The 72,089-nt window shown below is 33.8% G+C and overlaps 4 protein-coding genes across 5 annotated transcripts; 2 read left to right on the plus strand and 2 right to left on the minus strand.

The window, feature by feature from the left end:
* The first annotated feature begins 7,238 nt into the window (after nucleotides 1-7,238).
* Nucleotides 7,239-15,520, plus strand: LOC134275807 (uncharacterized). The gene is made up of 4 exons (XM_062758101.1): nucleotides 7,239-7,412; nucleotides 9,191-9,295; nucleotides 10,927-11,199; nucleotides 14,813-15,520. The coding sequence occupies exons 1-4, from the start codon at nucleotides 7,239-7,241 to the stop codon at nucleotides 14,894-14,896; spliced, it is 636 nt and encodes a 211-aa protein (XP_062614085.1). The 3' UTR covers nucleotides 14,897-15,520.
* Nucleotides 15,521-25,263: 9,743 nt separating this feature from the next.
* Nucleotides 25,264-39,644, minus strand: LOC134275810 (exocyst complex component 8-like). The gene is made up of 16 exons (XM_062758103.1): nucleotides 39,493-39,644; nucleotides 39,055-39,204; nucleotides 38,072-38,167; nucleotides 37,599-37,699; nucleotides 37,249-37,391; nucleotides 36,409-36,562; nucleotides 35,935-36,058; nucleotides 33,359-33,505; nucleotides 33,198-33,249; nucleotides 32,932-33,076; nucleotides 32,608-32,788; nucleotides 32,190-32,320; nucleotides 31,328-31,447; nucleotides 30,777-30,879; nucleotides 30,358-30,548; nucleotides 25,264-25,580 (listed from the first exon to the last, which is right to left on the minus strand). Exons 1-16 carry the CDS (start codon nucleotides 39,563-39,565, stop codon nucleotides 25,443-25,445), a joined length of 2,049 nt encoding a protein of 682 aa, XP_062614087.1. The 5' UTR covers nucleotides 39,566-39,644; the 3' UTR covers nucleotides 25,264-25,442.
* Nucleotides 39,645-39,850: 206 nt separating this feature from the next.
* Nucleotides 39,851-47,629, plus strand: LOC134275812 (protein C3orf33 homolog). Its single transcript, XM_062758107.1, has 5 exons — nucleotides 39,851-40,017; nucleotides 40,194-40,257; nucleotides 41,719-41,899; nucleotides 42,263-42,402; nucleotides 46,995-47,629. Exons 1-5 carry the CDS (start codon nucleotides 39,935-39,937, stop codon nucleotides 47,262-47,264), a joined length of 738 nt encoding a protein of 245 aa, XP_062614091.1. The 5' UTR covers nucleotides 39,851-39,934; the 3' UTR covers nucleotides 47,265-47,629.
* LOC134275811 (uncharacterized) lies at nucleotides 47,431-55,042 on the minus strand. 2 transcript variants are annotated; one of them, XM_062758106.1, is made up of 8 exons: nucleotides 54,976-55,042; nucleotides 54,614-54,687; nucleotides 53,665-53,840; nucleotides 53,240-53,347; nucleotides 52,360-52,399; nucleotides 51,767-51,882; nucleotides 51,141-51,191; nucleotides 47,431-50,511 (listed from the first exon to the last, which is right to left on the minus strand). In XM_062758106.1, exons 2-8 carry the CDS (start codon nucleotides 54,679-54,681, stop codon nucleotides 49,352-49,354), a joined length of 1,719 nt encoding a protein of 572 aa, XP_062614090.1. In that variant the 5' UTR covers nucleotides 54,682-54,687; nucleotides 54,976-55,042; the 3' UTR covers nucleotides 47,431-49,351. The 2 variants fall into 2 exon arrangements, with proteins under 2 accessions (XP_062614090.1, XP_062614089.1); XM_062758105.1 differs by lacking the exon at nucleotides 54,976-55,042 and having other exon boundaries at nucleotides 54,614-54,733.
* Nucleotides 55,043-72,089: the final 17,047 nt, after the last annotated feature.

Here is a 72,089-nt window from a genome sequence, read left to right on the forward strand (position 1 = left end):
CCAAATTCCTACTGAATTTTGCCTTGTTATTCATATTTGAAAAAGACGTTAAGGGCAATCTTACAAGCAAGCTTTATAATAAACGCGATGACTTTTCAATCGTCAACTTCCCTTACTTATGCAGTAATATACCTTCATCACCCGCATAAGGTGTTTATACAGTTGATTCGATATACCACAGCTTACTCTACGTATGCACAATTTCTTAAACGATGTATATCATGACAAACAAGTTGATAAAACAAAAATATAAACAGTCTCGTTTAAAGTAAGTTCTATAGTCGATATAATGTCCTTGTCAGCAAATACAATTTATTACTGAGTCGAATGCTTACTGACGTTTTTCATACTTATTGTTAGTCCATTATTTACACTCTGACTTGACGACGGATTTTTTCCGTTCTTTCCCGATCATGACAATGAGCACATGGTGGGTGTGACCGGTCGGCAGGGGATGCTCACTCTTCCATGGCACCTGATCCCACCTCTGATGTTTTGGAGATTCTTGTTTGCTCTGTTCCGATTTTGTATTGTTTTATGGACTTCTGAGCTTGAATACTGTTCGTTATCAACAGTCCTTTCAAATGAGCTATTAAAACTCATATGAGAATACCCCCAAAAAGTGAAAATCGAAATCAATGTCTTCCTCGCACATCCGTCACAACCTAAATTCTCATTTTCATGAAAAAATTAGGTACACGACAAGCGCATGCGCAAGTGACAGGAAAACCAACGTAAAGTTGACCAACTTAAAAAAACCATATCGCGCAATCGGTTTTTTTCAGTTTTAGGGTTAATTTTATCATTATGATGTCTACTTTAATAGCATTTTTTGTGCAAGAAAGGTGGCAATTAGACAGGTGGCAAAATGAATAACATGATCTTAACGTGACTCTGTTACACGTCAACGTCATCGTCACAGTTGGTTGGAAACCTTTACAGGCCATTTCTGACGACGAATAAGACGTTCTATGGGGGAAAATCACAAGCAACCGCACAGCGACCCGTTAATACCCCTGTTCTTACTAAAACAATGTAAAAAAGACCTCGTGGAACTTCCCTCAGCTGTACCAAGATTTCAGGAAATTCATATAGACTATGAATATTGAAAACCAATTTGTATACCTCAAGTGCATCAATTCAACTTGCCGTCATCAATTTGTACGTGTTTTTGGTACTTTCCCGTCATACATTTTACGGTTGAGTAATCTTGAACACTGATTTTGGTGCATGGTAAGCTAGATACTAATCTGAGCAGTTTTCGTAGTTTTCTGTCATGCGGTCAAAATCATTTCGCAAATTATACTGCCCTGCGTTTCTTTTTCTTTTCAATATATTTTAGAGGAACAAGGATTTAATTTTACACCCATAACCCCCTTTTCAAGGAAAAAGTTCTTCAAAACCTATGTCATTATTTAAATATTTTCAAGATTTCTATCAATCAAAATTAATTTGATTACATGTACATTTTCCATACATATACCGGATTTCAAAATGCATGACTATCATTACAAACAAAAATATAAGTGCAAAATTAGTTTCTATAAGTCCTTTACTAAACTCCTTTCTTTATTTTTACTAGGATATTAAAACGATATATCCCGGCCGGTGAGCTTGAAATAAAAGATAAAAGATTTAACATGTATATCAGTTGATTTGATAAAGAAGAGCACGCTCTCCGTATGGACAATTTATAAAACGATGTATATCATGACAAACAAGTTAATGAAACGATATCAGCAGTCGAAAAAAAGTACTGTTATCGTTTCGAAAGTTCTCTGGTCAATATAATGATCTTTTCGGCAAATACATGTAGAATCTATCATTAAATTAAATGCTGATTGACGTTTTTCATACTTATTGTTAGACCATTATTTACAAATGGAATTGTCGACAGATTTTTTCATTATTTTCACAGGAGCACACGGCGGATGTAACCGGTCAACAGGGGATGCTCACTCCGCCATGGTACCCGATCCCACTTCTGATCCTTAAGAGGTCCGTGTTTGCTCTGTTCCTTATTTGTATCAATTGTATAATGGACTTTTGACCTTTAATACTTTTCGTAATCTCAATATATTTCATTCCAACAGCGAGAAAAAAAAGATTGATAAAATCAGGAAAAGAACATTTTTTTTCTTTTACATATGTATTAATTTAAATTATACCTTTATCAAAACTTATGTTACGTATAATTAAAAACAAACATAACCGAAATCTAAGGAAAAGCAGTTCAGCTATCAATAGGGATTTTCCGTTCTTTGGAAAATGATTACAATAATCTGTCTATTTGTATTTGTAGTTATCAAGAATTACTCACTCATAACCTCTCCATAGAAATCTATGAATGATGAAAGAAAATAAAAATATATTTTTGATTCTGATTAATAATAAGGGCTGTGTACAAAAGGTGACTTTTCTTTAAATTTATCCTTAAGTTAAATCCAAAAGGTGTATATAAAATTTAATTTGTGGTCACATATTTCTCTTTTAAGGCTTTGAATTTGTAGGGCTGGTTCAATGATAACCTAGGCTGTATTCCATATTTCTCGAGAGACCTATAGGCAGTGGAATAGTATCAAATTCATAGTTGCAATTGGCTATTTCCTCATTTCTAATTTTATCTAACAATTAAACCCTTCCCTGTTACGATAGTCCATCTGTATTTAAGAACGTCACTATTGCTAAGACCAGTAGCAATGTATAAATCACGCACATATTTCGACAATCAACCATCAAAATTTCAATTATTTCTCTTTGTTCAAGCAGTTAAATAGCTGTTAAGGAAGAAGTAAAGTGTATATTGAGTCAACTGTCCTAAAGAGATTAACGATTGTCTATACTTCTAAAGTACACAGAGCAATTGTTAAAATCGATCAAATGTTGTGAGCAGAGAATTATTTTATCTGACTTTTAATAATAATACAAACCAGCTGCAAAATAAAGCAGATTCGTTAAACACAGAGAGGAACAGAGAGGAAGATAATGGGAATCAATGTATTGTGTAGCTAGATAATTAATTAAAAGTTTAATTATCTGATAACGAATACAAAGTCATGTTGGTACTGTACAAGTGCACTATAGTAAACAAGAATCATATTTGGGGCGCAATTCTACTCTTTTATTAATTAATTTTATCACTTTGCAATGATTGAAACCATTATACTCCATAAAGCGAAACAAAAACATATTGTAAATTCCTTAAGATTTGTCAAATGCTCATAAAAGAAACATTTCTTTCCTTGAAAACTTATAACCTAGAATTAAACCTTCTTTGATATACTGTTTACAGGGACATTTTCGCCCACGTTTAATTTTCGCTATTTTCGCCCTAGACAAATGTGAGCGATTTAAGTCGAGGGAACTCACAGAAATCGCTATATATTCTTAAACATACCAGCCACAGGGCGCATTCAATACAGGACAAACTTGTTTGCAATCATTAAAAGTCAAAAATAACCTGTGTACAGTGAGCTCATAAAATTATTTTAAAATCATAAAGTAAAAATATGTAATTAGGGGTTAAGGGGAAATATCTTTATGCATATTTTGATGGAAAAAAAAACAAGTGAAATATTAATTCTATTTTAATGGCTGACACATCGGAGTAATCAGCAGAATGCATCCTTAATATAAGAAATATATGATTGTAAGATATAACCCAGTCACCCAGTTATGTGGAACTTGATTCGGTTCAGCTTAACTGATCATTACAGAGCTAGTGGGGACATGATAATAGATAATTCATATATAGAGCTGCAGTAAACTTTGTATGCATTTTTGTTTAACTAGCTATATGAACTTCGCTACATGCTAAATTATTTGCTTTAGAAGCCCTGGAGTAATCATATTTTCCTTCGAATTGCAGGTTGTGATTACAAATCAGAGGTGATGTGGTACATTTCCTCCATTTAATTCAGAAGAGAAAATTTTTCCTACCGGTTAACAGAGACAGAAACTCCCACATCGTATTTAATGTTTGTTTCACTAATCCAAAAAGCCCGGACACCTTATATCTGTTAATTAGGAATTAAATATCATTAAAGAGAAAAGCGATAGTTTTCAAATAAGAAAATTTAAAAAATGTTTCTTTTTATCAGTACCTAATTAACTATACCTGTAGAAAGAAAAATTACTATACCCGTAGAATGAAACAAAAAAAAAGAGAAAAAAACAGCGATTAAGCTCAAAAGACAATTTAGAAGAAGAGCAAACATGTACATTTGAAAAATCAGAGATGGGATTAGGTGTCATGGGGAAGGAAGCCTCCTATGTCAACCGGTCTAACCCACTGTGTTCTCCTTGTCATGTCGGAAAAAAGGAAAGAAAAAGCGAAAATAATTCAATATCGGATTAATGACCCCACAATTTCAATGGCAAAAAGCCATCAGTCAGCATTTGTCTTAATGAAAGATTTATTTACTGCCAAGGTCATTGACTTTAATATGCAAAATGTTGACTTTAAACGAGACTGTTGATATTTTTTTTCGTCAACTTATTTTATTTTTATAACTTGCCTTGTTTTTTAAGTTGCTCATACGTAATACTTGCTAGATGGAACCAGCCAAGTAAACAGGTGACAATGGTTATGGCAACATAAAAAAAGGCACGTTTACGTTAGAAAAAGTTGAAGCCATCACGTTTAACACAATGTTTTGTTGGTATATATGTAGTTTGAAGCATGTAAAGAAACAAAGGGAATCGAAGCAAGAGTGATATTTATAATCTAAAAATATGACTTCACCAAAACATGAATAAAATATGATTAACTTTTGTTAGAATTACGAATTATAATTAAAGTTTTTCAGCTGGTTAAGTATATGTACAAGGGGATATATGTTGTCACCACTATTACTCTCAATCTATATTTTATGTCTTGCGGCTTTTCGTATCAACAAATTGCCTGGAAAATGACAAAATGCGCTGTATATTAAAATTATCGTTTTCTGATTATTTGAAATTTAAAAGTCACGACTACTAGTATACAGAAATGTAGACTTTTATTATTATCTTCAAGAAACCAAAAATACATGTATTATTTTAAAAGAAGCCTTGAACAAATTATAATAAAATAACACAAATGTTGGGAATATCTATAGGAATATTCTGTTTGTTGTTTCATAACATATACTCAACGACAAAATATATTGTCTAAAATGGAATTAAGAGAAGCAATGTATACATTGTGTTTAAATATATATATGTAGCCACGTCTCTAATCTTGGATAGAAAATGATAATAACTGGATTAAAATTTCTAAAATGAATCCAATATCTTAGAACAAGCACAGGTGTTTAAAATAATTGTTTGAATAGAAATATAATTAATATTGTTTATTGTATATCAGATAATTTTGATCCACAAGTCGAAAGTATTATTACTATTATGAAAGATTTAATAAGATCACTAAAATACCTTACTTATCACTTTTTTGGTGGAGGGTGCTTTGAAAACTTAATTTCTTATACTGGTTACAGAAAGTAGGACTCTCTCCCCCATATTCTTTAATTGAAAGAGGAAGATATAACAGATTATGTCATATTTGTGAATTATGGATATACAAGACAAAGAGTGAGTCATGGTTTCGTCTTAATTATGCATTTAAAATTTTATTTCGTTTTAAAATAAAGTATTATATAAGACATAAGTGGTTGCTTATAACGTGTCACTGAATGAAGTTAGATATGGAAAACAAGAAAGTTCTAGTATAGCTAAAGTATTTAAAATAGACTTAATATAAATAAGTTTTTCCAGTGTATTATGAAATTTCTGCTTTAAAAAAGAATAACTTTGACTTTTGGTCAAAAAACATAAATATGTGACATGAATCATGAAAAATCAATTGGAATTAGGGATCAGCTTTTACAAGGACATACATTTAGTTGAACCAGTTAAATCTAATGTACTACTAGTCTTCAAATAAGTAACTACAGGAATTTTTTATTTGCAAAGATAATTAATAAAGCAGAATACATAGGAAATGAGACAGGAACATTGTCACGGACAGATAAGACTGGAATTTTTAAAACATAAAGAAAATTCAAGAGTTTGCAGTTTCATAGTAATTAGACCAAAAGAAATAAGGTCAGAAATTACATTACGTGCAGTAAGGTCATGAAATAGATATATAAAATATATCACGTAACTATTTTGATGAATTTTACTGGAATATCCTTAACTTAATAGTATCCTCAATTACTTTTTTTCTTTTGTTACTTCCCAATCCTCGAGTAATAACCTTTGAAAATAATTCTGAAATCGACTGAAGCAGACTTGATAATTAATATCAAAAGTCAAGATGTAACATATCATTCAGAAAAATATCAAAAAGGTTGATGCTTCCAGAAAGTGCAGATTGTTTATAACATTTTCCCGAAATTAAGTTATTTTAAAACTCATTAGAATGTACGTGTTGATGTAGCGAAATGCACTTTGTTAAGTTTCCGAAAGTGTGATATTTATTTATTTATTGAATAGATTCTAAAATGAAATATAAGGCGATGGCGAACAGTATTTGAGGTCAAAAGTCCATTTATCAAATCAGGAACAGGGAAAATACGAACCTAAACATCAAAGGTTGGATCTGGTGCCATGAAGCAAAAACTGTTTTACATAAAAAAAAACTCACCCAATATCTACGGCTGGAACAGTTAAAAAATTTCACATTATTTAATGCATAAAATTCCGATACACACACGTATATTGGGTGTATCTATTACTCTTTAAAAAGGAAATAATATCTTGAATTTTAAATATCAGTTTATATCCTTCATTTATTACATATTTTCATTGATAACTGCATTTTCATTGCAGTGCTCGTAGAATCGATGTCAAGGAAATCCAACAAGTAGTTGAAGAAGACTGAACTTAATTAGAAAGCAATTATCACTAAAGATAACGGACGGTATATATAGCCTTAATTCATTTATATCGATTTAATTTATCGATATTGAGTATAATCTCCAATTTGTATCTTTACATAACAGCACCCTTCCTTTTGCTAGAGGGCGGAATGAAGAACAAAGCGCCACTTTGTTCAAAATCGAGATGCACAGATGTCAAAGGAGATATTAGCCACTTGTAGCGTTTGGTGGTGTTGCATTTCATTCATAAATTCTGAACCCAATGTGGTAGGCGTGTATTGATCCAAGAATATTGTCCATTCATATTCATGGAAGGTATTATAAAAGAATTCTTGACTTCAACACTATTGTTATAGAAACTAATTCATTTGAACCATGAATTTACACACTGATAAGATAGAATGTGTTTTTATATTATTTAATATTTTAATTGTTCATATAATAAGTGCAAAAATGACATCTCCGTACAAATTAAGAAATTTTATCTTGGAGCCATATATTGGAAAATCACAAAGTGGAATTGACAAAAATGGTGTGGCAATAATAAAGGTATGTATTGTTTCTTGGTTTATATCATTTTTGAAAAGACAATCATTTCAGCTCAAACCTGTCTCTTCAACAATTTTCATGTACTACAGTTTACACAGAGAGAATATCAGAATCATTAAAAAAATGTTTAATTATTGTGTCAAGAAATTGGTGCATACTAAATTTACTTTTTGAAGCATTTCTACTATCATTGTATAACATTAAGAAAAAAGTTAACTGCTTTTTTCACATACTTCTTTCATTTTATTCTTTTCATTTTTGACGTTTCATAAATGAAAGAAAACAGAAATACTAATTTCATGTGAAAATAGCATCATTTAAACCAATTTTATCTTACAATGTAGGTCAAAACAGACCAAGAAGGCTTTAAAATATTATTTAAATTCTTAGACGGCTTATAAAGCCAAAATATATTTAATTACGTTTATCTAATTTTTTCATCATTTGTAATCATCAAGATGAAAACTTCATTTTATATGCTTTACCTTGAAATTTCATTTCATTGCAACATTGTATTTAATGTAATAGACAACATTCACTAATATTGAACAAAATTAAATCAATTTGATTATAATATGCCTTCTAATTTTTCTTCAAGATATCGAAATTTAATACATCTGAAAAAAAAACCAACAAGTATATTCTTTCAATGAATTCGCAGACCCGTGGGGTTGGGTTTTGGTGTAAGGGCGATACTCTGTTGCTCAAAAAGTGAATTGCATCTTTTTTTTTGAAAATTTACTTCTTTGATCTTTGGAATCTACAAGGCAAACCTAGTGCTAGTTGTCATGACCAAGGTGCTCATATCTAAATATTTACATCCACTAAATATTGTCTCCTTTATTTCTTAAGTCATTGCCGTTAGTCAGTGCACGAACAACACTGAGCAACCCACGTGTGTATTTTTCTTGAACAATGGCTGTTCCATCAGTTCTACATGCAATGGCATATTCATCTTAAAAACATTACTTAACAAATTTAATTTTACTTTGAATGATTTTTAATACAGATATAAATATAAAAAATAAAATGTTTTCTTTGTTTGTTAGTACGGCAATTAACGTCGCAGCAATTTGCAGAAAAATTACATTACCCGCTTACGCGGGTTATGTATTTTTTCTGCAATAGCTGCGACGTTAATTCCCGTACTAACAACGAAAGAAAGCATTTTATTATTTAAGTGAATTAAAATCATCGCCAATTCATAAATAATATACTTTCATGAAGCCTATTATTACCATTATACATCGTATTTCAATCCAATTTCATTATAATTATCGAATCTACCTATCAGAAATCTTTACTAGTATTCAGTACATTGAAGGTTTCTCTACATGATATTACATAGGGTACTTCCTACTTGACTCCAATTTGAACTTATCTAAGTGCATTGATTAAGAGTTCCATCTTATTAAAATTGAATACTATAGTCTTATTTATCGATGTAAATGGATAAAATGACCATTAAATCAATTAATAAATATTGAGACTGAAAGTGAAAGATTGGATAGAGTGGGTGGATAATCAATTTCTGATAAAGTATTGTCATAAGATTTGAGGGTTCAGCAACAAAAACGAATATCATGTACGCTCTTCTGGTTAATATTATTATCAATCAAAGAATACTCAAAATTTCTCACCTTTACTTCCTTCTAAAAGGATATGCAAAATTTATGAACTCCACCTACGTAAATAAAGAGCATGTGGCATGTATCATTTCTTGAAAGTGAAGGAAAATGATAAATAGACTGTTAACATAGTTTTCTCATTTCTTACAGCAAATTCTGCTTTCAAGAAGTAGAAACAAACAAAATAATGAAATAGCGGACGACAAAACACAGCTCATTGATAAGAAAGCTCAAGGATCTTTGTTGGCATATCGGGTTTGTATTGCAAGGAATTTTCAAAATCCTTCAGTATCTTTTCTTGATATTGAAAGCCATATTAACATTAAATTGCCTGCTGAAATTTCACTTTCAATTTTTTAAATAAAATTTCTCGCGAATTCTAGTTTATAAAATACTATTTTATGTTCTCCATCATAATCATGATTTTGTCATTTCCTATATTTTTTTAACAACTGAATTTTGCAAAAAGAAAAAAAAAACTTTTAAATACAATGTATATCCCCATCTCCCCATCACCTTTAAGCTGAACACGACACTTAAATAGGCATACGCCATTTTCGATATCATTATCTACCATACATCAACACCCAGGTATTCTCTTCGAATTCGTTACACTTTACTGCTTTATTGTCACTGGTATCGGCGTGGAATGGCCACCCGTGTTCGTGCTGGTTATTTTGCATTACCTTTGTTTATATTTTATTGCAGTTACGCATATTTTTGTGCTTGTTCGAATACTGCAATGGCCTGTGCAACCATTGTAAGTGTCTTTAGTATCTTACTCTCCTGCATTGGATGAAGTACACAACTATTTTTTTTTTCGCTACTGAGTATCAAATAGCATAAGTCCATGTACACTGGTGGCAATTCATTACACTTAACAGTGACTAAGTGACCGTCTCTATTTATAGGGCCTGCAGATATAGCGAGAGCTCGAACATATATGGATGACAAATTCATTTTTACGAATCGTGTTCAGCTTTAAAGTATTCAATGTAAAACGACCATATTTTGCACCTTATAAATGAATGGTCCGATATTTTTAATTATGGTAGAATTTTAAAGATGTTATCAAATAAAAATGCTCCACCAAAGGAATTTACATAATTTTGATTATTGTCCAATTAATTTCACCTTGAATTTTATATTGAAGTCTATGGATAGCGCATGTTTTCATAAGATATTAAAAAAATTAATTTGAATTTCAATCAAATCTCTTGGTGAAAATATGTATAAACTCCCTCTTTATCAAACCATAAAATAAAATGAATTATTCACCGGAGAAAATTTGAGAAATCAAAAATTTTCTTAATTTTCATCAAGGGCAGATAACTCTTCAAAAACTTTTATTATGCAAAATGACTGTCTCTTTACATGTTATCAGACATATGAATTTGTTTCATTTCACTTTTATCGTTATCTAGCATTATGTTTTACCTAGTCTAGAATTATTTAAAATCATTCAAAATCCTTTCATTATACATTGAATACTTTAAGTTGAACATGTGTTGATCAAACCGTAAAATGTTTATGTAATAAATTTGTAAAATGTAGCAATTTTGCCAAATGAATGTTCCCTTTGCTTTGAATATATGCTTTAAGTGGAAACAGGTTTGTAAAAATGTGACACCTTGATGTCGAATCACTTTACAAGTACATAATAAAAAATTTTCAGCTTAAGGTTTTTACAAGGAAGGTAAAGAAAGCACTCTTTCGCAACTCTGGAATTTCCACGGTCCACTCCATGCCCTGTTGAAAAAATTCGTTATCTTCTCCTTTTTTTTTCTTTGGAACCAATGTGCCAAAATGGCAAATTTGCATTTATCCGTGTCAATGCTATATTAATCAAGTTTAAAAACTTTTCTATTTTATCTTATTTTTTAAAGCCATACGTCCATGTGATTATAGATGGGAGAACTGACGTCACCGATGGCCCCTTATATCAAACAGACGTAGCGTTGTCACCGGATATGACGTTGTACAACGCCATAGCGGAAGCCAGTGTGCGCTTCCGTGTAGAACATCCGTGTGTACAGAACCCTTTCAGAATGAACGTGCAGCGTATTAGTAGTAACTGTTATAGTGTAGTGAATGTCCCAGGTGTTGCCTCTGACAGGAGTTACAGGTGGATAGTTAAAATTGTACGGAGAAGAGGCAGGGTATGTGAAAGTATTTAAGTTTCACCCTTAACAAACTACAATCCTAATTAAATATTTCTGTTGTGTCACTAAAGGATTCATATAATTTTGTAATGTTCTTGTCTGAAACCCGAACTCTCGGTTCCTGTAGTTAGCAACAATTGACCAGAATAATGGACCTTAACATACGTATCAATCGAAAAGAAGTACTTAAAATCAATTCGTCGAAAGATGCGAAATTCAATATTGATTATATATATTGGGAAATTGTTTATACATGTGAAATCACATGTATTTCATGTAGCGTTTATGCTACTTAGTATGTTGGACACAAAGGTTGCTTAAATTGTACTGGAATATTTACCTATCGGTAAAACATACTGGATTTTCGTTGCCGTCTTACAATTTTTCATAGCAGAATGCCTCAGAGTTCCGTAATGATTATGTATACTCTATAAACAAAAAAAAGATGCGTTATTCTTTCATGAAAGCTACATCGCAATTTTTTTCAAACAGATTATCTTCATTGCTAAAAAAAATAGATTTTGAAAAGAGATTAATTGAATTTTACACTTTTTTAATTTCATTTTTAAAGTGAAACAATACTGTTTTTTCACTTAAAATTTAAAATTATATAATAAGCAATACATCTCATAGTAAATCCACGTTAACTTCGAAAAACCTGGGTTGAAACACGTCGTTCTTTTTATATCATAACGCTTCACGGTTTATAAAGCGTAAATACATGTATAAAATGTCTATACTAAAGATATGCAGAATAATTTGATTATAACTATTTAATTTGTTTCTTAAATAATTGTTATTTAAACGATATTAAATTTTGATATTCATACCATCAAATTGCTAAAAATGTAAAGGTTAAACATGTACTCAGTATTTCTTTGAAATATTTATATAAAAATATAAATGACAAAAACTTCTAATTGATAAAATCATGAATATTATACTCTAGCAATCAAACATAGCGCTTTTTCAATAAAAATGTCGAGAAGAAATGGGTATATTTTATTAATATTGAATGTTTTAAAGAAAGAATTTGAAGTGTTCAAAGCTATTATTTCAAAGTTTTTTGGGTCGGTTTTAGTCATCAAAATTTATTTTTAAAAATTATTTTATTTCTTCTCCTTTATAAAGTGTACAATGCATTCAAAAATTCAAGAAAATGTGTTTTTTGAAAGTTTTATAAACACCATTAAGTTTACCCTCATCAAGCGTGTACTTTAAGAGACTGCACTTTCAGATTTTCTGACATTCAATACAATTCAATGAAATTTAGATTTTGTCATAATTTAACTTACCAGTTAATAAATAAGAGGCCCACGGGCCTTATAGGTCACCTGAGTATCATGTAACAACATTCCAACAATTGAATTGGTTGTGTTTTAAATCAAAGGCCATGAAATTCAAAATTTTGAAAGAGACATGATTGCTTATCATAACTATACACTTAACTTGCTTACTTTGGTTACTTAATACCCAGAGGTAGATCAGAGAAAATGCATTTTCACTTTATAACCAGCTGTGCGCCCCACGCCACAGGAACCACTGACCCTGCAGGCACATATTTCAAAATTCTGGAAATTTATTTCATCAAAAATGGTTGATTAATACCAAAAACAGATTTCAAAGCATTAATTTATTTTCAGACTATGTAACCCCCAGCCCCAGTACCCTGACCTAGGGGCCCTGAAATTAACCATTTTGGAAGAGGCACCTTTCATCATCATTAATATGTACTTAGAGCACTGGCATACTACCCAGGAGCAAAAGGAAAAAGTTTTCGAAGAATGCATGCATTTTCACTATATAATCATTAGAGCCCCACCTTAACACTAAAACCCCTGACCCTGGGGCCCTGAAATTCACAAATCTGGAAGAGGCATCCTACCTCATCATAACTATGTACATAGTTCATTAGTTTAATACTCAGGAGCAGAGAAGAAAATTTTTAAACAATTAATGTATTTTCACTATATAATCAATAGAGCCCCACTCTAACCCCAGAACCCCTGACCCTGAGGCCATAAAATTCACAATTTAGAAGAGACGCTCTTCTGCAAGATAAAAATGTACTTAGTTTGTTTAATACTCAGTAGCAGAGAAGAAGATTTTCAAAGATTTATGCATTTTCACTATATAATTAATATAGCCCCGCCCTAATACCAGAACCCCTGACCCGGAGGCCATGAAATTCACAATTTTGGAAAAGGCAGCCTTATTCAATATAACTTTGCATTTGGTTTGTTTATCAAATACCCAGGAGCAAAGAAGAAGATTTTCAAAGAAATAATGCATTTTCACTATATAATCTATATAGCCCCGCCCTAGAACCTAAGAACCCCTGATCCTGGGGCCATGAAATTCACAATTTTGGAAGAGGCAGCCTTATTCAACATTACTATGTATTTGGTTTGTTTATTAAATGCCCAGGAGCAACGAAAATTTTCAAAGAAATAATGCATTTTCACTATATAATCTATACAGCCCCGCCCTAGCACCTAAGAAAACCTGACCCTGGGGACATGAAATTCACAATTTTGAAAGAGGCAGCCTTATTCAACATAACTATGTACTTAATTAGTTTATTTAATGGCCAGGTGCTGAGAAGAAGATTTTCAAAGAATTTATGCATTTTCACTATATAATCTATTTATATAGCCCTGACCCTGGGGCCATGTATAAATTCACAATTTTGGAAGAGGCAGTCCTCAACATTACCGTACCAGGGCCATGAATTTCAAAGAAATAAATTTTCACTATAATAAATTAAGCCCCGCCCTAGCACTAGAACTCCTGACCCCAGGGCCATGAATTTCACAATTTTGATCAATGCTGATTACAATCATGCAAACAGTTTGACTGCTTGTTGTACAGGAGTAAAGAGGAAGATTTTTAAAAATTGCATTAATTTTAGTGGTTTTGGCCCCACCCCTAAGGCCCCAGGGGGGCAGGGACCATGAAATTCATAATTTTTGTTCCCCTTCACCCATAAATGCTTTATGCCAAATTTGGTTAAAATTGGTTGAGTGGTTGCAGAGAAGAAGCTGAAAATGTTCAAAAGTTAACGCATGACGCACAACGCACGACGACGGACGAAAACGGATAGCAATAGGTCACCTGAGTTTACTCAGGTGACATAAAAATGGAAATATTTGACAACTAGGTTCTTGTTCAAGGAATACATGAACTTTGGTTAGAAATACAGGTATAAACTATAAGTGCTAGAAGAAAAGAATGATAAATGTACATCAGAAAAGTACACAGACGAAAGAGTAAAGCATTGCATTTTGAATATTTTTTTATCAATTTAAATAAAATCATTTGATTTCTTTAAAACAATGTATTCCGGTCATATTAAATTTTTTCGTTCATTCTTTGATTTCTCTATCAAGGATTAAAATAAAATTACACTTGTACATTCATTACTTAATTCATTAGAATCTCTAAATACCATTGTTAATTTAGAGAAAACTATATTCAGATCACAAACTCCAATGTACATCTAGGCATTGTATATATATGTATACTAAAAACAAAGATTTTAAATATTGAAAATGATGCATTTTGTGTCTTGATACTTAAAAATATAAAGTAGACTGTTTTGTCGTTACAGGTTATATATGAAAATGAATGCTTACCAAGTGGACGAATTTCCATGAGAGGAGGAACAACGGTTACGTTCAAGAAAACAAGCTAGAAAATGTCGGAAAAAATCTGTGTTCACAACTCTTACTATTAAAATTTCAAAATTCCAATAACATGTAAAAGTTTTATATATCTATACAAACATATACATTATCTGATTGAAGCGTCATGCACCCCAGTGTTTAAACATGCAAATGCTTGTAACATAAATTATCAATCTTGATTGATCTGGGGTATATTTCAATATGTCCATTTAACAGAGAGGTGAGACATGGACCATAAAGAAATAAGATTTTCAATAAATGTGGATGAACTGCAGTGAATATAGGAAATTCAATTAATGCATTTGTAATTCTCATTTCGTTCCATATCCTCTATCAACTTCTTAAATACAATGTTATTTCTCGACCAAAAATAGTAAATACCCCTACAGTAATAGAGGAGGTAATGTATTGTTGCAATTTGCTTTTGTACATGTATATTAATTTGTTAATAATCCTACTAGAAACTTACTGTAAATATGTACAAAATTATTGTAACTCTTCATATATTACAATATGTTTTTAACTTCAAGCAAAAATAGTATTGATAGTAAATAATTGATCGTTCAAATCAGTGATTTAATAAAAGGCATGAGCTGAATGAAATGTAATAAAGTGGACGATAACATATAAGATCTAAGTCATATTTGTCATATCATGCAAGGAACTATTTTTGTACAGTGTATATGTATGACAGTTACTGCTCGGTAAATATTCCGGAACAGTCACAAAAATTCACCATCTATCTCAAGAAGCGAATGCTGTTTTATTTCCTTTTTAATTTCAAACCTGACATGTTTACACATGAAACATGAAAAGGCATGGATTTAACACAGGAAAGAGCATTTCGTGACTTTCACCAAACTCAGATTTAGGAATCATTTAGCTTAAATGAAATGATAAAAGCGTCATTATTCAAATCCTTTTTTTTTAAAGTCATATAAGGCGTATTTTTGATAAGTTCAGACTGACTAAAATTAGAAAGATATTTCTATTTGTCTTTTTTAATTTATATAAAGATAGGACTTAACTGCAGATTACACAATTTAAATCAATCGCGTTTGAAAGATATCCGAGATTTAAAACAGTAACCGATTTTAAAAAGTCAATTTAACTATAGAAACGTGGGGATATTCAAGTTCCGAATCGGCAAAAAATCTAATTTGAACGTAAATAGCAAATATCGTGTAAATCTACACTAAGTCCTTAGCTCGTATTTTTATTTTTTAGCTAAGAAACGCCATATATAACTTTAAAAAAAATAATCAACTTTATCATGCAACACTTGTTGCTATACACACAAATCAAAGTTATGTTTTGTGACAATTGCGTAAGTATTGATGTGCCTATCTTATTCAGCTCTCTACGAAGGACAGGACAACAAAGTTGTTACAGTTAAAAGTCAGTGTAACAATTTTCATCAATAAGAAGTTCTTATGATCTAATGAAATTGAGATGTTTTCGACGCGTTAAACCATTTGTTGAATTGTTGAATATTGATTCAATACCAAATAAAGATAAATTGTCTTAACATCCTGAAAGTGTCTGTGATGTGTTTTGTGAACAATACTTCTTAAAAATGCTACATTTCAAAACTAATTGACGTAAATATACGAGATTTTGAGGTTGTTTTAATAAAATTATATTTATCATTGACGGCGCTATTTATTCACGCGTACACGAAATGTGGTATAATCACTAATCTGTATTTTTCAGCATAAAAGATAAAAACATGTATAAAATAATAATGATAATGCATATATATAGTAAAAAGTATAAATTATCGTGTCATTATTGAAGTATATTATATTCTTTTGACAATCAACATATATATGCACTTTTAACAATTCGTTGTGAAAAAGAATTGTTTAAATTGGTTTATTTTAGTACATTTTCTTCTTTATATCCAACTGGTTATTATGAGAGTGGAAGAATATATCAATATCCACAGGTACTTGTTTCTAAGATAAAGAAGTTACCTCAATAGTACATATAATCATATTACTAAATGGCATTAACAATCTTAATAAAAAAAAAGTACCTGTGATCCTCATTTAGTTTCTATTGATATATTTATAGAGTAAATCACAGAAAAACAGATATAAGTTTACAAGGGGCTATAGAGCACTAAAATATGTTTTAATATGCAAATAAAAAAATTGCAAATTACAATACGTCCATCAGATAAACCATATATTACCACAGAAATTCGTAGGAAAATAAGGCAAAGAAAAAGAATTCATAAAAAGGCTAAGCATACTAAAAATCCATTACACTGGCAAAAATTCAGACAAGTCCGTAACGAAGTAATAGACTTAGTACGGAAAAGTAGGAAGGAGTACAAAATTAAACTTGTTTCACAACTCACTGACAAATCTATTCCACCAGGAAAGTGGTGGCGTACAGCAAAATCTGTTGCAAGGTTAAAGAAACAAAGCTCTCCCCATCCTCTATTAAATCACAAGATGGAAGAATACTGGCGCATCCAACTGATAAAGCTGAAGAATTTAATAATTTTTTTCTCTAATATATCACATATTGAAAATGAGCCAGATTTGCCCGAACATGGAGCAGGACCTCCAGACTACTTCTGTGATTTTGAAATATATGATCAAGATGTTCTTGATCAGTTAAGCATACTTGATCCCTCTAAACCATGTGGACCAGATGGAATTCCTCCCAGAATATTAAAGGAAACCCGTTATTCCATATATAAACCTCTATGTAGATTATTTAACCTATCACTTACAAATAAAGTTCTTCCATACATATGGAAACAAGCACATATTTCACCCATTTTTAGGTCACCTATATATTAAACTAAAACTTTGGTCGGCCATTTTGACCTATTGCAATCTGTTTGAACAAACTTGAATCGTCGTGCGTCGTGCGTTGTGCGTTGTGCGTCCAGCGTTGTGCGTTAACATTTGAACATTTTCAGCTTCTTCTCTGCAACCACTGAACCAATTTCAACCAAATTTGGCCTAAAGCATCTATGGGTGAAGGGGAACAAAAATTGTGAATTTCATGATCCCTGCCCCCCTGGGGCCTGATGGATGGGGCCAAAACCACTAAAATTATTGCAATCTTTAAAAGTCTTCTTCTTTACTCCTGGACATCAAGCAGTCAAACTGTTTGTATGATTGTAATCAGCAATGAGTCCTCTACCAAAATTGTGAAATTCATGGCCCTGGGGATCAGGGGTTCATAGTGCTAGGGCAGTGGGCTAAATAAATTTTAGTGAAAATGCATTATTTCTTTGAAAATCTTCTTCTCTGCTCCTGGGTATTAAATAAACTAACTAAGCACATAGTTATGATGAGCAAGAAAAGTGCCACTACCAAAATTGTGAATTTTATGGCCCCAGGGTCAGGGGTTCTGGTGTTAGGGCGGGGCTAAAAAATATTGATTATATAGTGAAAATACATGAATTCTTTGAAAATCTTTTTCTTGCTCCTGGGTATTAAATAAGTTAAAACTAACAACATAGTTATGATGAGCAAGAGTGCCTCTACCAAAATTGTGAATTTTATGGCCCCAGGGTACGGGTTCTGGTGTTAGGGCGGGGCTCTATTAATTATATAGTGAAAATACATTAATTCTTTGAAAATCTTCTTCTCTGCTCCAGGGTATTAAATAAAAACTATATTTATGATGAGCAAGAGCTATTTATTCACTCTACCAAAATTGTATAATTTTATGTATTTTTCAGCATTTTCTAGTGTTAGGGCGGGGCTCTAAAAATGATTATATAGTGAAAATACATGAATTCTCTGTAAAAATCTCCCATTTTCTCTGCTCTGAATGGGTATTAAATAAACAAAAATATAAGTGCATAGTTATGAAAAGATAAAGAGGCCTCTACCAAAATTGATAATGCATATATATTTGTAAAAAGTATAAATTAGGGTCATTATTGAAGTATATATTATTTTTAGGACAATCAACATATATATGCACTTTTAACAATTTATATTGAAAAAAATTGTTTAAATTGAATTTATTTTAGTACATTTTCTTTTATATCCAACTGGTTATTATGAGAACTAAGAATATATCAAGTGCATAGTTATGATGATAAAGAAGTTACCTCTAAAAGTACATATAATCATATTTATGGCATTAACAATCCAATAAAAAAAAGTACCTGTGATTATTTAGTTTCTATTGATATATATAGTGAAAATCAAAAAAAATATATTTTAAATTTTCTATCTAAAATATGTTTTAATATGCAAATAAAAAAATTGCAAATTACAATAGTTATCAGATAAACCATATATTACCACAGAAATTGTGAAAATAAGGCAAAGAAAAAGAATTCATAAAAAGGCTAAGCATACTAAAAATCCATTACACTGGCAAAAATACTGAAAATGAATGTAATGGTTTGAAAGTCTGCTCAAAATTAAACTTGTTTCACAAATCAAATATCAAGGAAAGTGGTGGCGTACAGCAAAATCTGTGTGGTTAAAGGGGCTCTACTGATCTATTAAATCACAAATATTACTGGCTGCATCCAACTGATAAAGCTGAAGAATTTAATAATTTTTTTCTCTAATATATGCATATTGAAAATGAGCCAGATTTATTAAGTAAACAAACTACTTCTGTGATTTTGAAATATAATGTATTGTTATGATGATAAATGGTGCCTAAACCATGTTCAAAATTGTCCCAGAATATTAAAGGAAATCTGTTATTCCATATATAAACTATGTAGATTATTTAATTCAATCACTTACAAATTGTTCATAAACATATGTGAAACAAGCCACATATTTCACCTATTTTTAAAAATAAAGGCTGTCCCCAACAACCTAATAATTACAGACCAATATCATTGACTTGTTCTATATTTAAACTAATGGAAAAAATACTTTTTAAATATATGTTCAATCATATTAAAGAACATGACTTATTGTGTAAGTACCAATCTGGGTTCCAACCTGGGGATTCTACTGTTAACCAGTTAGTTGAAATATATGATAAAATTATGTCAAACCTTGACAGAAGCAGAGATATACGTTTTATATTTTGTGACATTTCCAAAGCTTTTGACAAGGTATGGCATAAGGGAATGATTTTCAAACTTAAAAATTTTGGTGTTAGAAGTAACATACTGGGTTTGATTGAAGACTATCTTACTGAAAGACAACAAAGAGTGAATTTAGAAGGCTTTTCATCAGCATATAAAACTATAGATGCTGGGGTACCTCAGGGGTCTGCACTGGGTCCCTTCTTGTTTTTGTTATATACAAATGTTATAGCTAAAGATATATCTTGTAATATTCGACTGTTTGCTGATGATACTTCTTTGTTTGCTATTATAGACAATGATATCAATACTCCAACAATGTCCCTTACTCAAGATCTTGAAAAGATAAGAAAATGGTCCAAAGCTTGGGCTGTAGATTTTAATATTGAAAAAACTGTGAATGTTGATACTCATGTTCATTTAGGATTACAATTTCAAGCAGATGGTTCTTGGAATAATCATATATTGATTATATATGAAAAGGCATGTATAAGATTGAATATTATTAGGTTACTGAAACATAGTATAGATAGAAATTCAATAATAAAAATTTATTTTGCCTTTATAAGACCAAATTTAGAATATGCTGATGTTGTATGGGATAATTGTACCCAAAGTAGTTCAGAATTGCTTGAAAAAATTCAGATAGAAGCTGCCAGAATTATTACTGGGCTTAGAATTAATTCACCCAGAACTTGTTTGTGTGGTGAACTAGGGTGGGAACCATTATATCTTAGAAGAGAAAAACACAAACTTCAATTGATGTACAAAATGATTAATGGTTATACACCTGATTATTTGTATGATTTGATTCAACCTTGTTTTCCTGTTCAACATGCATACAACCTAAGGTCTGGATGTAATAACTTATGTATACCAGTTTGTAAAACAATGTCGTACTATAATAGTTTTATTCCCTCAACCATAAAACTTTGGAACAGTCTTAGTGAAGATGAAAAAAAAACTCTCCTTTGTTACCTATCTTTAACGCAGCGCTTGAAACTTGGGGAGCAACTAATAAACCTTGGAGGTACTTTAACTTTGGTAATAGAAAAGAAAATATCTTGCATTGTCAGTTGCAAAACAATGCTAGTAATCTTAATGCACATTCAAAAAAATCATTTTTTATCAGATATTCAATCATGTCAAAAGTGTGGATTTCATACTGAAGAAACTGAACATTATTTTATCAAATGCCCATATATAATGTTGAAAGAAACTTATTGGTAAAAAAAATTAAATGATATTGATGTTGTTTTTGAACTCGACACTCTGCTAAGAGGAAAATGTCAATACTCTTATCAAACAAATTGTAAAATATTTTCATATGTACAAGAATTTATTAAATCTTCTAAGAGACTAAATTAGGGACACTGTTATATATTAAATACTCTATTAAATGCATAATTTTTCCCCCCAAATATTTGTATTATTTTTAAGCTGGAACAGTATGTAAATAATATGTATACAGCTAGGGGGTTGTCATCTTTTTTAAAAATATAATATTGATAAATAATACTTGATTGTGATTCTTTATTTTTCATTATAATTTTATTGATTATCATGTACATGTATTATTACTTACCATTGTATCTTGACCTATTATACAAGGAGAAGGTGTACATAGGCCTTGTCTGTTGCCCAATCTTTATTAAATTATTCAATAAAATATGTTTAAAGTAAATTAAAAATCAACATATCTACCAATGTCCAAAAGTCAAACCTTATAAAAACATCCAAGACATCGAAAGATACTTGAAAAATAACGCTGTCTATATTTCTAAAAGCAAACAAATTCAAAATGAACATTGATTATTTACAAATGTAATAACTGATCGTTCTTGATGCTTTCTTCACTTAAACAGCAACGCCAAACACAACTATTATCAAACGACTAACGTTTTTTTTAAACTCATTTGTTAGGCATTGTTTTGAAACAAAGTTTGTCTAAAGAACCACTCGTCTACCTGTTTAATATATAAAATTCCCAGGGGGTGTGGGTTTGACCGGTTAACACCAGATGCTTACTCCTCCTAGGCATCTAAAACCCCTACCTTTCCAGGTGTCTGTGTCATATACCCTGTTTACCTATTTGCACTGTTTGTAGATTTTCTAAGATTGATTAAAATATATTTTCATGATGATATATATGGAGGTAACGAAGAGTATTCAGGCTCAAAAGTTCATTTAAAAAATACAAAATTGGAGCAGGGCAAACATGGAGCTACGAAAATTTGAGGTGGGATCAGGTACCATGGAGAAGTGAATTCCCCCGCCGACCGGTTACACCCGCCGTCTGCTCCTTGTCATGATCGGGTTATTACGGAAAATTCGTCGACAATTCAGAATGTATATAATGGTTTATAAAGAAGAACGAAAAACGTAAGTCAGCATTAACATAAACTGTATTTGCTGACAAGGTCAGTGTACCGATCATAGAACTTACGAAATCATGACTTTAAATGAAAATGCTGATGTTCTTGTTAACAATTTCTGGATAATATACCTCGTTTTAGAAATTGTTTATATATAGAGCATGATCTTGCGTATCACATCAACTGAGAGATATTAATCCTCATATGCAGGTGATGAAGGTATATTGCTGCATAAGTATGGGAAGGTTGACGATCGATTGAAAAGTTGGAAGTTGTGACGTCTATTATAAAGCGTTAAAGTTAAATAAACATTAACGTATTTTTGAAGTATAATATCAAAAAATGAAACAGATGTGTCAGACTCTGTGGTATCTTTTATTTGAAGCTCAACGGGATAAATCGTATTGACATAAGAATGGAAATAACCTTTGTTAATGGACAATCGTTTTTCATGACAAACTACTCGTATATTTTTGCCGAATAAAGTATTCAAAGTACAATATATTTTGTCCATTTTGGGAAAAAGCTTAAAAAAAAAACGGGGAAAAAATTCAGTGTGTTAATAATGGCCTTACAATTGATATGAAAAAACGTCGACCATCATTAACTCAATGAAAGATCATATCTAATGACAAAGTCACCGTATCGACCATAAAACTTGCCAAATGATAACCCTAAACGAGACTGTTGATATTTTTGTTTCATCAACTTGTTTATCAATAACTTACTTTGTTTTAGATATAATTGTTCGTACATTGAGCATGCTTTCGAATCACTTGAGAGACATAAACCTCATTTGCAGGAAATAATTAAGTGCATTCTGTTACATAAGAGAAATGACGATTGAAAAGTCGGTCATCACTTTTATGATAAAGATTGGTTGTTAGCTTACAATTAAAAATTCCTAATTAATTTTAATGAAAGAGTTGAATATAACATGCCATTTTAAAAATAACAAGAAAGTCTCATGGATCGAAGTAACCCCTGTATAGTTTTTCATAAATGAAAAAAAAAACATTAGGAATGTAGTAGTTTTAACTATTTTCTTCGATTCAATTTTTAATTATGTACATGTACCCAAAACATTTATTAACGAGTTCACTTTTAGTAAAAGATTTGAGGTACCGTAGTAGCACATAATAATCACTGAATACACATGTTGACCAAAAAAATCTCTGATCTAATCATGCGGCAAATAGTCTTAAATAGTAAAAAGACCCTGAATTTTTTTTTTAAGATTGCCGAGGAGTTAACTAAATTATTCATGTAAACGTTCTTCCTAAGCATAACACAACCCGCTTTAATGTATACAGTGTATACGAAAAATCAGCTCTTATTATCAATTGCAGAATTCTTGACAATGAAGGCAATAGTTAATAGAAGCTGTGCTAGAAATGGGGAATGGGGTCGATCATAATCAGAAATTGGAAAGGCCTCTATGAAGAGGTAACTGAGATTGAAACTGTTACAAAATTCAATGCCAGACATGTGGCATCGACCTAGAAAACTTTGTATATGCATTGTGAAGGTTCCAGACCAATGAGACCTGTTTAACATAAGTCATTAGTCTCCAAGCTCATAAAGAAACATTCTGGCATCTATCATCGAAGGTCTGTAAATCATTGAATTTCTACGCAGGCCTTATATCGTGTCAAATATTTCCTGCCCTAGAAAATCACGTGTCAGTTATTAGTCCTATTAAGGTCAATCTTGATTAACCCAGCCTATAAATACCCAATAAAATACAATAGATTCCCAAATCTTAAGACTGAGGTCATCAAATCTCATTGATGTAAAATATGATTTAATGCTTCAGAAACAAGATCCCAGCAAGAGAGGTGTGGGTGGATTGTCAAGCATCACGTGGAGGGGATTACTAGGTTTCGCCTTAGGATTTCTCTCGGGGGTGGTAGATAACGGTAATAATATGGCATATCTTCTTAATGATTTAGAATTCTTCAGATGAGGGAATACACGGACCAGAAATCACCATTCTGTGTTTATACAACCATTGCAATAAGGAGTGGCATTCTCTGTATTGAGGCACTTTTTGGACGAAATAAAAAGTGAATGATTACTTTTTTACGAGCACAATGATCAACAGTTTAGTACAATGAATTCCTAATTGTTTTATGGAGAAAGGGTATACTTAATGGGCATAATTAAACTTTATAGATAAAATTTATGTAACCAACATTAAATTTGATGGGTACATGTCTTTTATTATCCTTCTGCTTTTTTAGTTGAATGTTTAAAATCACAGATTTTCGTGGAGTCTAATTTTCATTGTTTGAGGAAAATCTCTTGGTTCCTGGGGATTTTATTTCGTTGATGCAAAATTGTTGTGTAGTTCATGTATAGAACATTTTACATTTCGTCGTGGACATTAATTCGTGGGTCTCTTCATACCATGAAAACAACGAAAATTACCCCCATACCCCGAAAATTTGTGCTTTCACAGTGAACAGAGCCACCATTGGCTCCAGACGCCTAGGTAACTTTAAGAACATGGTATAATAAGTAACAGACTGGAAAATCCATTACCTGACAGGTGCTTTAAAACGAATAGGGGCTCTGAACACGAAAAAATACATAACTGGAAATGCTTATTCCTACATGGGTCTTGAAACCTGACTCTCTTTCAGAGGTCTATATTTGCTTTGCCCACAATTTGTATTTACAATGGCCTTCTGAGTTGGATTACCTTTGTATGATTTATATACACAATTAAAGAAATTTCTATTGAAAAAATATTACTCTGTCAAATCCAAAATGGACTTATAGAATCAGTTGTCGTAAACAGATATTATTTTTGTCTTCTATTAATAAATATTGCAAATAAAATTGAATTTTTGATTGTTCTTTTCAATGAAGCATTAGATTTGGGACACCCATTTCCTGGACATAATCCAATCTGGTATTAGGGCATGGATGACTCCACACATCATTAGAAACACATGAAAGATTCACGCTACCACAGTTATAATTTATTTCGTAACATTTAAACAATATTGCACATTCAGCAGAATCATAAAACAATGTATGATATTAAAAGCAACATATCTTGGTTATCGGAGATATATCTGGACTCAGGTCCTCTGGTGGACGTACAGGATTGCTCTGAAAATCACTGTATACCAGTTGTCATTTAACCTTTCTAAATTCCACAGACATAACCTCGATGTCCTTTGGAAAGGTTAATCCCTTGTTTTTGTAATGACTTTCGATTTTCTTTAGTAGAACGTCCACCATAAATTGTGCGTTTTTCATGATGAAATCGTGCTGAAAAAAATAATTACTGAGTTCATCATGACATTATAATGTACTGTCCATTCACCTTTATTTGGTTAATGTGATAAGCAAGCTGTTAACAAATCATAATTTGATACGACAATATTCAATTTCTGTGAAATCTATCACAAGAGCATAACAAGAAGGAAACCCCGTAAAACATAACACAACATTGACAATTCCACTTTCGATGTATGTTATGTTAGTAAATATCACAGGATTATCAAATGCTGTTCTCTTAAGTTATCATATTAAGTACAATGTATGTCTTGTTGATATGTTGTAACTCATATTAGGGCAATTCTTAACACGATACCCTTTAAGGTACAGGTATATGAATCTTAATGGGCAAATTACTCTAAACAGAAAATCCATTGAGGAAGACTTGCAATGTATAATGCTTTGATTCAATTTCTTTTGCCAATATGATGAAGAGAGAGAAAGGTACAAGTACTAGTAGCCTGATTTTACAAGGCTGTGTTACTGTAGTTTTCTATTCTATATCCGTTTAAGTAACTACTGTTGGATGGACTGGTAGATAAAAAAATCTTAATAATACACAGAGCTCTCTCTACAGCAAGCGAGATGAGATATTGAGTTAACTAGACTAAATTACAAAATGATTTCTCATTTGCCTTCAAGCTTGTGCGCCACCTCCCTTCAATATTAATCTAGAATGAAAAAGGATAATATATTTCATCGCCTGATATTTGGATAGTATTTGCTCAAACTCCTCTGTTCATTCATTAGAGCAATCGAAAGGTCACCAGACTCGAACATTACTCAAACGATTATTTTGTAAACTAGTGGTAATATTCGGCATTAGGTGTCGTCGTTACCACTGATGTCGGATTTAATTCAATTGATATCGATGCTGATGTAATCAACTGTCAAATGACGTTAACGATTGTATACTGTGGTCTAATTTTCTGTGGTACTACATCAGATACACACAATTTGTTGAGAATACAATGTTCAACAAAATTCACTTAACCGGGTCTCTGATGAGACTGCAGCCCTACTGATTTCTATCATCGTGGAAGAGAACTTGATACAATATTTTTAAATAATAAGTTTTACGATTAAATAATCATGTTTCCTGATGTTTCCTTGAAATCGGAATCAAAGCTGTGAAAGCAACAGAATTTAAAAAAAAAACAAAAGGTCCATGGGCCACATCCCTCAATTGAGTAACTTTGGCCATGCTATTCTTAACAAGATTTCCCATTTGTAAAACCTATTATGACCCTGCCCTACCACCATGGGTCATTATTTGGAAAATGTAGAATCTACACTACCCCCAGGATACTTCAACATTAGTTTCAACTTTTCTGTCCCAGTGGTTTTTAAGAGTTCTTATGAGAAGATTTTAAAGATTTTTCTTAGTATATATTTCAATATAAAAATTGGATTTCTTATTGTGGCCCAGCCCTACCCCCCGGGGGTCATGATTCAAACAATTTAGACTCTACACTACCCCAGGATGTTTCCATATATTACGTTTCAGCTTTTCTGGCCCACTGGTTCATGAGAAGATCCTTAAAGATTTTTCCTATATATTCCAATGTAAAACTTATATTCCCCATTGTAGCTCCATCCTAATTTATATAACCCCGGGGATCAGGATTTTAACAATTTAGAATTTATACATGTACTACCCAAGCATGCTTCAACATTAATTTCAGCTTTTCTGACCCAGTGGTTCTTGACAAGAAGATTTTTAAAGAATTTTCCTGTATATTTCAATGTAAAACTTGGATTCCCTATTGTGGCCCCGCCCTACCCCGTGGAGTCATGATTTTAATAATTTAGAATCAACACTACCCCAAGATGATTCCAAATAAGTTTCAGCTTTTCTGGTTCAGTGGTTTTTGAGAAGAAGATTTTTTAATGCCCCCACCCTATTTTTGTCTTTTCTTGATTATCTCCACATGTAAGGGGACATGGCCCTTCATTTTAACAATTCAAACTCCCTTCAACCAAGTTTGGTTAAAATTGGCCTAGTGGTTCTTGAGAAGAAGTTGAAAATGTGAAAAGTTTACAGATGGATGGTCAGACGGACAACAGGCGATCAGAAAAGCTCACTTGAGCTTTCAGCTCAAGTTGGCTAAAAATCATTCCTCGATTTTTTTTAAACATACAATTATTTGGGGAAGTTGTGCCCCTACTTTAGGAAAAATGGAAAGGGTGGATCATGCATCATGCCCCTCTCTGTCCCACGCAAGATCCTGACAAGAATAATATTGGAAAGACTCAAATATGCTGTAGAAAAACGACTTCGTCAAGAACAGGCAGACTAAAGATAGGATAAGTCTTGTACACAACAGATTGCCACTCTACGTATAATAATCAGTCAACAGAGTGGCAGTGAACACTATATCTGAACTTTATAGACTTTGAAAAGTTAAGGTCTTTGATAGTGTTGATTAAAAAGTCATCTGGAAACTACTCCAGCGTTATGGAACACCACCTATCTTCATCAACCTCATACAACAATTGTATGACAAGGCTACATGCCTAGTCCTCCACAATGGAAAGCTTACAGAAGCGTTTGAGGTGCCGACAGGGGTGAGACAAGGATGTCCACATTCACTGATAATTATCATAGTGGTACTGGACTGGATCATGCAGAAAACTACTCGAGGGGCAAGACGGGAGTCCAATGGATTTTCACTCAGTGTTTGGAAAACCTCGACTTTGCTGATGATCTATGCCTAATGTCCCAAAAATTTGACCATATGCAACTCAGGACAAATAGGCTTGCACAGGAAGTAGCAAAGACAGGTCTACACGTCAATACTGCCAAGACAGAGGTGATGCGACTCCACAACAAACAGCAAACACCAATCATGCTTGGAAAGCATAAATTCAAAGATGTAGACTCCTTTACATGTACGTACATATGTACGTAGGCAGCAACGTCACAGCCACTGGTGAAACAGATGGAGACATAAAAGCAAGAATTAATATAAATGCAAGACAGATCTTTATCAACCTCAAGCCTGTGTGGAGTTCAACAGCACGTACTGTCCACACACATAAAACTACGTATCTACAACACCAATGTTAATCTACGCTCCTCTATGGGTCTGAAACATGGAGAGTTACCAAAACCACCTCCAGCAAACTACAAACTTTCATAAACAGATGTCTGCGCCACATACTAAACATAAGATGGCCAGAAAATATAAACAACAAGAAGCTACGGAAAACAACAAACAAAGACCCAATCACTCCGCAATAGCCCATAGAAACTGGCGGTGGATTGGGCATACTCTCCAAAACAATCGGGAGACATTACACGACACACACTCGAAAGGAACCTCCAAGGCAAACATCGATTTGGGCGTCCCAGGACAACTTGGCGAAGGTCATGTGAAGAGGAAATCAGACAGTGTGAAGATACACGTAGCTGGGAACAATTGAAAAAAGCTGCTCAAAACAGTGCGATAAAGGAGTGTTGCCGAGGTCCTATGTTCCACCGTGTTTGTCCAATGATAAGAAAATTGCTTTAAAAAATTTCCTAGGATTTTTAAAATCATAATTTCTTTTTCCATGATGGGAAATTACTAAAATATAGAAATTGAATCTGCTTTTTATACTGTATGTAGGTACATTTTCGCCCCCGTTCTATTTTCGCCCCTTTCGTCGTTGTCACATCACAAGTGGGTGAATTTAAAAAGGGCACCCCAAATTCAAAGAACAGAGTATAAATTCTTCAACAGAACTTGGACTGGACGAATTCAAAATGGGGCAAATTTGTAAGCAAGTGTAAAAGGGTGAAAATAACACCGGGGGAAAATAATCCGGTATACAGTAAATTTAAAGCTACAGGCATTCTGCAAATAAAATCATCTTCAAGTCATAAATAGTTTTAATAAAAACCTTAGATGCACTTGTCTTAAAACCTGCATCAAGCAACTTGATAAAAACTTGCCCAAAGCAAGTGCTTTGTTTCAAATACTTTTAAGCTGCTGGGCAGTCAGAGAGTTGCCCAGATTGCCAAAAAAAATCGGAATGGGGAGATAAAAAATCAATATGGCGAAAAAAGAGGTAAAAGTTTTCCTGCAGGAGAAATATTTTTTTTTCACTAATTGCAATAGCTTTGCTTGCATTTAACCTACAGCACTGAGGCAATAAGTAACTTTTACACCCTGTTTGTTTATACAGTCAACTACGAGATGCATTAAAAGTGACCTTTATACAGAGGTGACCGGCGGATAGAGGTTCATCTTTTTAAAAGGAACTCTGATTTGTGATTATATTTTGTATTTCACTACAAAATGTACACGAAAGTTAGGTATTGGACATTAGTGATATCAGTTATTATTTTTTTTTTTCCATAGACTTTTCTGAAACTTTTTGTGTCAAAATAAATTTAATGAATCCAAGAAAATTAATAAAATACCTGAATATTAAATCTTACAGGGTGTTGCATTCTCCCCCTTCAAAAATGAAAAATTGAAATAGATCAGAAATATAAAAGCGAGTAATTTTATTTTGCAAGTGATGCTTCAAGCAAAATGCAATAATAAATTCCTTGCATTTTATTGGGAATTTACCGTAAAATCTTAATCTTTGTCACTTCAGAGCAAAACATTTAACTTATTGCAGCAACAGCACCCATAACAATTCCAGAATTGTCTGGTTGAATGGTTACCTGTTTCATTAACACTTACCAGAACAATATCAGGTGAAAAATGTGAACCAATTCAATACTGATGTTTAAAACAAGTGCACCCCTAATGTTGGCCCTATATGTTCCTACCTCTTTACTGAATTCTGGTGATCTTAGGGAGGTTTTTATATGGTTAAGTTGTTCCTGGAATATTTCTGTTACTGCTGTAGTAATGAGAGAGTCATGGTCTGAGGAGTACATGGTCAGCAGATCTCGTGACAAACTCAGACAAGCCTTAGAGAAGTTGACGGTGTTGACTGTTAGTGATATAAAGCAATCATCTGAAATGACAATGTATTAGTTTTACTGTACTTAGCTTTGGTGCTTTTTATGAACATTTTTGGTGTCAACATTACATAGTTACTCTATGCTTACTAGATGCCGGTACATGTACACCTTGAATGCCCCTTGCAATCAAGTTCCATAACCCACCATACAACTATGTCTTGACATGTCTTCAGTTTGCTCCTCCCCTCAATAATAAGGTTTATATCAAATAATCCACTCACCATAGACATATGGTTTTAAGTCCAGCCCTGTGGATGCCACTTCCTCCACAAACTTATTACAGTCCTTCTCATTCAGGTGATTCATTGGTCTCCATTTGTCCTCCTTTATAAAAAGAAATATTTATGAATGATTGAACTGAAGATTTAAACATCAAAAGACATGCAAACACAACAAAACTGCTTGTAAAAAAACTGACACCTATATGTCAGCTCATGGCAAAGGTTGAGGTTTCTCAGATGCAAGTCAATTTCCATCTCAAGAGTTTAAAAACATTGCAAATCAAAGACAGCTTTTGTGAGTTGTCACAAGGAATACACCTCTGAAATATGAAAACCCTAACATAAAACATTCAAATTTTATGGTCAAGGCTATATTTTCCCAAAAGCTGGTCAAATTCAAAGGTTAATGTCAAAGGGTCAAAATTACCGAAGTCCACAGGAAGATCTTGTCAACTATTCAAAAGTTATGTCCAAGTTTGGAGGTCAAAATGCTGATATCCAAAGATAGTTCATCACAATGAGTTAACTATTCTCTAGGAGTTGCTACTTACAATGGCTCTAAATTTTATGCCCTCTATGATTTGATCTTTGTTTTCCATCACTGCTTTTTCAACATCATCACTTATCATATTTTCAAAACAGAAAGAAAGGTCTAGCCCAATCATTTGGAGCTGAAATTTAAAACACAAGAATTCTCAAATTAATGCACATCTTTAAAAAACTTCACTTTTCAAAAGTCACACAATGTTTCAAAAATGGTTTCATACTAAAGAACTATATGCGGTATTAACCAACATTTGCCCCCCAAAATCAAACTTTGATGGAGTAATATTTAATTAAGTCCTTAAACAGGGGAGTATATGCTGACTTCAAAGCACTGAATAATTTCATAAGTAATGACGTCATATGTACGTAATGACGTCACAAATATGACGTAAATTTCAGTTTTTTATGAATTTTGCAGAAAAATGTACATATTTCCTCGATATTTTAAATAAAAGTCACCGAGCGCATGTGTGTTCAGGATTAATATTTTGATATAATGTGTAGAATGATAATATCAATGAAATATGTCAATATTGTTCCTGAACACACATGTGCTCTATAAATTCTAAAGCTTAAATTGTTGAAATTTTGTCCATTTTGTCCTCTTTCTGAAAAAGGATATAAAATCGGACTAGTTTGTTCATAAAAACAGAAATTGTGAATACACTGCTCTGGAACTATAATATTTTCTGTTAACTTATATTTCTCGTACAATTTATTGAATTCAGCACATTTTAGGAAGTTTTCAAAATTTGACTTTTGTCAAAAACGGCAATATACCGCATATAATTTATAAAACTTTTCAACATACTTATAAGTTTAATTTGTGAACTCAATTTTAAAATAATTTAAAAATGATAGCGGTACCTCTTTACAGCTCTGTCTTACAATGCAGACACAATCTGCCATGACAGTTAAGTTTGATTTCCCTCCAAAAACCTGTCTTCTGAAAGTCTCAACAAAAGACTGCAGCTCACTCTGAGACCATACCACAAATGCTAGAATGAAAAAGAATACATGTACATTACATAGATATATCTTGAAAAAATCAAAATTTTTCATGTATACAAGTAAAAAGACATTTATAGAAATGAAACATTTGCCTATCCCTGTTGAGTGTCAAATTTCTTTAATATCACTACTTTTCAAGCACAAAATGTTAAAAATCGTATACATATATAATCAACAAATCGTCATCCACCAAATCAAATCCCAATGAATCCATCGTTTTTCTTAAAACCACCAAAATTTGACCAGATGAAAATTTGCAATTTTACAGTGTTACCTGACATGCAGCCATAGTGTTCTTGGAATGCTTTGAGAAATTCCCTGCCTGTTTCCATCAGACTTGGAAAGAAGACCCCACACAGGCGGCGTATATACAGAGTGGTGGCCCCCTCAAACTTCAGCTGGCGAATGTTATACTTGATGATGGCACTTCTGTTCTTCAGAAACAACTCACAAGCCTGGAGGAAGGAAACCATTTTAGTACATTTAGCGTATAAAGCAAGAAATATTTTTCATGTTTTCTTACTTTTGCCAAAACATTTCTTGCAAATATTACAGGTTTTTTTTGAGTGATGTGGCCCGATACTCCTAATATGATTACCTGTGCTGACTTCCCGAGTCTGATTAACTGGGCCACTGCTCGTCTTGCTGCTCTTGGCCCCCCTCTCAGGGACCTCTCTGGGGACACCTGTAGTTCACTCATCAGTCCCTCTGTCAGCTGTTTAATTCTATGGTCTATCCTTGATCTACATTATAATTACAATCATTTTTTGTATAAATTACCAATAACAAAGGATATGAAAAACCGATTTACCGGTACTTTAAATCATTTTGATTTTTATAAAGTAAAATACAGCAATCACATACCTAAATTCTTTAATGGCCGGGGCTTTAGGACAAGTAGCTAAGTACTGGTTAACTATGAAATAATGAAGTTTAATTCTACCAACTGAACAATAATATCCAAAAAAATTGTGAAATATTTTGATTATGATTAAGTAGACAGGACAACTAGCTGTGCTACGTACTTCTCTCCACCAGATCTACAGCTCCTTCAAAGTCCCTCTGAGCGATACACATATCAAGGTCTTCAGGCATTTCCTGTATCCACTCGGCACTCAGGTAGTCTGCCTCAATGGCCGACTGGGACTCACTGTCATCCTCTTCTAAGAAAGCTGTAAATATGAAAATACTCTGAACAGTATATGTAGAGGGATTGTTATGAAATACACTTCATACAAACCTGAAACACAGATAGTACTCTAAACAAAACATGAAAGACATCCAAAAAATTCAGTAAACGCTGTAATATAGAAAATAAAATAAACAGAGCATGGAGTAATTAAAAGGTCATGTCTCATATGGTTAATTCCTCACAACTACATGTATGTCTCGTATGGTTTATTCCTTAAGACACAAACAATTTTGTTCATTCCATAAAATTATGCTTATAATTTTTTGATCTTTTACATGTATTGCTTTATGATTAGATTTATTTTATTCAATCAAATTTTAGGCTGCATACAACTCTGCAGAATTTCATTTTATCAAGAAAAATAATGAAGATGAGGTAATGCACAGATTTTTTCTGGGGAATATTCTACTGCACATACAAGTACATACATAATTGCCAAACTCTATTACCTTATACATAAAACATGTAACATCTAACATGTCCAATAAGTAATAATTATAGAAATTGGCTTCCTAAACCTCTCTGAAAACTTCTGCATGAAAGGTTTTAAAACATTTTTGTGGGGATATTCATAGATGTTGACTACTCATTAGAAAAACTACCGGTACTACAGCCTCTCTATCGATCATAAATCCCAGATTTAAATGACATAAAATGAAGCTTTTTTATCATATTTGTTCAGAAAGTGATTCTTAATTAATGTTCACATTACACAACTAAGCAGTAAAAATATTCATCCAAGATTAAAAACTTTTTTTTAAGCTGAAAATATTTGACATTGTTATACCCTTATAAATATCATTCTATATATTTATTACTTATAAAAAGTCCAACAAAAGAACTGTTTATTACATCGGTCTAACAATATCACTATTGACCAGTCTTACATAAGAATTGTTAGACCACAATGTCACTCATCTGTTACGTCACAAGTAATTAATCATCGTTCAATATCAGCGACGCGAAAATAGCCGAAGATACATGAAGTTAAGAGCTACAAGAGTTGTTGCTAACAGCAAGGTAAGGAAGAAGGGAAGAGTATGTTTTGTGATAAATAATTTTTGTGACACAATAGATATATAATTGATTTTGTTCTTTCTCAGCTTGATGTTTTATATTTACTGAAGAAGCCATAATTTTCCACATAAAATAATTGATTATATAGCGTGTATTGATTAAATTGATCAATCTTGACCTGAAGGTGAAAATGTTGATGTTTTATATTTACTGAAGAAGCCATAATTTTCCACATAAAATAATTGATTATATAGTGTGTATTGATTAAATTGATCAATCTTAAGGTAGGATTCTTCTCTGGTTTCTGACTAAATGAAACATTCAAAGTATATTTGCTTATATGTCTAATATATTTAGGACTGTAAGGGATTTAGAAGACCATATTTTTCTTTCCTTATCACAATTGTACAACTTTAAATAGAAATGGTAAACTGCGTTTGAAAAATAGCAGGGACTATATTTTTGGCAGAATGGTGGCGTATGAAAATATCTTCTTTTCTGTCTCTCAAAATTAATAGAACAACGAATTATGTTATAATTTTTAGACAATCAAAGACTTGCAGAAATTTTCAAATGTAAGTTAGATTAATAATAAGGAACTAAACTTTCAAAATATATCAAATTAATATGATTTTTCAAACAAACTAGAACTATGTTAGCTTTTAAATGCTTCCAATCAAAGTACAGAGTTGAGCCAAAAATCCATTAAAACTATTTTTTCTCTTTTAGTAAACGATCAAAACTTTTTATTTTTGTGTCATTTTGTACATTTATAAGACTACTTTATTATATGTAAAAATAAGAAAAAGTTAAAGATAGGAAGCATATAAAAATAACTAACATATCCTGAAAAAAATTAGAAAAACAGAGAAAATTCGGATTAGCCAATATCCAGTTTAGTTAAATTATTTATGTAAATTTGGTAATATCATGCTATAGACCCGATATAGCAAAATCTTTTTATGCCAAAAGAACAATCTTTAAACTTTTGAAATAGAAGTAAGCATAACATGATTAGCAACAGTATTTTTTTATTCATAATGTCATGGAAAAAGATAATGACCTTGACCTGACCTTGCCTCTTATATAAAATGGTCAAATCTAATCTCACTGATACTATCACTTACTGATATTGTCTTCTTGATTCTGTGAAAATTTCATTAATTTTTAAATACAAGAAATATGAGAAGAATCCTACCTTAAGTGAGCAGTGAAGGGTATAACAAAACATTTATAGACATTTATAGACTGGGATTCGGGCAACATATGATTTGTTAAAAAAATGTTGCCCTTGGCCTTTTTTAAGGTCCAACAAATCATATGCTGCCCTCATACCCAGTCAATAACTGTATAGTATTGAGTAAGCTCTGTGGTAAATACATGTATACATACGATTTTTCTCCTCTACTGCAGTAGCCGCCTGGGCCAGAGCCTGCTGCTCCATAGCCTCTTTTTTCTGTTTGTCTCGAGCTGCCTTCTTCTTCTTAGACTCTTCTAAAATGTCTAGCCACTGTCTCTGTAACATAAACCAAAAACATACAGGTCTAACAGCTGTCTCTATAACATAAACCATACAAATACAGGTCCAGCCACTTTCACTGTTACAAAAAACACATAGAGAGCTAAATGGAATAAACTGAAACAAATCTTAACAACTCTTAACAGACACAGTTCTACATGTAGACATATATGTGATAAAGTTATAACATGAAATAACTTACAGCAAAAACTCTTATCAATGGAAAATTCATTTGAAAAACTTCATACAATGAAGTAAAGAAAGATGAAGCAATTATAAATATCCATCATATACTGCACATAAGCGAAGTGTCTAGAACTGGTAATTAGGTATTTAGATCTTCCAACCTTAGACTTGGAACTGTCTGCTTGGTACATTTTGGAGTCTGGAAACATCAGTATCTTGAAGGCATTTTTGTTTGGACCCGCATCTCTTACATTGACCACAGCTAAACTGTCCAATTCGTACAGGCCCTGGAATCGATACCTAACTGGACCACGCCTAGAAAAAGTAAAAATAATATAGAATATTGTGATCTGAAACGAAATATGTTGCACAATCTCTTTCTTAATATATGTGAAAGTCTCTTTTGAAATACTTTTATTAAATGATTTACAGATAGCATAAAAAGTTTACACTCATTACTGTAGCAGATGTAGTATGATGGCACTAGAATACATAATAATTTATGTAAAAAATCTTTTGTTGTGTAGATACAAATCCATGACAAATAAAATAATTTCTAGCATTGACTATTTATATAATAGAGTTGTGTTTTGCATGCACTATGCCTTAATAGTAGTCAGGGTTTGACACATGGTGCACAAGCCGGAGGCGATTGCACTATGTGTAGCAGGTGCAAAACACAACACTATTGTTATTATTATGCTGACTGTTGTTACTGTATAAAAACGGCAATTTTAGAAGAATTATTTTGTTAATTTTTAATCTTAAGTGTAAAATATTTGAAACTAAGTTTATATACATCATAGTTCAATACTAGAGAATGGCGTTTGTGGCAAATCCATGACGCATCGGATTGATAATAATTTCTAACATTGCTATTGCATTATTTCCTCTTACGCTATATAAATCCTTAGAACACTATGCGAGAATAGTAGGGTATGGGTTATATAGAGACAAACTGACAGGAAGCATAGTAATGCATTATTTCATCCAGACCTCACCTATTTGGGAGCCATGATGCAATCATCAGACTGTCATTGAGTAAAAAACAGTGAACTTTCTGCACTGCTGTAAGAGATTCTGGATCAAGTTCAACAAGGTCACCATTGTGTATCAGTTGTCTGCCTGGGACTTCTGTGACACTCTACACAATGCATAAAGAATGATACAAATGTTTCTCATATCATCAAATATGAAGAAAATAAACTGCATTATGATTTTTGATTTAATTTTGAGTAAAAAAGGAAGTTTATTTATTTGTTGAATATTATCTTTTAGAGTTCAAGTGCTTTTTAATAATACAGATAACATATATAAAAAGGCAAAATGCGCAATATTATGTAGAATTTACCGAGCAGCCTTCAACCTTCTCCAAAAGGAAGGCCAGATTTTTCCGTGTTTCTTCTTCTGGATTTTCATCTTCTTCTTTCACTGTTGGCTCCTCCACAATAGCTGTTAAAAGAAGGGGTACTGATTCATTCCATTAAAGACATTGTAATTAAAGAGGTTGATTAATGCCAATGAAGTCTTTATGACAACAAGAAATAAAAAAAAAAATTATACATGGCAATCAGAGCAATCATTTAATTTATTATGTAATGATATTATAAGATATCACTTTTCATAAGCCTCATTGTGTGAAATAACTTATACCTGGTCTAATTATAATTTTTCAAAACTCTGTTCCAAGAACGACTACTCTGTAACACTGGACATACATGTAACCTCTAGATCTGAATCGAATCATCTTAGGTATACATGTACTCTGTGTCTTTTACAAGGCTTCTGATTTATTTTTACTACTCAGTAGTGACTAGTTCATACCTCTGTCACTGACCAGGGACATCTCCATCATGGATGACATCAGACTCTTCTGTTCTGTCAGCATGTGACTTAGCTGGTACATCTCACCCTCCAAAACTGATTAAAAGAACATGTATTAATATGTAAATATAAAAATGATATACAAATGTCATGATGTGTTTTGTCAGTCAGTTCTAACTTTCCCATTATTTTACATTTGTAATTTACATGTACTCATTAATGAAGTTTCAGAATCAATTCTTTTTGTATTAAAATTTAATCAAATAATATCTGTTTAAGGGTTATATATATATTTTTTTTTACATTGTTTCCAAGACATAATTTAAATGGATCTCAAAAAGCTTGAAAATAAAGGTGACTGGACATTTGTAATGCAAGTGTTCGATTAGTCCTAAATGTCTGACGTTTTCCAGGCTTTTATTTACGATTTTGATATTTTACATGCCAGGAAAACATCAGAACCAGCGCCATTATGAAGACTGGAAATTTCACTGTCTCCAACCGGAGTTCATTTTCGATACTTGTGAACCATTCTATATGCCGGAATTGGAATTTATCAATAGCTCCAATCCTCTAGTACTCACCAATATCAATGAAAAGAAAATATCACTCCATCTTTCGTTAAAGGACTTGCACGATTTTTAAATGCACAAAATGAAGACAAATCTTGACAGTCTGATAAAATATTTTCAGCGAAATGTAAATTTTATAAATGAACCATAAGAAACGATATTGGTAAGTACTAAAAGTATTGTACTATTGATAACTTGTGAGTTTGGCATTTAATTTGGTTCACAAGTATCTAAAATCATCTGATAATGCTGCCTCCAGTTGAAGGTGTCGAGTTCCCAGTTTTTGTAATGGTGCCGGTTCTGACGTTTTCCTGGCACTTAAAATATTAAAATTGAAAAAAACCCTGAAAACGTCAGATACTTTGGACTAGACAGTGTTCAATGAGCTAAATATTCAACATGCAGACTTACTGGAAATTTCTTTAGCAGTCTCAATGAACTGTGAGTAGTTTTTGTAGACATTTTTCTTCAGTGAGTGAGCTGTTTCATCGGCCAGAATTTGCACTTTCTGCTTCATTGTCAGCAGTTCCTCTTCTCCATTCTGTGACAACTTGCTGACAACTGAAACAATTATAAACAAAACCATGTTATTTTAATTCATCAGAATGATGTTTATGAATGTGACCTAGACTGATTGAAAATTCACGTGTAATGTTGTTTGCAACTTAAAATATAATCTATGTGTATATTATTTACTATGCACTAGGAGAAAAAATGCAACGGACCTGACCAGTTATACTGTAAATCAGTCAAAGGAAATTCGAATTATGACACACCCCACTGACTGATATTTACAACCTTCGCTATAACTTCAACTTAACAATAAAAAAGTTTTTCGACGGAACTTACAATTATCTGGATCAAACCCTTGACTTGATAAAACCCTGGCCAGACCATGACTGGGCTCTGCCAACCCAGTCATCTTTGGTTTCTTTCTCAGTTTCTGTCACTGACACTGTCAGATTCCAGATTCTGGTCAAAATATAGCCTAATAAACAAACCGTGAACGATATTCATTCCGTGCCAATTAAATAATCAATTTTAAAAATATAATTTAATTTTAAAAACATTGTTACAATATCATACAACATTTCTATTCAATTTTTATATATCAATTTTCAAGATGAAAATGAGAGAGAGAAAACATCAAACCAAATATGGATCCGGATTTTACTGGACTTTGGTGTCAGCTTTTAAAATTAGTTCTCTCCTAGCGTTTCCAGTTATGCTTTTGTCTGCACTGACTGTGAGTGAAAGTGACTGATGTCAGTGATGATGCTAAAATTATGCAATGCCTGAATCAGAAAAAGATAACTCATCAAGTCTTTTAGCGAAAATCACAGATTTACTAGATTCTAACGTTAGATTGACTCGGGTGCGTTGAAAACTGTAACACAATGCAATTAGACATAATAATCAAATTAAATCCTTGATAAGATAAATTTAAGGTTTTTTTAAGAATAAATTATTCTGTCTGTAATCAGGCAGCAACATTTTTATTCAATTTTTATATATTACATTTCAAGATGAAACATCAAACACATGTTTAATAACATCAATTTTCAAATGTATGGCATTGGTGTCATTGGATTTATAGTTGCTGGACTTTGTGTTGTGTATTTGTTTTTCAAAATTAGAACCTCTTCTCTGAAATTAAGCCGTTTCCATTTGTTGACATTTGCTTCACTGTTGTGTATATCTGTGTACCTTTGTCAGTGATGATGCTAAAATCGAAATAAAGGCTTTTGATGCCTACCGCATGTATGAAAAAGATAAATCATCAAATCTTTTTTTAATTCATAAGAATATGCCATAAATATAATCAGTCTATCAAATTATTAAATAAATGACAAGAAAATCATGGCTATATAATATATTATAAATTCAATTTTAAAAGGGAGGATTTCATATCACGATTACTATTTTAATTTCCATGTCAACACAATGCATTGATTCATTAATTAACAAAATGATTGTAGACATAATAAAATTATTTTTTAAAACAAGTATGACAACATTTTAACATTGTTTGATAAGCGAATTTATATTTATAAGACAATCCTGTACGTGTCGCTTTTCTAGACATGGTGAGAAGTAACCTTTTATAATAATAAGTTTTAGTAGAGACGGAATATAACATCTTGCTTTGTATTTAATGCTTGAAATTAATCAAGGAAAGAAAAAAAAAAGATTCTTTTGTTTCATAGCTGTAATATCGCTTCTGTGAATGTGTGAAAAATGAACTTAAAAAGATATTTATTTGATAATATTTCTACTTCAACATTTTATTTTTAAAACATCGAAGTTTCATTGTTATTTCGAGAGACTGTTTTATGTACTTTTTTCAAACGACAGTAATTTAAACTTCTGTAACATTAAAGCAACTTATGCTAAATTTTCGTTATAACACTTTATTAAGAAACACACTGTATATAAAAAATTTTATTAAAAATATCAATTATTTTAAAAGAAAGAAATTGAGAGAGATGCAACAAAAAATGCTTTCAAAAAAAAATTAATTTTTGTATGGCATCTCTTCCAAGGGTGCCTCATTGGATTTATATTGCTAAATTAAAAATATAAACACTGGTATATTGTGATATATATTAGGTTTTGTACAAGAGAATTTTTTATTGGGCTCACAAGATCAATACAAAATACATTATATATTTATATTTGCTAAACATGATCTCGGTTTCAAAGTCGTAGGAAAATTCAGGTAATACACCAGGGGCTTAACCTGTATATTTTACACAACCCATTTCTTTAAGATATTATACCCCACAAAATTTAAAAAATTAATCGGCCGCAAAAAGCTATCCTGTCAAATACATTATATATTTATATTGAAATGCACCCTTCCTTTTTTTTAACCCATTTCATTCAGATATTATAATATTAAAATTTCAAAAATTAATACTCAAAAAGCTGGCCTTTGCAATATTAACCTAAAGCACTTTTTTGTGTTCAAACTTGTAATAAAAATTATTTTAAAAAATGAATTATTCTTACCTGCCATTTGCTTTATTATTAACCATGCAATATTTACATGTTTTGTAAAGCTATAATAAAAAGTTGTCATCTGCACTTCAGACACACCTCATTACCTGTACATCCGACATTCCTGCTGAGTTTATATCCAGGAAGGTTCGAGTTCGGAGCTATGTGGAAGCAGTGGGAACAAGAGGAATTGTTCATGTGCAACATCGCCCTTTCCTGAATATCATACCAGGAAGGTGGAGGCCTAAAAGCCATGGTGAAAAATAATTCTAAAACCAATACTAATTGTTATTTGAGTGATCAGTTAATAGTATTTTATCATTTTATACTTGTATTTACATAGACTTATAGTGCAATCCATGTTCCAGCTTCCCATTGTCAAATGTCTTTTAATGGTATATACAGATACATGTAATTCATAGAAATTGATGTACATGTAATAAATTTACTAGTTATTTTCATTTACATAGCACATACATCACATATATTGGTTAAAAACTTATGTTTTACAATAATATGTGTTAAGTTAAATTACAGTTTTAGTTATAAGAAGATACATTTTATATAATATTACTGAATTTTGCAGTAAGTAATGTCTGTGATCACTTCTGCTTTTCAGTTCATTTAGCAGTAGCACTAGTGGACATGACACCAGAGGGAAGTAAATGGCTCCAGGACACCATTAACCACAGAATCGTTTGGTTTCAGCCTCTTTCAGTCAACGATTCATCTGTCCAAGCAAATATTTTATTTCGCAAGGTAAAACTTAATTATATTTAGGTTACCGGTATTTGTAACTTGGTAAAACATGTAATGCGTGTTAATTTCTCTGAAGAAAATGCAACAGTTAAAACTCATTTTGTAATTTTGCCACAAATGCTGATATTATGTAAAATAGTGCAATAACTGTTTAACTAGTTTCCATTATTTGTACATTTATCAGTAAAATAAGTTCACATATCTAAGCCTTTTCCATATTGGACAAGATACAACTTTTTAGGTCAAAAAAATCCTTCGTGGTTGGCGTGTGTTAACATTTGAACATTTTCAGCTTCTTCTCTGAATTTTTGAACCAATTTCAACCAAATTTGGCATATAGCATTTATGGGTGAAGGGGAACAAAAATTGTGAATTTCATGGAATTTTTAAAAATCTTCTTCTTTACTCCTGGACATTAAGCAGTCAAACTGTTGGTATGATTGTAATCAGCATTGAGCCCTCTATCAAAATTGTGAAATTCATGTCCCCAGGGTCAGGGGTTCTAGTGCTAGGGTGGGGATATATAGGTTATATAGTGAAAATGCATTATTTTTTTTGAAATACTTCTTTTCTGCTTTGGGCATTAAATAAACTAACCAAGTTAGTTGAGTTGAAATATATACTGCCTCATTCAAAATTTTGAATTTCATGGCCCCAGGGTCAGCGGTTCTGGTTCTAGGGTGGGGCTATATAGATTATATAGTGAATATTCATAAATTCTTTGAAATTCTTCTTTTCTGTTTGTGGGCATTAAATGAACTAACTAAATGCATAGTTATGTTGAATAAGGCTGCCTCTTCTAAAATTGTGAATCTAATGGCCCCAGGGTCAGGGGTTCTAATAGATTATATAGTGAAAATGCATAAATTCTTTGAAATGACATGGGCATTAAATAAACTAACCAAGTGCATAGCTATGTTGAGTAAGGCTGCCTCTTCCAAAATTGTGAATTTCATATTCCCACAGTCAGAAGTTCTAGTGCTAGGGTGGGGCTATAAAGATTATATAGTAAACAAGAGGCCCAGAAAATCGCTCACCTTAAATAGTGATATACAAAGAACAAGATTTCCCCCTTGTAATAAATATGTTACCACAATGATCATAATATATACATTTTGAAATCTACAAAGGAATCCTTCCATGTGCACATAATTTTCAGCTTTTCTGGCCCAGTGGTTCTTGAGAAGAAGATTTTCAAAGATTTTCAAAGACTATATATTTCTATAAAACTTTAGAAATGTGGTATGATTTTAACAAGGAATACTACACTACCCCCAGGATGTCCACATAAGTTTACTTTTCTGGCCCAGTGGTTTTTAAAATTTCTAAGATTTTTCCTATATATTTCCATTAAAAGATTCCCCATTGTGGCCCCACCCCCCCGGGGGTCATGATTTTTACAACATCTACACTATACCAGGATGCTTCCACATAAACGGCCCAGTGGTTCTTAGAAGAAGCAAGATTTTTGCTATATATTTCTATGTAAAAACTTGATTATTGGAATACTCTCTCACTCCAAATGTAGAACTTTAGTAATGCTGTTGCTGGCCCAGTGGGGAAGAAGATAAGATTTTTGGCATATATCATGTAAAAATTTGATTCCATTTTGTCCAATGCATGATTTTAACAATTTGGATTACAACCTAGGTTACTTTAGATGACTGTGACTGAAAGAAGATTTTTAAGATTTTTCCTATATAGGTGTGTAAAAACTTGATTCCCCATTGTGGGCTGTGTATTTTTACAATTGCAATACACTACCCCAAAATGCTTCCACATAAGTTTCAGCTTTTCTGGCCCAGTGGTTCTTGAGAAGAAGATTTTCTAAGATTTTTCCTATATATTTCTATGTAAAAATTTGATTCCCCATTGTGGCCCCGCCCTTCCCCCGGGGGTCATGATTTTAACAATTTAGAATCTACACTACCTCAGGTTGCTTCCACATAAGTTTCAGCTTTTCTGACCCAGTGGTTCTTTAGAAGAAGATTTTTTAATGACCCCACCCTATTTTTGTCTTTTCTTGATTATCTCCCCTTGTGAGGGGACTTGGCCCTTTATTTTTACAATTTAAATTTCACTTCACCCAAGGATGCTTTGTACCAAAAAATTGGCATTGAGAAGAAGTCGAAAATGTGAAAAGTTTACAGACGGACAGACGGACGGACGGACGACGGACAAAATGTGATCAGAAAAACTCACTTGAACCTTCGGCTCAGGTGAGCTAAAAATGATTTCTATGAAAATCTTCTTCTCTGCTCCTGAGTATTAAATAAACTAACCAAGTACATAGTTATGTTGAATAAGGCTGTCTCTTCCAAAATTGTGAATTTCATGGCCTCTAGAGGTTATGGTGTAAGGGTGGGGCTCTATTGATTATACAGTGAAAATGCATAAATTCTTTAAAAATCTTTTCTGCACCTGGGTATTAAACAAATAAACTATGTACATAGTATAAGGAAGAAGGATGCCTCTTTGAGATTTGTGAATTTCAGAGCCCCTGGGTCAGGGCTTCTTGTGTTAGGGTGGGGCTTTTATGTTTATACATTGAAAATGCAGGAATTCTATGAAAATTTTCTCCTTTGTTCATAGGTATTATGCCAATGATCTTAGTATATATTTATGACGAAAAAAGCTGCTTCTTCCAAAAATGGTTAATTTCCTGGCCCCGACAACATTGGGTGAGGGGAAGGGGGTGGGTAATGGTTTATAATTTAATGCTGTGAAATCTGCACTTTGGTATTAATCAACAACATGATGAAATAAAATTTCCAAAATTTTGAAAGATGTGGCCCTAGGGTTAGTGGTTCCTATGGGAAGGGATGCACAACTGATAAAGTGGAAATGCATTTTCTCTGTTACTCTGTACCTCTGGGTATTACATAAACAAAGTAAGCATGCTGAGTGTATATTTATGAAAAGCAATGGTGCCTTTTCAAAATTGTGAATTTCATGGCCTTTGGTTTAAAACATGAATCAAATTCAATTGTTGGAAAGTTGTTGCATGATACTCAGGTGACCTATAAGGCCCATGGGCCTCTTGTTAAAAAAAATGGGGCGTTTAAAAAAAGATATGTACTTTTTTTGATACCTCAAAATTTTGTCAGGGACCAAAAGTTATGCGAAAATCATCCGTCCGTCTGTCTTTCTGTCTGTCCATCTGTCTGTAAACAATTTTTCAAAATGCTACTCCTCCTACAGTTTTGGTCTAATTTCAATATAACTTTGCACACAAGTAGACTACACTAAGATACATAATTCTGTGTATCGGTTTTTAGTTTCGATGAACGGTGTTGCCGTGGTTGCTAAAAATAGAAATTTCTGTGAAATACTTTTAAAATGCTACTCTTCCTACAATTTTGGTCTGATTTTAGTATAAGTTGGCACACAAGTATATAAGATACAATGTTCGGTTTTTTATTTCAATGAACGGTGTTGCCGTGGTTACTAAAAATAGAAATTTCTGTGAAATACTTTTAAAATGCTACTCCTCCTAAAATTTTGGTCTGATTTCAATATAACTTGGCACACAAGTAAACTACACTAAAATACATATATCTGTTAATCGATTTTTGATTTCGATGAACGGTGTTGCCATGGTTACTAAAAATAGAAATTTCTGTGAAATACTTTTAAAATGCTACTCTTCCTACAGTTTTGGTCTGATTTTAGTATAAGTTGGCACACAAGTAAACTACACTAAGATACATAATTCTGTGTATCGGTTTTTTATTTCAATGAACGGTGTTGCCGTGGTTACTAAAAATAGAAATTTCTGTGAAATACTTTTAAAATGCTACTCCTCCTAAAATTTTGGTCTGATTTCAATATAACTTGGCACACAAGTAAACTACACTAAAATACATATATCTGTTTATCGATTTTTGATTTCCATGAACGGTGTTGCCATAGTTACTAAAAATAGAAATTTCTGTGAAATACTTTTAAATGCTACTCCTCCTACAGTTTTGGTCTGATTTTAACATAACTTAGCACACAAGTAGATTATAATAAGATACATAATTCTGTTTATCGGTTTTTGATTTCGATAAACGATGTTGCTTTGGTTACTATAAATAGAAATTTATGTGAAGTACTTTCAAAATGCTACTCCTCCTACAGTTTTAGTCTGATTGTAATATAATTTGGCATGCAAGTAGACTACACCGAGATACATAATCATCAATTTTATGTTTTTGATGATTGATGTTGCCATGGTAACTGAAATTGAAAATTCTGTAAAATTTTATTAACTATAATAGTTGTAGTATTATAATTGCAATCTTGCCAAAAAAGAGAGACTTAATCAACTGAAGGATCATTATTCTATTTATTGCTTTTGTAAAGTTATATTAGTTGCAACTGCTACTTTTCTCTTCCGTTATTATAAGTACAAACCAGTAGAGCTACAGTCTCGACAGAGACTTCTTGTTTTTGTAAGTGATCTAATTAAAGGCCTCTGGGAGATAAGAAGCAATTTAAGTTTTAGAGAAGCAGAATCCAGTATCTTATCAAGCAAAAAAATAAGGTCATCAGTGGTCATACATGTACATAGTTTTTTTGACAATACATGTATATACATGTACTTTCAGTATTTGACAAAACACAGTGTGAACGAGATTTTGGTGGGAGAGGGGATTTGTAAAGTTAAAGACTTGACTCGTGAGGAACTGAAATCCCTTTCTTTCCATCAAGAGGAGCTGCTGAAAACATTATTGCATCATCAAATGACAGCTTCAGAAAAAGGAAGAGGCAAGTGGAAAATTGAACGACAGACTGACTTTTCTTCCAGAGTTAAAAAATTCATTAAGTATCCAATCCATTTATGGAGGAAAATGAGGAGAAAATCCTCTAAACAGTGATAGAACAAGATGTAGAAACAAATATAATGTTAAATAATGTTAAATATATATTTATGATAATGTTGTTGAATGAATAAGTGATTTGCTGTTTTCCTTATTTCATGTCATGCAAGTAATTTGTTTAAATCAATTCAAATACATGTACAGGTAAGGTAAAATTCAGAAACTCAGGTTTAAAACTTTTATTACAATAATGCAGCCATGCGCTATAGTTTTACACAAGTATTACAAACAATATACGGTAACATATGCTGACGATATTCATTTCATATTATTGCAAAATGAATGCAGAATTATGTGCATACATGTACATGTATATAATAATGTTTTGAGTCAAATGTAAAATAAATTCATGTTTACTTTTATTAGTTTATTATTATTTTTTAAAGATTTACAAAACAAAAATTAGAGTGCAAAAAAAAAAAAAAAAAAATTCTAATGCCCAGTATGGTTTTAATATTCAATACGTGGCTAGTCTGAAAATCTTTAGGTAAATTATGACATTGTGTTATTCTATAACAAACTGTATAAAGGGCTTACACAAGATACTTATACTTGAAATGTAACAATGCACCTGTCCTATTTAAAGATATTCATAAAGTAAGCAAAAAAATCATATATCATCAGGAGTTTCAACAGATGAAAAGGTGTACAACATTACCATGCAGACATCATTTATAAGATCAAAGCTCCATCATGCAGTTAATACCATTTATTTTTAATTGAATTTTCAAAACTATGTTGTATATATCTTGAACATGTAAATAATTTACAACAAATGACTAATGGCATGATGTGCAGTCATGTTAACATTCCCCAAACTTAGTTGAGGAGTTATGCTTCATTTGAAAAATTAACAAAATAATTTAAATAAAAAATATATAGGCCAATAGGTCAGGAAAAATGCATAAACAACATATTTCAACACACTGTAAAAGGAATTCTCAACCTTAGGCTTACCAAAACAATCAATTAAGAAGACAAATTGATTGACACTAAATTAAATGCCTTAATAAAATTACAACTTCATGCTCATGTCATCCCCCCCCCAACAACAACTAGCTCAAGTTTTTGTTACAAACTTTTGTATAACCCAGTGAAGAATTTACTTTTTTCATTGAACCAATACCACTGACTTTAACAAGTTCACTGAAGTGTGAAATTGCTTATACTTGTACAATGTTAATTTTCTTTTTCTGCAAGAAATTGACATGTACAGCCCCCCCCCCCCCCCATATTTAATGCCCTTTTTAAAAATCATGTTTAAATAAACCCAAATCATACTTAAAATTGTTATATACATGTATTATACTAACATGTGTAAGAAGCAGTGTTTTCCCTAAGAACCGGCTACTGGCCAAATTGTCCACTTTAATTGACAAAAATGCTGCTTTGAAATAAAAATTTGTTGTAAGGTCCACAGAGATTCTGTTCATAAACCTTAGCCTCTAGCCTGTTACAACTGATCTCTAACTCTTTACTTTGAAATAAAGGGAAAACACTGATGAAGGTAGAATACATGTATTAAACCATATTCATTGAAAAAATAACATTTCTATCTTTAAAAAAAGCTGTCTCAGGATATAACTGGATATTTGTCTCATAAAAATATAGCCACAATAACATTTACATTACACTATAGCATGAATATTTCCAAAATTAGAGGGAAGAAATGACTTGTGATTGTGAAACACCTCCATACAGAAGCTTATAGCTAATGGAATATATACAGGACATTACAAATCAAATACTGCAGGTAAGATTTCTAGTATTTTAGGGTTTCCTTGTATACTTCACACTTAATTTCAATAAGCACATCAATTTTTTTTAATGATCTCATACTTTTTTGAACACAAAACTCAGTTCTCCTTTTAAATACTACTAATATTCAAGGCAACTTTCACATGACAAATACCTCATGCACTATAATATAAGGGAATTAATCCATAATTTCAAAACAGCTTGCAACAAGCACTGTCTTACAATATTAAAATAATAAATTTACCAAAAAAATTCTAATCATGCATTTTGTTCATCAGACAATAAAACAGGCAGGTTTTTAGGTAAAAAAAGTTCATCAGAAGAGTTCAAGATCCTCCAGGGTTTCCCTCAGCGTTGAATTTAAGTAAAGGATGCTTAGCTAACACTTCATCCTCCATTCCATCATCCTTGACGCGTTTCTGGAACAACTTGACCCTTTCTTGGTCAGCGATGACAACAAAGTAGTCCTTCTTGTGGGATTCTGCCGATTCTGGCCGCACAAGTTGGAGTATAGCATCAATATTGCAGCAGGTCATGACTTCGTCAGGGTTTGTTTCAAACAGAGTGTGGAAAGCACAGATGTAGATAAAGGAATGCCAGAACACATACGTCGCTGCTTCAGGCTGGATTCCCTGCTGTTTCTCGGAATTCTTCATTCGGATGTAGCTTTCTAAGTTGGGCATACTTTCTTCAAAAACCTTCTTTGAAATTTCAAATTTAAATTTACTGACTATTCCTTTATCTAAAGCTGCAGACCTTTTCAGCTCTCCTTTCATGCAGACGTACATGAGACACTGGTATAACAATCCATCTGTGTCTTTTAAAGATTTAAAATGCTCCTTTACCGTCTCTTTTATGTTCTTCCGTTTAACAAACTCTGCAATCATGTTATGATGCTTTGCCAAAACATTCATTTTCAGGGGAATTCCAATTTTATTTTCCTTTTCTTTTGTCAACATGTCAAATTTCAAATTCTTGCACTTGCAGTTCTTGTCCTCACAACTGCCTTTAACTTTCTCATTAAAAAAAACTTCATATCCTTTATCTCTCAAAAAGTTAACAGAATCTAAAGATATTGAATTGTGTAATAAATTATCTTCAAATCGTTCTAATTGAGATGCATATCTTTTGTTGACATCAGATCTCATTCCAATAATAAATTTGTTTTTCTTTCCTTTGTGAGCATTTGTAAGAGTGTTAAATGCCAGTATGACTGCATCCAAATCACAGGGATTATCATTCCACAGTCCAAACCATCCATACACAAAGTAAATTGTCTTTGGATCAAATCGGACGGGGAGTTCCTGGTATTTACTGTGTCTAACCTTCCAGTCAGTATTCTTTTTAACGTACTCCTCCATGATGCTGTCTGCAGTGCTGGTTACTGCAGTACCCAGCTTCCCCGTTATAAGGAGAGAGTCCTGTTTCTTCAACACTGCCATACCATCCATAACATGGTGAGCTTTTACAACTTCCCGTTGAGAACCTAAAAATATATAAACACGATAAAAATTGAAATTTGTTAATTATAAGCACTGTTTACTGATGGAAAGATCTAGGCTGTGTATTCAGCAACATTCACCTCAATTAATATTATTGAAAGAAAAGGAACATAACTGATTTTTCCTTGTTTTTTTTCATTAAAATAAAAATATTAAAACATCTTTTAATGGCCAATGTCAGGGTCTAGGACAAAATAAAATTATTGTTTGTTTGGAATTGCCTCCCACCTCATTAAAATGACCCCTTCTGAAAAAAAAATTATTGAGCAAAAGTAAAAAGATATTTTTTTATTTAAGCAATTCTTGGGCTGTTATCACATGCACCACACAAAACACTAATGTGGTTTCAGATCTGTGCAAAATCAAGATTCTTTGTTGATGGTAGATACTTTTTTCAAAAAGTCAGAAAATTTGCTATTTACCAATTATTGAGATTTTTAATAAAAATTTAAAATTTAACTTCAATTTAGAGAAAAAAAATTTCCTTCCCTCCCTTCTGTGTCTGAAACCCTCCTGGCGACAATTCCAAACAAACAAATTTTAAGGATGGCCCTATTAATATTTGAGAGATTTGTCTAGGCATTGGGGAGCAGAAAAAAGCTTAAATTATTACCTGTAGGCATCAAAGGATGGCCCTCAGGATCTTTTGCAACATAATTACGCCCTGAAATGAAAGTAAAAATTAAATCTTTAATTCTAGTATTTACTGATTTGAATGTGAAATACAAATGTACTATATTTAGCATCATCTACTATTACAGAACAGGTATGTAAAGTTTATTTATTCAATGTCGCAAACAAGTTGGGATCAGAGCAAGAATAAATAAATATACTTTAATATATATAATTAAGCTTGTCTCTGACTAAATGATACCAGGTTATTTGTGCTTCTTACATGTAGATTCTTTTTATTTTTCGATCAGCAAATGAAAATTATCATATCAATAGGCTGAGTAGTTCATTGCTTATACAAGCTACGTGTGATACTTTTACTTAAAGATTTAAAAAATAATTAGCAAAAGTTGATCAGGTATTTACTATACATGTAAGTACAGTCAAACATCATTATCTCAAACTCGATGGGATTGAGAAAAAACTTCTAAATATCTGGGGATTCGAGATATTGAGGATAAAATACTTAAAAAATAAGTGGTTGGGACTTCAAAATAATTTTGAGATATCCATGGTATTTAAGATATCTATGTTTGAGATAGTGAAGTTCAACTGTATTTTACTTACCCATCCTCCTTTGATACACCAGGAAAAAACCTATGATGACCAATAATAGAAAAACTATTACAACCACAATTCCTGCTACTGTCCCAGGACTAATATCCTGTCCATTCTCATTCTGCCTACAAATAAATGAGTTTTGATATATTCCTTTTAACTGAATACAGCATTCTCCATAATATACTGTATGTGTACTTAAGAAAGCAGGCTTCATATTTTAGCGACTTTGGCGTGGACATCCATGTGCTAATTTATTAATACCGCTAAAAAATTATTTATAAATACAATTACATGGAATGGACATCTGTAGCTCTAATACATGATTATGCCAACAACTCTATACCCAGCAATTGCGCTCAATTTTGAATATGTGTTTGTGTTTGGCAGCATTTTGTCCTGTTGCACTTTTCTGCTATTTCTTCTAATTTCTCTCAATACAGTAACATGTAACGTATTAATAAGAATCCTTAAGAGGGCTGTTAATTAGTTAAGGCAGAAAATCTGGGGCAGCATAATTTATAATTACTCGTTTTTTTCAAATATATGAACTAGTTTGATTATTATTAAACAGATGGAAGAAACTAGTTATATGTACTTACTTTATTGGAGATGGCGTGTTGTCTCCAAAACAATATGGGACTGAAAAATCAAAGATAAAATTTTATATACTTATTTGATAATTTAAGCTTCTGTAACAAGTAATAAAACATTTAGCTCTCTCATGGAGATGGATGAGCAATATTCCCACAAGCCTTTGAATGTTATGCAGCAGTTCTATTTCAGAATATCATGGTAACATCTTACACATTTTTTTCTTACTCATTAACTGTTACACCTTTGAAAATTTTGTAACAGCTGACTGGGCCTTAACTTAGTTAAAGAAGTTTACAAATTCAAAAATACAATGTCAAAAGGTATCAAATTTAGATTTTTTTAAAATTTCAATTGATCATAAAATAAATAAATAATTGCATGTGGATGCTGCCTTGCTTTTTGGCAATTAAAAACCTTTTTATTCCTGAAATGAAATTAAAGATTTAAAATTTACTAAATCTACAACCACAACCCCTCCCCATTCAGTTTATATACTGGCTAGCAAATTTTGACTTATACTTGGCACTAAGGGCCACTGATCAGTGAGGGATCTTTTGCATGGCAGCACCTACTGCAAAACAGGGATATACAAGACCACAGTACATACATACAGTCCCATATATTCTATAGGACCAGTCTTCATGTCCAGCTTTTGGATAACATACGGGTCAACTCCTTACCATGTTACTCTAGAGCAAATGCTCTAACCACTGGGCTATGCTGGCGACATTTGGAAATAATGAATTCACAGTGAAACTGTATGCTGCGTAGGTGTTTAATTAGTTTTCACCTTCTTACATGCATTTATGTTTTTTTTTCTGTCCTTTAAATAATTTGTCTATCATCACTTTTACTAGAAGAATGTTATTCAAATTAAAACCTTACATTTGTAAACTTCGTTTGAGATGAAGCTGGTATTGGGACATCCTGGATTGGTGAGATTGCATGGATTCCAGTCCAGAAAGTTACTCTGTGTAACAAGAGGGCAGTAACCTGAAACAAAAATTCTCACAATTAAACTCTGAAACATATTAACTTTGTTCAAACAATTTTAATCTACAATTATCATGCTTTTAGACAAAAATGAAATAAAGTCAAATCTCATTATCACGAACTTGATCAAACTGAGGAAAAACATTGAGATATATCAGATGATTCGAAGGTATCAAATATTGAAGTAAAATACTTAAGGAACATTAAAGTGGTTGGAACTTTCAGATCACTTTGAAATATCCATCATAGTATTTGAGATATTGGTGTTTGAGATACCAAAGTTCAACTGTATTACTCTGAATTGATTATTCACTGACCTGCTTTGAGGAGGGATTTCTCCACACACACTTCCCTCTTCTCTCCATCCTCGTCCAGGAGGCAGTGATACACACTCTGTCCCCCACAGCTGGTGGACTGGCTCAAGGCTCGCTCATTCCACGCTGCCTCAGTATCAGGGCACGTATCTACCACTCCTGGATTGGAGGTAATTCCCCTGAAAGTCAAGTTTTAACATTAAAAGACATTTTTTGTGTTTACGTACTTTCTTCCTTCTCTAAGTTTGTTATGGTTACTTTTTTTTAATAGAAAAAAAAATAACTAAGGATTTTCATAAGAATTCTGTGGTAATTATGTAAGGGCTAGCTAAAACAATTTGAGGGACTCCTGAATGTAATGGTATAGGCTTTAGGCCTGGGTACCTAAGTAGCTACTCCTACATGCTAGAGGTTCATGGAGAGATACTTTTGACTTTGCGCCACGTAGGAGTGCAGGGACTTTAACCGTTATCGAGGCTCTTGCGTGTAGGAGTACCTACATGTAAGTTAGCTATATAGAGCACTTGACTAGTGATGCAGGGGTCCGGGTTCAATACCCAGTCCATCCATACATTTTCTCCTCTTCCGTAAAATTTGGTCCTATGCCATACCCTGGAAATGACAGGTAAAAGACCTGCCAGTGGATGAGCCTAGGTTGGTGTCTTTGGGAGTCCAAAACCTATTATTAGGAGGGAGGAATCAGTCATTTTGATGTGTTCAAAAGCTATAGTCTAGATAACTCAGATTGTAGAGCATTTGATTTGAGAGATTGGGGGTAGGCAGTTTAAATCCTGGTTTGATCTTTGGCAATAAATTTCTTCTCCTCTCCCATGATTACAGAAGAAATAAACAGAGGAATGTACCTGACCAAGCAATATTTAGGTTAAATATTGTAAAGCAAAAGTTTATCGAAATATCTTTTAAAATAAGCTCTCTTTGTTTAACCACTTACCATTTAAACAGACAGGTCAATATAACAAGTACAAGTCCAAACAGTTCAACATTGGATCTATTGGCCATTTAGGCCTACCTACAATTTAAAATGGAAATTAAAAAAAAATGTTCTCATTCACCGAGAGAGTATGGTGTCCATATAAAAATATATACATAGAGAGAGTATTTAATTAAAATTTTCTCTGCTAGGCTATGTGAGCTTAAAGTGTAGGTCTAATAATGTTTTCACATAATATATTCACGAATTCCATAATGGCCGACAATGCACTACAAAATTTTGTTTTAAAAAATCAAAATATCCCCACAGAGCAGTTGAACAAACGACTTAAAACGTCCATACCACTTTATTTAAAATTCCACCTACCTTATGTTCTCAACCCCTCGTCTGTTTTTATTTCACTTGAATTTCCTAAAGCTTTTGGGGCAAACTACTTAACTAGTCATGGTTCTTAATTTAGCAACGAGAAATTCCATCCAGTCTATATTTAGACTTTGTGCGCAAGAGTGTTGGTATGGGGAGCCGTTTTAATATTTTGAAATTTGTATTTTATTTATATAAAAAAAAATGTATATCAGAAATTCAATTTTTTGATATCAAAAAATAATTTTCTGATATCAGAAAATATATTTTTTGATATCAGAAAATAAACAAGATTTTTTTAATATCAAAATATTCTTTTATATCAAAAAATCAAAATATAGATTTTTTGATATCAGAAAATCATTTTCTGATATCAAAAATTCGAGATCTTGATATCAAAAAATGATTTTCTGATATCAGAAAATCGAATTTTTGATATTAATTAAAAAATCTTATTTATTCTCTGATATCAAAAAATCGATTTTTTGATATCAGAAAATTGGAATTTTTGATATCAAAAATCAAATTTTTGATATCAGCAAATCGTTTTCTGATATAAAAAAAGAATCAAGAATTCTTGATATCAAAAAACACATTTTCTGATATCAAAAAATCTATTTTCTGATATCAGAAAATAAACACAATTTTCTGATATCAAAAATTCGAATTTCTGATTTCAGAAAAATGATTTTTTGATATCAAGAATTCTAATTTTTGATATCAAAAAATGATAATTTTTTTCTGATATCACAAAATCGATTTTTTAATATCAGAAAATAAGAACCAAGTAAAATCAGATCGACTTAATGAATGCTCCCCGTGATGAACATTTAGCTTCCCGCCACACAAATTAATTGCAAACTTAGCCTAGTACCCGAGGCCTTCCGAGTGCAAGCACGAAGTGCTTGCACTCGGAAGGCCTCGGGTACTAGGCTAATTGCAAACTTTGTTCACACCGCTCAACGCGTTATCGGCTACTCGGTTGTTATCGGACACTCGGTGCAAGAAAAGCAACGTTTAGAAAATGTGGGTAATTTTAAATTTCATATTTCAATGATAAATATGTATTTCAGCAAACAAAGTTAGTGATCTATGACACATAATTGATTATACTTACAACATCAGAAAGCACAATCCAAATCACTCTCTTTCAAAAGATCTACAACTCTGTCAAATTTTACAAAAATTTCGGAATATGTCATCACATTTTAACTTCTGTAGAATTCAAAATTAGTTTATTCTATCAAACAAACTGGCCTTTCTATGGACAATCAGATACCTTTAGATTAGCAAACTGATATTTAAAAAATCCAAATTAAGGGTTAGTAATCAGTCTTTTAAAATGTCTCGTTAGTTGAAAACATGTTATCGTCAACTCGGTTGATGTTGCCGGATACTTCGGTTTTAGACGGGTGTATGTTATCGGAAACTCAGGTTAAAAAGTTTCCTTTAGCTTCATAAATAGATTGGAAAAAGTCCTTTTTAATCTGCCAATCCTTGAAAATAGCAAACGTAAAAGTTTGTTTTGATATGAATGTATATAGATAAAGTTAATATGAATTATAAATTTATAATAGAACTACTAATCTGTTCAATCATTTTTCTTGTTTTCTTGGAAATCGCTTCAGGCGGTTTTAGACGTACATGTAAATATATTATGTTTAATTAATTATAACAATTTTGCTTTAGAATTCCGATATACATGTATTTAAAAAAACAAAAAACAAGTTCAATTTCCCCCATGATCCCCGGGGAACTAATTTTTTGTCCAGTAATGTCAATTTATTATCACGTCACAGTTACACATATATAGCACGTGTGGCTTAAGTAGTGGTGCCCCGTATATGAAATAAGTGCCTGTGATTGTGACGTCAGGACTTATATGTTGCACCGCAGAAGAACGTTAACATAGTTTTTAGAAGCTTAAAATAGAATCACCCAGTTTATATGACTTTTTTTAAATACTTGATCATGTGATCTTGTTTCAATCAGACAACTGTCAACTTTAAGGAAAAATAATAATTCTTAATTATACAGTGTAACTTGGATATGTAGTAGATTAAAGAGACTAATATCCTTTAACAAAAAGCATGGTCCAGAAAATAATTGTCCATAAATTATTTCAACTTTCGTCAAATTATATCCCCAAAGTCTCTTTCTTTTTAAAGATATCAAAATTCAAAAGTTAAAAAAATTATTTTTGTTAGGTCACACAAAAAATAATCCTTTGTTGACATTGCGTGAAATCACCTTCGAAAAATTAAATTTATCGCTTACATGTATAACTCATCAAGAACAAACCAGAGCATTTTTTCCACAACAAAGTGTACACGGGCAATATTCTAGCCCTCGTTACTAAACTCCCTTTTTAAAAAATCTCTAAAAATATCTGATTTTCCTTTATTCTGTAAATATGCATATTAATAAAAAAATTACTATGGATTATATTCAATTAATTTCTTAATTTTTAAAAGATATATCATGACTTAGGATTCTACTAATGGAAAAAAAAATACTCGGGTTTAAATTCTGCAGAAAGATAAAACGTACGCTCAACTAGGACCTGGGGTCCCCCGCAAATAGTTCGTCATTTTGCGTAGTAATAAAACATTCTAGGAACTCTCTAGGCATTAAAGGCACAAAAGTAAATTCATCGATATTAATACGGAGACCTCAGGTCACTTTATATATTAATTGAATTTTATATGATAGACAATTTTCTTTGTCTTACTCCAAAATAATAATATTTATAACTTTATAAAGATCAACTTTCTAATATATATATTGGCAGAAACGTGAAAGTAATAAGGGTGACCAGAGGTAACCTCATATTGTACATCAATAAGGGGACCAAAGATCACCTTACATTGTACATCAGTAGGGGGACCAGAAGCCACCTTATATTTAACATTATTAGGGAGACCAGTGGTCACCTTATATTGTACATCATCAGAGGGATCATAGGTTACCTTACATTTTAAATCAATAGGGGTCCAAAGGTAATCTTTTATTGCAAATAATAGGGGGGGGGGGGGACCTGGGGATACCTTATATCGTACATCATTTGGGGGACCAGAGGTCTATAGGGTCTATTGTACATCAGTAGGGGGACTACAGGTAACCTAATATTGTACTGTACATCAGTAGAGGGACAAGAGGACACCTTATATTGTACATCAGTAGGGAGACCAGAGGGCACCTTATATTGTGCATCAGTAGGAGGGGGCAGAGGAAACCTTATACTATACATCTGTAGGGGGACCAGAGGACACCTTACATTGTACATAAGTAAGGGGGCAGAGGTCACCTTATATTGTACATCAGTAGGGGGACGAGAGGACACCTTATATTGTACATCAGTACGGGGACCAGAAGTCACCCGATATTTTACATTAGCACGGGGACTAGTGGTCACCTAATATTGTGCTGTACATCAGTAGAGAGACCAGAGGTCACCTTGTATTGTACATCAGTAGGGGGACCAGAAGTCATCGTATATTTTACATCAGCAGAAGGACCAGAGGTCACTTCATATTGTATGGGGACTAGTGGTCACCTAATATTGTACTGTACATCTGTAGCGGGATCAGAGGACACCTTATATTTTGCATTAGCAGTAGGACCAGAGGTCATCTTATATTGTACATTAGCAAAAGGACCTGAGGTCCTCTCTTGTATATCAATAGGGGGACCAGAGGACACCTTATACTATACATCTGTAGGGGGACCAGAGGACACCTTATATTGTACATCGATGGGGGACCAGGGGTCACCTTATATTGTACATCAGTAGGGGGACCAGAGGACACCTTATATTGTACATCAGTACGGGGACCAGAGGTCACCCGATATTTTACATTAATACGGGGACTAGTGGTAACCTAATATTGTACTGTACATCAGTAGAGAGACCAGAGGACATCTTATATTGTACATCAGTACGGGGACAAGAGGTCACCCGATATTTACATTAATACGGGGACTAGTGGTCACCTAATATTGTACTGTACATCTGTAGCGGGATCAGAGGACACCTTATATTTTGCATTAGCAGTAGGACCAGAGGTCATCTTATATTGTACATTAGCAAAAGGACCTGAGGTCCTCTCTTGTATATCAATAGGGGGACCAGAGGACACCTTATACTATACATCTGTAGGGGGACCAGAGGACACCTTATATTGTACATCGGTAGGGGGACCAGGGGTCACCTTATATTGTACACCAGCAGGGGGACCAGAGGACACCTTATATTGTACATCAGTACGGGGACCACAGGTCACCCGATATTTTACATTAATACGGGGACTAGTGGTCACTTAATATTGTACTGTACATCAGTAGAGTGACCAGAGGTCACCTTATATTGTACACCAATAAGGGGACTAGAGGTCACCCGATATTTACATTAATACGGGGACTAGTGGTCACCTAATATTGTACTGTACATCAGTAGAGGGACCTGAGGTCACTATATATTGTACACCAATAAGGGAACCAGAGGACACCTTATACTACATGTATACATCTGTAGGGGACCAGAGGACACCTTATATTGTACATCAGTAGGGGGACCAGAGGTCACCTTATATTGTACATCAGTAGGAGGAACAGAGTTCACCTTATATTGAACATCAGTAGGGGGACCAGAGGTCACTTTATATTGTATATAAGTAGGGGGCCAGAAGTCACCTTATATTAAACATCAGAAGGATGACCAGAGGTCACATATGTACATCAGCAGGGGCACCTAGGGTCACCTTATATTGTACATCAGTAGGGGGACCAGAAGTCACCTTATATTTAACATCAGAAGGATGACCAGAGGTCACCTTATACTGTACGGGGACTAGTTGTCACCTAATATTGTACTGTACATCTGTAGCGGGACCAGAGGACACCTTATATTTAAAAGCAGAAAGGGGACTAGAGGTCACCTCATATTAGACATCAGTAAGGGGATGAGAGCTCACTTTATATTGATCATCAGCAGTTGTACCAGGGGTCACCTTATATTGTACATCAGTAGGGTGACCAGAGGACACCTTATTTAGTACATCAGTACGGGGACCAGAGGTCACCCGATATTTTTTATTAGTACGGAGACTAGTGGTCACCTAATATTGTACTGTGCATCAGTAGAGGGACCAGAGGTCACCTTATATTGAACATCAATAAGGGGACCAGAGGACACCTTATATTGTACATCAGTAGTAAGACCAAAGGTCATCTTATATTGTACATCAGCAGAAGAACCAGAGGTCATCTTCTATTGTACATAAGTAGGGGGACCAGAGGTCACCTTATATTGTACAGAAGTAGGGGGACCAGAGTCACCTTATATTTAACATCAGTAGGATGTCCAGAGTTCACCTTATATTGTACATCAGCAGGGGGACCAAGGGTCACCTTATATCTAACATCAGAAGGGGGACCAGTGGTTTCCTTATATTGTACATCAGTGGAGGGACCAGAGGCCACTTTATATTGCATATCAACAGGGCTCACCTTATATTCAAAATCAGAAGGGGGACCAGAGGTCATCTTACATTTTACATCAGTAGGGGGACCAGAGACCACTTTATATTGTACATGAACAGGGGGACTAGAGGTCACCTTATATTGTACATCAGTAAGGGGATGAGAGATCACTTTATATTGATCATCAGCAGGGTACCAGGGCTCACCTTATATTGTACATCAGCAGGGAGACCAGAGGTCACCATACATTATACATTAGAAGGGGGCCAGTGAACATCTTATATTGTACATCAGTAGGGGGACCAGAGGCCACTTTATATTGTATATCAGCAGGGGGACCAGGGGTAACCTTATATTCAAAATCAGAAGGAGGACCAGAGGTCACCTTATATTGTACATCAGTAAGGGGATGAGAGATCACTTTATATTGATAATCAGCAGGGTTACCAGGGCTCACCTTATATTGTACATCAGTAGGGGGACCAGAGGCCACTTTATATTGTATATCAGCAGGGGGACAAGGGGTCACCTTATATTCAAAATCAGAAGGGGGACCAGAGGTCACCTTATATTGTACATCAGTAAGGGGATGACAGATCACTTTATACTGATCATCAGCAGGGCTCACCTTATATTGTACATCAGCAGGGGGAACAGAGGTCACCTTCTATTGTACATTAGACGGGGACCAGAGGACATCTTATATTGTACATCAGTAGGGGGACCTGAGACCACTTTTTATTGTATATCAGTAGGGGGACCAGAGGTCACCTTTAATTGAACATAAGAAGGCGGACAATAGGTCACCTTATATTGTACATAAGTAAGGGGATCAGAGGACACTTTATATTGTACATCAGCAGGGGGACCAGGGGTCACCTTATATTGTGAATCAGAAGGACTAGAGGCCACCTTATATTGTACAACAGTAGGGGGACCAGAAGTCACCGTATGTTGTACATCAGTAAGGGGATGAGAGATCACTTTATATTGATCATCAGCAGGGGTACCAGGGCTCACCTTATATTGTACATCAGCAGGGGGACCAGAGATCACCATGCATTGTACATTAGAAGGGGACCAGTGGACATCTTATATTGTACATCAGTAGGGGGACCAGAGGCCACTTTATATTGTATATCAGCAGGGGGACCAGGGGTCACCTTATATTCAAAATCAGAAGGGGGACCAGAGGTCACCTTATATTGTACATCAGTAAGGGGATGAGAGATCACTTTATATTGATCATCAGCAGGGGTACCAGGGCTCACCCTATATTGTACATCAGTAGGGGGACCAGTGGCCACTTTATATTGTATATCAGCAGGTGGACCAGGGGTCACCTTATATTCAAAATCAGAAGGAGGACCAGAGGTCACCTTATATTGCACATCAGTAAGGGGATGAGAGATCACTTTATATTGAACATCAGCAGGGGTACCAGGGCTCACCTTATATTGTACATCAGTAGGGGGACCAGAGGCCACTTTATATTGTATATCAGTAGGGGGACCAGAGGTCACCTTTAATTGAACATCAGAAGGGGGACAAGAGGTCACCTTATATTGTACATAAGTAAGGGGATCAGAGGACACTTTATATTGTACATCAGCAGGGGGACCAGGGGTCATCTTATATTGTGAATCAGAAGGACTAGAGGCCACCTTATATTGTACATCAGTAGGGGGACCAGAGGTCACCGTATATTGTACATCAGTAAGGGGATGAGAGATCACTTTATATTGATCATCAGCAGGGGTACCAGGGCTCACCTTATATTGTACATCAGCAGGGGGACCAGGGGTCATCTTATGTTGTGAATCAGAAGGACTAGAGGCCACCTTATATTGTACATCAGTAGGGGGACCAGAGGCCACTTTATATTGTATATCAGCACGGGGACCAGGGGTCACCTTATATTCAAAATCAGAAGGGGGACCAGAGGTCACCTTATATTGTACATCAGTAAGGGGATGAGAGATCACTTTATATTGATCAGCAGCAGGGCAACCAGGGCTCACCTTATATTGTACATCAGTAGGGGGACCAGAGGCCACTTTATATTGTATATCAGCAGGTGGACCAGGGGTCACCTTATATTCATAATCAGAAGGAGGACCAGAGGTCATCGTATATTGTACATCAGTAAGGGAATGAGAGATCACTTTATATTGATCATCAGCAGGGGTGCCAGGGCTCACCTTATATTGTACATCAGTAGGGGGACCAGAGGCCACTTTATATTGTATATCAGCAGGGGGACCAGGGGTCACCTTATATTCAAAATCAGAAGGGGGACCAGAGGTCACCTTATATTGTATATCAGTAAGACCAGAGGTCACCTTATATTGTACATCAGTAAGGGGATGAGAGATAACTTTATATTGATCACCAGCAGGGGTACCAGGGCTCACCTTGTATTGTACATCAGTAGGGGGACCAGAGGCCACTTTATATAAGGGGACCAGGGGTCACCTTATATTCAAAATCAGAGGTCATCTTATACTGTACATCAGTAGGGGGACCAGAGACCACTTTATATTGTACATCAAAAGGGGGACCAGAGGTCACCTTATATTGTACATCAGTAAGGGGTTGAGAGATCACTTTATATTGATTTTCAGCAGGGGTACCAGGGCTCACCTTATATTGTACATCAGCAGGGGGACCAGAGGTCACCTTATATTGTACATTAGAAGGGGACCAGAGGACATCTTATATTGTACATCAGTAGGGGGACGTGAGGCCACTTTTTATTGTGTATCAGTAGGGGAACCAGAGGTCACCTTTAATCGAACATCAGAAGGGGGGCAAGAGGTCACCTTATATTGTACATAAGTAAGGGGATCAGAGGACACTTTATATTGTACATCAGCAGGGGGACCAGGGGTCACCTTATATTGTGAATCAGAAGGACTAGAGGCCACCTTATATTGTACAACAGTAGGGGGGCCAGAGGTCACCTTATATTATACATCAGCAGGAGGACTAGAGGTCACCTCATTTTGTACATCAGAAAGGGGACCAGATGTCACCTTATATTGTACATCAGTAAGGGGATCAGAGGCCACTTGATATTGGACATCAGTAGTAGGACCAGAGGTCATCGTATATTGTACATCAGCAGAAGAACCAGAGGTCAGTGTATATTGTACATCAGTAGGGGGACTAGAGGTCACCTCATATTGTACATCAGTAGGGGACCAGAGGACACCTGATATTGTACATCGGTAGGTCACCTTATACAAGGGTCGTTTAATAAATAATGTCTTCGGTGCTCGGAAAGAAACAAAAGTCGCTTTTCAATAGTTTAGTTATAATGATTTAACCTAAAATTATCTTTTCATTAAAACACATGTAAATAATATTTTCTTATCCAATTCCTGATTCATTTTCAATTGTTTTTTGAACTCATTTTCTGGATTATTGCAGATCCTATGATTTCCTGGACTTGTTTTTTCCTTCTGAAAGGCGTTTTCTCAAGTTTGGCAAATGGAACAAGTCAAAAGGCAAAAAATCTGGCGAATATTGTTAATGTGAATGAACATTAAGTTTTGCTTATCCCCAAGACTCCTTTACTCTTCAAGGCTTTCGGGTTTTGACGCTGTCATGAAAAAAATCTAATGTTGTGGATTCCTTATTCTCATTAATCTTTTGATTTTTTTGCCAAAAAAAATGCTTTCTAGATTCCTCCAGAAATTAAACTGCATCCTCGAATACGAATTTGAACAATAAGACCACTAATATTTGAGAAAATTGCCTATAAATCTACCTTTGTGCTCTTGCAATTCTCTGCTCTTCTCAGACCTTTGCTGTTTTTGTCAAGTACATCTTATTGTAAATTTTGTTTTGGGGGTTTTAAGCAATAGATTCAAGATTCATTATCTGTTTGAAATTCAAATATACGCGGATAACTACAATTGCTGATATTTTTAATAATTGTTCATATATTCTTATACGCAGTCGTTTTCACTCTTTTTTTTTCAAGGGTTACTTTTGAGTACTAAGCTTTTTTTCTGTCAAACGTTTTTAAAACAGTGTGAACTACTCCCGAAATGATGTCTATTTTGAAAGAGGGCGTATAAGGCGTGTACAATCCCCTGCTCTGAGACAAAATGTTTTTCAATTTTCAAAATCCACAAAAAAGCAATATTTTTCTAAAATCATGTTCTCAGTAATGTCATCTTCAAAATATTTTATCATTTTATTTTTCTGAACGACTTATCATTTGATAATATTTATTTCAAAATTGACAGTTAAACATATTTAGTGGAAAATGGGTTTAATAGAGCTATAAAAAACGAATTTTGAACATGAATGGGTCAAGTCTCCATTCTTCGTGAACGCTTAAATGATGGAAATGTAAATGTGAAATCTATTTCAGTTATCCAAAAAATGGAGTCTGAACCCATTCTATATGAAAATCGAACTTTTCTGAAAAAATTTCCGCCTCAACAAACCCGTCCATTTAAATCACACTGAAAGACGTCAATAGTGCATATACTTCGTAGCGTAGTGGTTAAAGCGGTTGGTCTTGGACTAAACCTGAGCTATGAAGAGAGTTTGAATCATACATGAAGCTTTTTTTTCTTCTTTTTTTTGTTTTCAAATGTCATAAAAACATGAATAAAAAATAAATTATTCATAAATTATTAAAGCAATGAAATACAGAATTTGATATATAAAAGATGATATAAACCATAAAATTTTGAAAAAATACTACTTTTCTAATTGAGAAATATCTTTTTTCAGAGCGGGGGATTGTCCTCGCCTTGTACGCCTCCATTCTTTGCTATGTGTCGTATAGTCAATCATACACCATCAGTGATTATTTGTTGAAATTTGGCAAACAGTACATTATTTGTTTAATTTTTGTTTGCAAGTACGGTATCCATTTTTGATGCCCATTATATATATTTTATCAGTGAAATCCACCTGCTCAATTGTCTATAAAACAAACATTGATTGCAGTAAATTTTTACATTTCTTTGGGATTTTTAACAAGTTTTACAGCAGCTTTAATGGACGGTTTAATTTTACTTTAGTTAACTGATTCTTTACAATTCATTTTTAACAGTGTCTCGATAAGCCTTGTTTTCCAGCTTCTCACAGTTAAATTATGTGATGAAAAGTAGTCACATCAATTGTTATAAATTCATGAAAGATGCAATAATGCGAAAAATTCAAGCTTAGTATTGTATGTCATACAGTTCAGGACATTATTTATTAAACAGCCCTCGTAATTTGTACATCAGTAGGGGGACAAGAGGTCACATTATATTGTACATCATTAAAACTAATGATAAGACTATTTTGAACGACAATGAAGAAACCGGAAGACACTTTATATTTTACATCAATAAGAAGACCAGAGGTCATCTTATAATATTATATTGTAAGTCAACAGGGAGACCAGAGGACATCTAATATTTTACATAAATATTGAGACCAAAGGACTCCTTATTTGGTCACCTCAATCAATGCATGTGACTTATTGCTATCAGTTTTTTTTCTGGCGTCGTGCGCTGTGCATTGTGCGTAAACACTGGAACATTTTCAGCTTTTCTCTGTAATCCCTCAACCATTTACAACCAATTTTGGCACAAAGCATCTATGGGTGAAGGGGAGATTTTCTAATTCATAGCCCCTGCCCTCCACCCCCTAAGGCAAGAAAGTTTGGGCGAAATTACTACAATTGATGAAATCTTTAAAAATCTTCTTTACTCATTTACATCAAGCCGTCGAACTGTTGGCATAATTATTATAAGCATTGACTCCATACCAAAATTGTGAAATTCATTGTCCCAGGGTCAGGGGCCCTGGGATTAAGACAGGGCTATAAAATTTATGTTAATTTATATTCTCCCTCACTTCGTTTGTCCGAATATAAATTAAATATACTTTTTATTCTGTATTGAAAGAATAACTCATATGTATGGAATGCTGCTCGTCAACGTTTATTACAAATTTAACACATTTGTATTCATTTCAACACACATTATTTTTAATCATTAAATAATGCTTATATACATACATAAATATGTGTGTTTGTGCCTAATTTACTGGTTTCCATTCCTTACACGTTCTGTACGAGCGGTAGAGTAACTTTTTAAGCACGCACCTGCTATTTATATGACCATGTCACGTGACATAAAAACCACAAAGATCCACCACTCTGTTCACACAGGAAATACCCATTCCGACAATAATAATAATTATGAAATGCATTTATTCTTTGAAAATATTTCCCTCTGCCCCTGGATATTAAACAAACTAACTACATGCAAAGTTGTGATGAGGAAGGGTTTTCTCTCCAAAGTTTTGAAATTCGTGACCCAAAGGTCAGGGGTTCCGGTGTTACGGTGGTGCTATATAAACTGTAAAGTTTAAATTCATTAAAGAGGCTGAGGGGTGGCAGCCATTTTCAGATTATTTTGATCTCCTTAAAAGAAGAGCTCCATATAAAGATATACAAAAATGATCAAATTTTAAAACTAAAATGTATGAATTTTTTCTTTGCCAAATGATAGTTGACAGCTTATGATACCGTATCTAAAAAAATAAGTTAAAACTGATGGTTAATTTGTGGTTAATTTGTTGACCCCCAGCCTCCTGAATTCTTAAAAAAAAATCTTCTTCTCTGCTCCTGGATATTAATTAAACTAACTACATATAGTTATGATATGCAAGGGAGCGTCTTCCAGAATTATAAATTTCAAGGCCCCTGGCTCATGGGTACCATGTTATTTGTAGACAATACTGTAATTGAATTAATGCTTTGAAATTTGTTCTTTGGTATAAACCATTTTTTTTTTATGAACAATGGTCCTTTTTTCAAAATTGTGAAATGTTACTTCTTGTACAATATAAGATGATCTCTGGTTCTTCTGCTGATGTACATAATAAGGTGTTCTCTGGTCCTCCTACTGATGTCCCCAACTTATGAACAATATAAGATGTCCCCTGGTCACCCTACTCATGTACAATATGACCGCTGGTCCCGCTGCTGATGTATAATATAAGGTGTCTTCTGGTCTCCCTACTGATGTACAATATAAGGTGATCCCTGGTCCCCCTGCTGATGTATAATATAAGGTGTCCTTTGGTCCCCCTACTGATATCCCTTACTGATGACAATATAAGATGTCCCCTGGTCACCCTGCTGTTGTACATTATAAGGTCTCCTATGGTACCCCTACTGATGTACAATATAAGATGACCCCTGGTCCCCCTGCTGATGTATAATATAAGGTGTCTTCTGGTCCCCCTACTGATGTACAATATAAGGTTACCCTTGGTCCCCCTGCTGATGTATAATATAAGATGTCCTCTGTTCCCCCTATTTCTACAAAATAAGGTGACCCCTGGTCCCCCTACTGATGTACAATATAAGATGACCCCTGGTCTCCCTACTGGTGTACAATATAAGGTGACCCCTGGTTCCACAACTGATGTACAATATAAGGTATCTTCTGGTCTCCCTACTGATGTACAAAATAAGGTGATCCCTGGTCCCCCTGCTGATGTATAATATAAGGTGTCCTTTGGTCCCCCTACTGATATCCCCTACTGATGACAATATAAGATGTCCCCTGTTCACCCTGCTGTTGTACATTATAAGGTCTCCTATGGTCCCCCTACTGATGTACAATATAAGATGACCCCTGGTCCCCCTGCTGATGTATAATATTATAATATAAGGTGTCCTCTGGTCCCCCTACTGATGTACAATATAAGGTTACCCCTGGTCCCCCTGCTGATGTATAATATAAGATGTCCTCTGTTCCCCCTATTTCTACAAAATAAGGTGACCCTTGGTCCCCCTACTGATGTACAATATAAGATGACCCCTGGTCTCCCTACTGGTGTACAATATAAGGTGACCCCTGGTTCCACAACTGTTGTACAATATAAGGTGTCCTTTGGTCCCCCTACTGATGTACAATATAAGGTGACCCCTGGTCCCCCTACTGATGTATAATATAAGGTGACCCCTGGTCGGTCCCCCTACGGATGTCCCTTACCTATGTACAATATAAAGTGACCTCTGGTCCCCCTACTGATATACGATATAAGGTGACCCCTGGCCCCCTAGGTATCCTCTGGTCCCCCTACTGGTGTACGAAATAAAGTGACTCCAAGTCACTCTGGTCCCCCTATTGATCTAAAGTGTAATATTAGGTGTCCTCTGGTCCCCCTACTGATGTACAATATAAGGTGACCTCTGGTCCCCCTACTGATGTACAATACAGGGTTACCTCTGGTCCCCCTATTGATGTAAAGTGTAATATTAAGTGTCCTCTGGTCCCCTATTGATGTTTAATATAAGGTGCCCATAGGTCCCCTACTGATGTATAATATAAGGTGACCTTTGGTCCCCCTACTGATATCCCCTACTAGCTGATGTTAAATATAAGGTGTCCTCTGAGTCCCCTACTGATGCCCCCTGTTGATGTAAGGGGTGTTAAGAAAGTTCGTTCCGTAATGAAATATTTTTGAAAACTTCAAAGTAGTGTTTAAATGAAGAGAATAATTTGACAGTCTGACATAATCACAAGATTGCGCTTTCAATTTATAGCAATTAATTCGAACAGAAAAATTAAGGATTTTTTTTCTAAATGGAAATATACATAATCATCTTTAAAACACACAAATGACAAAAAAGCTGGTCATTTTGAGTGAAAATGTAGGATTATATACCTTTGTTTCTTCACAGCGTATCTTTCATCATATAAAACTGATGAGGTTAGTTAAAAGAAAGATTAGTCACTTTTCCAAAGAAAATTTTGTCATATTGGAATTCTATGCTGACTTAATTAATTTTGCATAGGTATTTGAAAGGATATATTAACATGTTTGCTCAAAAAATTTTAGAAAATATGCTGCACTCCTGATTTTCCTGCAAAGACAACATCTGTTTCAATACCTTCCCTCCCCTATTCGTTTCAACCAAACACAGTTAAAACCTTATCAGTAGCAAATATGGACTTTGTGAACATGAAATCTCACAAACTTTAAACATCTTCTCATTGTATTTCTTTTTTAAAAAGAAAGAGAAATTCGGAATGAACTTTCTTAACACCCTTTACAATATAAGGTGCCCTCTGGTCCCCCTATTGATCTAAAGTGTAATATTAGGTGTCCTCTGGTCCCCCTACTGATGTACAATATAAGGTGACCCCTGGCCCCCCTAGGTGTCCTCTGGTCCCCCTACTGGTGTACAAAATAAAGTGACTCCTAGTCCCTCTACTGATGTACAATATAAGGTGTCCCCTGCTCCCCCTACTGATGTACAATATAAGATGACCCCTGGTCCCCCTGCTGATGTATAATATTATAATATTAGGTGTCCTCTGGTCCCCCTACTGATGTACAATATAAGGTGACCCCTGGCCCCCCTAGGTGTCCTCTGGTCCCCCTACTGGTGTACAAAATAAAGTGACTCCTAGTCCCTCTACTGATGTACAATATAAGGTGTCCCCTGCTCCCCCTACTGATGTACAATATAAGATGACCCCTGGTCCCCCTGCTGATGTATAATATTATAATATAAGGTGTCCTCTGGTCCCCCTACTGATGTACAATATAAGGTTACCCTTGGTCCCCCTGCTGATGTATAATATAAGATGTCCTCTGTTCCCCCTATTTCTACAAAATAAGGTGACCCTTGGTCCCCCTACTGATGTACAATATAAGATGACCCCTGGTCTCCCTACTGGTGTACAATATAAGGTGACCCCTGGTTCCACAGCTGTTGTACAATATAAGGTGTCCTTTGGTACCCCTACTGATGTACAATATAAGGTGACCCCTGGTCCCCCTACTGATGTATAATATAAGGTGACCCCTGGTCGGTCCCCCTACGGATGTCCCTTACTTATGTACAATATGAAGTGACCTCTGGTCCCCCTACTGATATACGATATAAGGTGACCCCTGGCCCCCCTAGGTGTCCTCTGGTCCCCCTACTGGTGTACGAAATAAAGTGACATCTAGTCACTCTGGTCCCCCTATTGATCTAAAGTGTAATATTAGGTGTCCTCTGTTCCCCTACTGATGTACAATATAAGGTGACCTCTGGTCCCCCTACTGATGTACAATACAGGGTTACCTCTGGTCCCCCTATTGATGTAAAGTGCAATATTAAGTGTCCTCTGGTCCCCTATTGATGTTTAATATAAGGTGCCCATAGGTCCTCTACTGATGTATAATATAAGGTGACCTTTGGTCCCCGTACTGATGCTTAATATAAGGTGACCTCTTGTTCCCCAACTGATGTACAATATAAGGTGCCCTCTGGTCCCCCTATTGATCTAAAGGGTAATATTAGGTGTCCTCTGGTCCCCCTACTGACGTACAATATAAGGTGCCCTCTGGTCCCCCTATTGATGTACAATATAAGATGACCCCTGGTCTCCCTACTGGTGTACAATATAAGGTGACCCCTGGTTCCACAACTGTTGTACAATATATGGTGTGCTCTGGTCCCCCTACTTATGTACAATATAAGGTGACCCCTGGTCCCCCTACTGATGTACAATATAAGGTATTCTATGGTCCCCCTACTGATATACAATATAAGGTTACCTCTGGTCCCCCTACTGATGAACAAAATAATGTGGCCTCTGGTCCCCCATATGATGTAGAACAGAAGATGACATCTGGTCTCCCTTTTGATGTACAATATAAGGTGACGTATGGTTGTCCTAAAGATGTACGATTTAAAGTGATCTCTGGTCTTATTAACTTTTTATTACCTCTGGTATTCGCAGAAAGATTATGAAAACAAGCGGAAGTCTTATATTGTCCATCAATAAGGATTTCATACTTCACAAATTGTAGTATATGAATGAGACAAAGGTAATCTTATGTTGTACAATATTACGATGTTATTGAAAGTTGTAACTAGGCAATAATTTAAAATCATGGTATGGGTAGAATTATTTTTCAAATCCTCTCAAAAAAAGAATTGCGACCCTAATTTTTTGACCGAGGAAAAAGTGCTTCTCCGAATTCTCCAAGTGTACATATATGTAATTGGAATTTGGAGGATAAGTCAACTTGCTTGTCTTTAAATACAGTATATGTATCCAAAGTTAAATAACAATTGGTGCATTTTAAAAATTTCCTTTTTTTAATGTAGTTTTGATGGGTTTATGAATTTGATGTGTTAATTCCAGGGAAAGGGGAGGAGAACTCCATGCAGCCCCAAACTTCGCAACACAGGGTGTACATCTTCTTTGTAAGATAAATAAAAATCAGGGATTTCCGGCAAAGAGTGTTAAAGTGATGAGGTCGCCTATTAAAGCATGACCTGATAAGGAAGACAAAAGAGACATTAAATAATTTATTAACAAATAATTATTCCATTATGTTAAAGGATTGGTGAAAAGTCCGAGAGAAATGAAAAGGGGGTGCTAGGGGGCAATATCTTCAACCCCCCCCCCCCCCCTGCTTGTTAGAGATCTGCGAATGCAGAGACTGGACGTCTGGACGTCGTTTACTCTGAGTCGCTTACTATTAGTAAGGAGATCAGAGGTTAGGCACAGTGTTATATAGATACTATAACCATACATGGAATAATAAAATCATAGGGGAGACCACAGGTCACCCAACATCCATAAATGTTAAA

Source organism: Saccostrea cucullata, unplaced genomic scaffold (assembly GCF_032062105.1).
Source record: "Saccostrea cucullata isolate Sc308-1 unplaced genomic scaffold, CSIRO_AGI_Scuc_v1 ctg880, whole genome shotgun sequence".
NCBI lineage: Eukaryota > Metazoa > Mollusca > Bivalvia > Ostreida > Ostreidae > Saccostrea > Saccostrea cuccullata.

Bases quoted from the DNA above. Each gene is read 5' to 3' on its own strand.
- LOC134275811 (XM_062758106.1), bottom strand. From the start codon at position 54,681: ATGGCCAATAGATCCAATGTTGAACTGTTTGGACTTGTACTTGTTATA. The intron at 53,841-54,613 runs GTAAGTGGTTAA...CTTGACTTTCAG, and splicing joins TTGACCTGTCTGTTTAAATG to GGGAATTACCTCCAATCCAG. The intron at 50,512-51,140 runs GTAATAATTTAA...ATATATTTTTAG, and splicing joins CCATCCTTTGATGCCTACAG to GTTCTCAACGGGAAGTTGTA.
- LOC134275812 (XM_062758107.1), top strand. From the start codon at position 39,935: ATGCCTGAATCAGAAAAAGATAACTCATCAAGTCTTTTAGCGAAAATC. The intron at 40,018-40,193 runs GGTGCGTTGAAA...ACACATGTTTAA, and splicing joins TCTAACGTTAGATTGACTCG to TAACATCAATTTTCAAATGT. The intron at 41,900-42,262 runs GTGAAAAATAAT...TCTGCTTTTCAG, and splicing joins GTGGAGGCCTAAAAGCCATG to TTCATTTAGCAGTAGCACTA.
- LOC134275810 (XM_062758103.1), bottom strand. From the start codon at position 39,565: ATGACTGGGTTGGCAGAGCCCAGTCATGGTCTGGCCAGGGTTTTATCA. The intron at 36,563-37,248 runs GTGAGGTCTGGA...TACTTTTTCTAG, and splicing joins GCATCATGGCTCCCAAATAG to GCGTGGTCCAGTTAGGTATC. The intron at 25,581-30,357 runs GTAGGAACATAT...TATTTTTTTCAG, and splicing joins CACCAGAATTCAGTAAAGAG to CACGATTTCATCATGAAAAA.
- LOC134275807 (XM_062758101.1), top strand. From the start codon at position 7,239: ATGAATTTACACACTGATAAGATAGAATGTGTTTTTATATTATTTAAT. The intron at 7,413-9,190 runs GTATGTATTGTT...CATTTCTTACAG, and splicing joins ATGGTGTGGCAATAATAAAG to CAAATTCTGCTTTCAAGAAG. The intron at 11,200-14,812 runs GTATGTGAAAGT...TTGTCGTTACAG, and splicing joins TTGTACGGAGAAGAGGCAGG to GTTATATATGAAAATGAATG.